This window comes from Microtus pennsylvanicus, chromosome 6 (genome assembly GCF_037038515.1).
Source record: "Microtus pennsylvanicus isolate mMicPen1 chromosome 6, mMicPen1.hap1, whole genome shotgun sequence".
Lineage (NCBI taxonomy): Eukaryota > Metazoa > Chordata > Mammalia > Rodentia > Cricetidae > Microtus > Microtus pennsylvanicus.
The window spans coordinates 38,514,174-38,586,110 of NC_134584.1; the positions used below are offsets into that span (position 1 = coordinate 38,514,174).

Genomic DNA, 71,937 nt, shown 5'->3' on the forward strand with positions numbered 1-71,937 from the left:
GTGGAAAACACGCTCCAGACTCTCTTGAAAAGAACTTTGGCTGTGTCAGTCAATCAATATATCTCCCTTCCTCTTTTCCCGTCTCCACTCTTCCTATCCCATCTTCATTTATTCAAAATATGACCATTGGTTTGGGTGTCATGGTAATTGTTAGTAGCCTCACAAAAAGAGTTTGGCAATGTTCTGTTTTTAAAGAATTACAGACCAGTCTCACTCATGAACATTGTTGCAAAAATACTCACTAAAATACTGACAAATTGGATCCAAGAACACACCAAAAAATTATCCACCATGATCAAGTAGGCTTCATCCCAGAGATGCAGGGATGGTTCAACATATGAAAATCTGTCAACGTAATTCACCACATAAACAAACTGAAAAATAAAAACCACATGATCATCTCATTAGATACTGAAAAAGCTTTCGACAAAATACAACAACCCTTCATAAGGGTCTTGGAGAGAGGAGGGATACAAGGAACATATCTAAACATAATAAAGGCAATAAACAACAAGCCAACATCAAACTAAATGGAGAGAAACTCAAAGTGACCCCACCGAAATTAAGAACAAGATAAAGTTGTCCGCTCTCTCCATATCTATTCAATATAGTTCTTGAGGTCCTAGCTAGAGCAATAAGACAACAAAAGGAGATCAAGAGGATACAAATTGGAAAAAAAGAAATCAAACTCTCACTATTTGATGATGATATGATAGTTTACATAAGTGACCCCAAAAATTCTACCAAGGAATTCTACAATTCATAAACACTTTCAGCAATGTAGCAGGATACAAGATCAACTAAAAAAGAATATCAGTAGCCTTCCTTTACACAGATGATAAGCAGGAAGGGCAGAGTGTGAGGTTATCTCTTCTCTATCCAACAGAAACTAGCTAAAGACACACCATCTGCCGCCTGGGATGCAAGAGTGAGAAGCCACATACTGGGCCCAGAAGTGCTGACTGCCTCCACCCATGACTCTGTGGAGCTCAGATGAGGCCGTCCAAGTTCCCTGGGCCCCATTGCCAAGCTACCACAAGTTGTCAGTGAGTTTCTTCCCATTTTAATCATCACCTACACACACACACACACACACACACACACACACACACACACCAGGCTCCACCCCAGTGTGGGCTTTTGCACTCCCACACACATCCACCACCCACACACATTTGCACACACGCATTTTCAGCCCCACGGACATACAGTCGCCCACAAATTAGGGGCTTCTTTACATCCTGCAGGCAATTGCTCAGGAAATCCTGTTCTGGTCACCCTTTACCTCACATACCACTATTATTTTCCATTCTAGCACTCAACTGTTTTCTTTTATGATATTTAACAACTTAAAATTCTTACATATATATAAAACTTCTTCCTCACTAGGAGCTGGGAGCCATAATGGCATTGCTAAGTTTAACACTTTCGCTTCTTGTCCTTGACATCTAACATCCTATCTGACACATACACACGTTCAGTCAATACTTGTGTGACTGTTGAATCATTATGATTTTAATAACTTTCCCCAACAGTCAATTCACTACTCTGCTACGTGGGAGTAGATCTGCACATTCAAACGCACATAGAAACATGCACTGACATTGTGGAACATATCAATTCACCGAGCTCTACATATTTCCCAAAGGTTTCCCTACATGAAATTAAATTAAATTAAAGTTATTTATACCTCTACCATTTCCATCCAGAGTCTTTGAGGGTCACAAAGATGTTGAAGTCCTGAATCACAGGCATGAGCTTTCCAGTCTTTCACATAGAAGGTCTAGTTTCACCACTGGCTACGAAAATGGGAGAAAGTGTTCTCTCTATGGAGACAGCTGCTCCACTCACACTGTGCAATGACCCCCTTGCATATTGTACCAAACAGGCATTCGCAACAGGTTTATCCCTGAAGTTAAAGTAGCTTAGTGTTTCTGCCGCTGAGCAAGGAACACTCCTGAGAGAATTTGTGTGTAGTCGTTTGTGTTTCCTGAGAGCTCCTGACAGTGAAGAACGTGGTAGTCCCGGAGCAGTTTGGTTAAGTGCCCTGGTGTGTTCTAAAGCCCTGGAATTGTGAGCCATCAGGGATTTTGTACAATCAGTACAGTTGTCAACATAAGAGCCAAAGGCCAACATCTTAGTATTATTATGGAAATAGCTTGGAGAGATTGCTCAGTGGTCACAGAGCTTGTAACACAGGCATGAGGACCCAAGTCCAGGTCCCAGAAATTCCCATAAATTCCAGGTGGGTAACACAGCCCACTTGTAAGTCCAGCTTCAAAAGATGGAGATAGGGGCTCCCTAGAGCAAACTGGTTTGTAGTCGGAGGCTACCTATTCATTTCCTGGCCACCCAGACCTGAAATAATCACAAAAAAAACTGTATTAATTGCAATACTATTTGGCCAATAGCTTAAGCTTATTTCTAGCTAGCTCTTATATCTTAAATTAACCCATTTCTATTATTTTATAGTTGACCATGAGGCTCATGGTCTACTGGTAAGGTTCTGGCTGGCTGGCTCCTTCCACTGCTACATGGCATCACTCTGATTCTGTCTACTCTCTCTTTACATCTTTGTTTGGAGCTTTACTCTGCTAAGCCATCGGCCTAAAGCAGCTTCTTTTTAACCAATGGCAGAGGGGAATCCCACATCACTGGTTAGCAGGACTGTCCGTATCAGAGACTTCCTGATTTCATTGACAGTCCCTACCTCAATGACTAAAGTGGAAGAACAGTCAAAGAAGATTCCTAACATCTGTCAGACCTTCACATGCTAGAGTGAGTGCTTACACACACACACACACACACACACACACACACACACACACACACACACACACCCTGGAAAAGCAAGAAAATAGTTTGACCTCACAGACCCCAGAAACGGACTCAGGATACCATACAAGTTTACAAATCACACATTTGAGGTCTACTGACTTGTAATATTACAGTAGGCTCACTCATAGAAGAATACATTTAAATGTTCATAGAATGGAAAGAAAATTTGCACACAAAAGTTTTGAAATTTGTATCTCATTGTGAAAACCATATGGGAAAGAATTATTAGAACAAAGTTAATTAATTCACATTTTTTCTTTTCTTTCTTTCTTTTTTTGGGTTTTTTGTTTTGTTTGTTTGTTTGCTTGCTTGCTTGCTTGCTTGCTTGCTTGCTTGTTTTTCAAAGTAGAGTTTCTCTGTAGCTTTGGAGCCTGTCCTGGAACTAGCTCTTGTAGACCAGGTTGTCCTCAAGCTCACAGAGATCCGCCTACCTCTGCCTCCCAAGTGCTGGGATTAAAGGCGTATGCCACCACTGCCTGGACTCTTTCTTTCTTTCTTTCTTTCTTTCTTTCTTTCTTTCTTTCTTTCTTTCTTTTTTGTTTTGTTTTTTGAGACAGGATTTCTCTACGTAGCTCTGACTGTCCTGGAACTCACTCTGTAGACCAGGCTGGCCTCAAACTCACAGAGATTCATCTGCCTCTGCTTCCTGAGTGCTGGGATCAAAGGCGTGCACCCCCATGCCCAGCTTGAGCTCACATTTTTCTATTTCAGATGAGATTGCTGTGTTCAGGATAAATGACACTTTTCAACTTCAAAGTTTTTACAAATCTATAGTAATCAAGACAAGTGGGACAAGCATAAGAAAAGACCTACACATACATCCTGTGGGACTGAGACCTAAGAAATAAACCCTAACCTTTATTGTCAAATGATATTCAACAAGAAGTAAAATCAACTCTTTCAGGGAAAAATAGTCTCTTGAACAAACTAATGCTGGGATAATTGAACATTCACAAAGAAAAATGAAAATGACCCCTCCCTCAGCCATGCACCCAATGTCACTCAAGCCAGGAGCTGGTTAGCAGCACACACGGCTCTTACAGAGGATCTGGTTCAGTGCTCAGCATCTCACAAATGCCTCCAGTTCCAGAAGACCCAATGTCCTCTTTTAGATACACAGACATACACATATACATACAATTATAAAGCTAATATTGAAAGAAAAAATGTATAACAAAAACATTAATAATGGGTTTAAATATTAGAACAAAGCAAATGACCACACTCAAGAAAATGTAGATAGGGATGGACGGTGGTGGCACGCCTTTGATCTCAGCACTCGGGAGGCAGAAACAGGTGCATCTCTGTTGAGTTCAAGGCCACCGTGCTCTACAGAGAGAGTTCCAGGACAGCTATGGCTACACAGAGAAACCTTATCTTGAAGGAAGGAAGAGAGGGAGGGAGGGAGGGAGGGAGGGAGGGAGGGAGGGAGGGAGGGAGGGAAGAAAGAAAAGAAAAAAGGAAAGAGGGAGGAATGGAGAGGGGAGAGAGAGAGAGAGACAGACAGACAGACAGAGAGACAGGCAGGCAGGCAGACAGACAGACAGGGAGAGACAGACAGAGAGAGAAGGTAAATGGAAGCCCCTACAATCTTGGGTTAGTGGATGACTCTCTAAATATGACATCCAAGGCACAAATGATAAAGAAGTCTGATTGGTGGAATTTCACCACAAAGTAAGAACTTTACACTTCAAAGTGCAGCCGCAAGAGAAAGAAGAGACAGTCACAGATGTGGAGAAAATATTCACAAATCCTACTGACTATGAGGGACTTGTATTTGGAATATTTGAAGAATGCTTCCTTCATTAATAAAAAGTAATTTTAAAACAGGCAAAGGATGTAAATCGACATTTCGGCAAAGACATATGAATGACACATGAGAAGCTCAACATCACTAGTCAAAGGAGAAATGCAAATCAAAACCGCAACGAGATGCTATTTCACACCCACTACAAAAGAAATTATCAAAAGAGTAACCATATTAGCAATGGTGCAGATAAGTTAGAGCCCTTGTTGTGTACTGGGGAAAGTCTAACGTGGTGCCTTCACTTCAAAAAAATCGCTTTAAAGTTCCTAAACAGCTAAACTCTCAGTTACTATGCAATTACTCAGTTACTTGGTAATGTGCTAATGGTGCAGACCCTCAAAAAGTGAAAACAGGAGTTCATGTTTAAAAACTATACACATGCTCAGTCACTCAAGAGTAGGAAGAGCCAAGTACCCATCAACTAATGAATGAATAAACAAAACCTGGTTTACCTATATAGTGAAATATTATTGGCAATAAAATACTGGCAGGCATTACAATATGAATTCTCAAAAGCATTGTACTAAGTGAAAACAATTAGTTGCAACAGAATAAAAAAAAAAAAAACTCCTTTAGGTTATATTATGACGCTTACCTGAAATGCCCAGAACAGACAAATCTATGGAGACAGAAAGTAGATTAGAGGGGACCTGATGGAGCATAAAGGGTTCATGGGGAAAATAAAAATGTCTTACAGTCAGATTATAATGGTGACTATACAACTCTGGAAGAATGCATTAAATGAGGGGCATAACAGTGCATGAATCACAGCTTACCAAGCAATTAGAAGCCAAACTAAATGGAGAAACCATGACCACAGTTATTTAGAGTCAGGGACCAGCCCAGTCATAAACCATTTCTCATACCGGAGTGGAGGTGTGGAAAGAAAACACAACTCACACGACTGTATCGGGAAGGAGTTTCAGTAATCCTTCAAGAAATCCTGAATCCACATCCTGAAAATCACCCGGTTTATTCTCCAAACAGCTTTTATATCAAAATATAAACTGAGGGGGGAGTTCATTAGCATTCTCTTTCCTAGGTTGTGGTGGGGTGGGGGGATTACTTAGGTCATGTCTTTCCTATCTATGACTAGTTTGTCACGTAGACTGAAAAACACCTCCTAAGTTACAATAGAAGGAGCAAAATGACATTAGCATATCCTAACCACTTGCTTAGGGTGGCATCAGGCTGTCTCACTATCAAAAGGCTAGGTGACCACCTTCTGTGTGGCAGGTGCAGATTGTGCCTTGAAGGTCACTCAGAATTCTGACCACCAGACAATGTAAGAACATAGGCCTGTATAATTCCGGCCCTACAATTTAGAAACAAAATTAACACTGTCTCCTTTATCACTTGGTGCAAGTGTGACTTTGGAAAAAAAAAGTGAGAAGACAACTCTTCACCAAAACCAGAAACATGGTGTCTCACTGCTGTTACTGAAAATGATAAACCCTGGTACACTCTGAGAAAAAAGAACCACAGGTGTCTCAGCAGAGGTCCTTTCTAACATCACTCACTGGGTCTGAAGTCACGACAGTGTTAACTGTGGGGCTGTGTGGTTTAACATCAGTTGCCCTAGTGAAACATATGGCTATGGGCCTCACTGTCAAGACCACTTCCTCTACTCAGACAGAGAGCTCAAGACATTCTTCTAGAAACCGAGCCAGCACTGTCCTCCCAAGACTGGACATGTGTTCTGTCTGTTTTAGGAAAGCAACATATCCCAGTGTTAGGACAAAACAATCTAGCTTCTGCTTTCCTTTGAAACGAAGGCAGGTATGTTCAGCGAGTCCGGTTTTATCCCAGGCTTTTTCAGACCCAGGCCAGCTGGCCTTGGTGAGTTCCCGATAGAACATCCCCATTGTCTTAGTGTATGGGTGCACCCCTCGCAGTCCTGAGTTTCTTGCTCGTGCTCTCTCTCCTTCTGCTCCTGATTTGGACCTTGAGATTTCTGTCCGGTGCTCCAATGTGGGTCTCTGTCTCTGTCTCCTTTCATCGCCTGATGAAGGTTAATATTCAGGAGGATGCCTATATATATATATATAAGCCTGGGATAAAACCAGACTCGCTGAACATAGCAGACAATGAGGACTACTGAGAACTCAAGAACAATGGCAATGGGTTTTTGATCCTACTGCACGTACTGGCTTTGTGGGAGCCTAGGCAGTTTGGATGCTCACCTTACTAGACCTGGATGGAGGTGGGTGGTCCTGATTGCTTTTTGGGCTGACAAGGGAGGGGGACTTGATTGGGGAGGGGGAGGGAAATGGGAGGCGGTGGCGGGGAAGAGACAGAAATCTTTAATAAATAAATAAAAATAAATAAATGAAACGAAGGCAGAAACTTCTGTTTGTAAATCTTCCTCTGCACCTCCACTTAGGTTTTTCTTATCAACCCTTAAAACCCAAGAAAATAGCTAAAAAGAAATGTGTCTGGTGACCAATTTTAGGACATTTTTTTAAAACTCTGTGTGTGTGTGTGTGTGTGTGTGTGTGTGTGTGTGTGTGTGTGTGTGTGTATGTGAAGAGATGGGAGGTTGACCCTGGTCATCTTCCTCAAGCACTTCCCACTATTCTTTGAGACAGGGTCTCTCACTAAACTTACAGCTAGATCTCCCTGTCTTCCTTTCCAGTTCTGGGATTACGGGCACCCACTGTTGCACCCAGACTGTTAAGTGATGGAGGAAGGTCATAATGATGGAGGAAGGTCATTGGTTAAATAAAAAGAAACTGCTTGGTCCTCACTGGTTAGAAGATAGGTGGGAGGAGTAAACAGAACAGAACGCTGGGAGGAAGAGGAAGTGAGCTCAGACTCGACAGCTCTCCGCTCGGGAGCAGACGCCTCAGAGACGCCATGCCCCAGCTCCGACCCAGGATGGACTTAGGCTAGAATCTTCCCGGTAAGACCGGTGCTCACAGATTATTAGAGATGGGTTGATCGGGATATCAGAATTAGCCAGTAAGGGCTAGAGCTAAAGGGCCAAGCAGTGTTTAAATGGATACAATTTGTGTGTTGTTATTTCGGGGCATAAGCTAGCCGAGCAGGCGGCTGGGGTGTTGGGGACGCAGCCCCGCCGCTCCTTATTACTACAGTTAAGTACATTCTGGGGGTCCATGCTTGAGTCCACGTGTTTATATGACAAGTGCTTGACCATCTGGTGCACCTCCCTGACACCTAAAACTCCACCTCCTCCCTACAATGCTCCCCTTCCAGTCCCTCTCACTCATTCCCCTCCTGCCACCCTGCATTCCCCTCCACTTCAGCCTCCATCCAGAAAAGTGCAGGTCTCCTATGAGTGTCAATAAAATGTAGCACCTCCCTTTAAGACTGGACCTATTAAGGCTGGACAGGAGATCCAGTGTGAGAAGAAGGGTCCCAAAAGCCAGCAAAAGAGTCAGAGACCGCCCCTGTTCCTACTATTAGGAGTCCCAAACTCCACAACTGTAGCATTTAAACAGAGAGCCTAGGTTAGTCTCATGCATGCTCCCTGGTTGTGGTTCAGTCTCTGTGAGCCCCTATGAGCCCAGATTAGTTGATTGTGCGTGAGCCTTACCATGGCGTCCTTGACCCATCTGGATGCTACACTCTTTCCTTCTCCTCTTCCTCCACAGGATTCCTGAAGTCCACCTAATGTGCCTGCAGGTCTCTGTACCTGCCTCCATCTGTTAGTAGATGAGGCCTCTCTGATGACAATCTGGTCACAGGAGAGGCTAGTTCAGGCTACTTATCCGCTATTGCTAGGAGTCTAAACTGGGGTCCTCAGCATACACTCCTGGAAGATTCCCCTGAGCCAGGCCTCCGTTCAACGTTCAACCCCCAAAATGCCCCCTCTCAGTACATCCCCCCCAACCCCATGCCTCCCCTATCTGATCGCTCATGTAAAACTCTGGTTTTAAAGTTTTCAAAGGGCTTCTACTAATAGATACTGACAATAATATTGCTGGTGACGAGACTATTCCAACCGAGTCATTTCTAGTCCCTTCTTTTTTTTTTTTTTTTTTTTTTGGTTTTTCGAGACAGGGTTTCTCTGTGGTTTTGGAGCCTGTCCTGGAACTAGCTCTTGTAGACCAGGCTAGTCTTGAACTCAAAGATCTGCCTGCCTCTGCCTCCCAAGTGACGGCAACAAGGTTCCCTTCCCCTCAACTATCAGGTAGGAGGACAGGGCCCTCCCCACCCCTCAACATTCACACAGTCAAACACGCACATCCTCCTCCCCATTCCCCAGCCCCTCCCCACCCCTGATGAGGGATCATGTCTGCTTTCCTCTTGTTTAGTTTCATTTTCCAACTCTACACCTAGAAATTTGAAAGAGAAGAAGTGAAACCACATCCTTTGTACTCTCATATATATAGTGGAAAGAAACAAACACAGAGTTCCCTGTTGATTGATGTGGGGAGAGCCGCAATGAAGACCTTCTGTGCTCCCTGGGTGTCTTCTCTTGCTGCTGTTGTTTTCCTTCTGATAATTCCTGAAGGTAAGACAGGCTCATGATATTTCCATCATAACCATTATAGAGTGGATTTTCGTGATGCCTTAACAATGGTGCCTTATTTATAAAATTATTATAATAGTTATTTATAGAATACCCAAAGCTTGGGGATAGTCAGCATTTGCCTTATAATCAAATTCATTTTAGAAGAAAAAATATTTATTTGTAATTTCTTTCCAAAGATTAACAAAACCACCAATTGGTGGTGGCTGCCAATTTATAGCTTAAATTTTGCTTTAAAAGATAATGAGAAAATGAGCAAACAAATGAATGAAATGCCCTTGAGTTGGGAAATCAAGCTCTAGCTTTCAAGAAAGGAGGTAATGGTGGGGCTTCTGTTCTTTCTCCAGTATTATACAGACAGCTTTGAAAGGCTAAGCTGAGTCAGAGCTAGACATTGGGAGAAGCCAATGAGGACTGGTAGGTGCTTCTCGCTAGTTCTCTTTGTTAAGAGTTTGCCTGACAAGTCTTCGGGACTCTGAGGAATACTTCTCACTGATTCCTCAGGAGAACTGTATTTTCTTTTTGGCTACTCCTTCCACTTAGTAAGTAGTGACCAATATCCCTGTCTGAGTGGACACACCATGCACCCATGGGGACGCCATCGCATCTCTTGCCCTAACACTGGGAGAGCTTCTCCAGGTTCCCTGAAGAACCCGCCAGGAGAAAATGGAGGGAGAGGGAGGAAATAGCTGGCAAACACAGAGGCAGCCATGATTTCTCCTAGGACCCATAAGCTTTTAGAGGTAGAAGTGGAGGGCAGGGAAGTCCAAAAGAAGTTCCAGAGGCAGTCTTATACCCGGCAATGAAGGGAATTTTAAAACAAGGTTGAAGATGTTTGGGAACGAAACTGGTCACAAGACCAGCACAGCACAGCCCACAGTCAGAGAGCACTCAGTGATATTAAATCTCCCAAACCATGAGATTAAAGCAGATTTTCTTTTTCTCTCTTTCTTTCTAATCGAATTTTGTCTTTTTAAATCTAATTATATATATATTCTTCAAGGGAAAGCATAAAAGCAGCTTTTTTCCTATTACACTTTGTTTTCTGTGTTCAGAAAGAGCTGTGTGGACCCAAAAAGGGAAGAAACAAGAAAGCAATGCTTCATATTTGGGACTAGTCGGAATAATCTGGAAGACTTTTTAAACACAGAGTCTGAACATTACAGAGCTCCTGCCTCAGGCATTCTCCTAAGTCTGATTCTAAATGGGGGCACTTTGGTGGTCTTTAAACTCTTTCCCCTGCTCTCACCCTTACCACACACCTTTTCAAGTCTGGTTAGTGGCAGACCTGGCCTTGTGCTCAGGTGAGTACTCAGACACAAAGCTTTACCAAAGAGAATGCTCTCGAATTCACGATCCCTGGTGTCCACAGACACTCCTTTGTAGTCTAGCTTTGTAAGAGTCACCCCAAGGAAACTTGGGATGAAGCCAAACTCTTTTGGTTCTGTATAAGTCTGTTTCTAGAGCCTAAAATTCTGCCTTCCCTATTCCCTTACGGAAAGTGGATCGTGTACCTTCTTTCCCTGACTCTCGCCCTCCTCATCCTGATAAGAAGCTCCAGGCCTATCACTGACACTTGTGAATTTGGCAATTAGTTTGATTTATTTGTAGAATAAGAAGTGTTGATCCCTACTCAAGAAACCATAACTCTCAGCCAACAGTCAGAAGGGTTTTAGGAGAATGCACGAATATCTTGTGTAGAAGTTGAAAAAAATGGAAACTCTGCCCCAAGGACACAAGAGCCTCTCCACTGTCGTGCGCACTTGCCTTGTGCCTATGTGTGTCTCTGTCTTCTAACCATGTCTACCATCCTGGTCCAGCTCACGCAAGTTTGAATAAGGTAGATTTTGTAGCTATTGCATCTCTACTCCTTTTCTCTCTACTTATTATAGCTCATTTGGAAAAGGTTTAAACTGCAGCATGTTTTGTCTGAAGATTGAAGCAGAACCTCAGGTGTGACCAGTGTTGTTCTCTCCACTGGCGAATGAGAGCTGTGCTCTTCATACCTGAAATCTCACCAAATGAGCCAAGTCTTCATTGATACAATGGGTCTCAGATACAAGGCAGTAGCATCAATTTGTATACTGTGTTTTTGCAAGGCCTCTGAGTGGAAGGGGAAAGTAACAAGCTTCTCTAATCCGTCCCCATTCCTCTTCTCCAGTTAATACTCATCCAGAAGGGAGTAGGGACAGGGAGGGCTACGTCGACGCCAGCAACTCCCCCAGAACTGCTAGCGCTATTGACCACTGCACAGATCTCTGCCCTTGTCAAAGCTTGAGCTCTGAAGCTACAACTATAACAGATTTCCAGCAGAATAGTTTCTGGAACACCAGTGATGGACCTCTATGGATGTGACAGCAGGGACTTCTCAGGAGCTCCAAAGGGCCAAGACATAGGGTCAGACATCGGAAGGTCTGCATAGAGGAAAAGAGGAGTGTAAACACGGGTGATAGCCAATTTCCACCAAGTTCAAAAGGCATGCCTTGTCCCAGAAATATGGCTTTCCTGGGGAGCTATTTGGAGTGGGCACTGACCTGAGTTGCCTTTTTCTATTGACCAGGTGGCTGTGTAAGAATCATTGGAGGAGATACAGTGGTTCCTCATTCAAGACCTTACATGGTCCTACTTAAACTTGGTAAAAAAGGCATCTGCGGTGGCGCTTTGGTTGCAAAAGACTGGGTGTTGACTGCTGCCCATTGTACCACGTAAGTTTTCCGGGTTAAAGTTTTGTAGAAATATTCTAATGAGGAGAAACAATAACAATAAAAAGGCCACATCTTGCTAATACATGGGAAAGTCATTAATTTTGTCATATATAAGTGAAGTCTTTGGCAAGTCGCATTCTGAAAGGAAGTGAAGCCCAGATTTGTCACAAGGAGCCAAGTCAATGAGAACATAGTGTCTGAGAGCTCTGTCTGAAGGTCCCCACTAAAAAGAAAAAAAAAAACAGAGATCATAGGCTTGGCGGGCAGAGGAAGGTAGAAGTGGACCTGGGAGGAAGTAGGGGAAGAATGGGAATGAATACATATGATCAAAATACATCACATAAGAGATATTTTTTAAAAAAAGAAAAATAATAAATGGGTTTGTTAAGTGGAACTAAAATCACTTTGGCTATTTTATAAAGGGAGGAGCACTCCCGAGAATGAATAAGCTAGTGAACTGGGATAAGGCAAAGATACCAGTGGACCACTAGACCCCTGACCCTATGTGGGTCATTACACAGTGCCCATCTCTCCAGTTTCTCTAGAGCATATTCCATTTGCTTAGTGAAGCCCATGTGGGGAAGGGTTTCTGGTCCTTCCCTGCCAAATGGCTTCTTCCATCTCCAGTGCCTATGCTTCTGCCACAACGCTACATGGGCAACATGAGTTCCATCTAATTGAAGCTAACTAAAATTACAAATTTACTTCTTTGGTCATGCACCAAAGTCCTAGCGGCTACATGTGGCTTGTGGCTATTGGCCATGAAATTTATAGAGCATGGTATTATCAGAGCATGCTCTGAAATGTACAGTTATGATGTCTTGTGTGAGACTAGCCTCAGCTGGTACGGTGGAGAAAAGGCAATGTGAGGATTGCTCAGTTTGGTGTATAATGGGCTGTGAATGACAAGAACCATGAGCATAAACACATTGGGAAATATCTGCACCCTGTGTGGCATGCACGTGGGATCCCTGGCTAAGCTCTCTGCTTCTGGAAGCTTTCCTATCTGAGATTGCTCTCTTACAAAGAGATCTGCCAGGAGCTGCTTCCTAGCCACCAGCTGCCTTTGTTTCCTGCCTCTGGATCTCCTGGAAGGTTTGCTTTTCAGGGATTTGCAGCCTAATCCTCTACCACAGCTAGTCCGGGAGAGGAAAGAGTGGAAACAAACCCAAGATTTGGATTTGCTGCCATGAACTTCTCTCATTTGATTTTTCCTTAAACCTCAGATATCTTGTTATAAATAAGCTGTTGGAGATAACAAGTGTGATGGTTCAAACATCATTTGTCCCCGCAAAAGTTCATTTGCTGGAAGTTTGGTCCTTAGGGTAACCACACTGAGAGGTGATTGGAACCCTTCATAGATCATGGGGGCTCCATTTTGGTGACAGGGTGAATGTGGGCTTCAGAGTTAGTCAGTTGCCATGAAGGGTAGCTTGGTATAAATCAAGCTCAGTTTCTGGTCACTCTTGCTTCCTCTGTCACTCAGATGATCCTCTTCACACTTCCTCATCCCTCCTACTTTTCCACCATGAGCTGATGTGTCCTAAGTCCCTCATGAGAAGCCCAACAGATGCTGACGCCGAGCTCTTGAACTCTGAAACTGTGAGCCAAAGGAAACCTCCGTTATTTATAACACATCCAGCCCCGGGTGTTTTGTTAAAGCTTCATAAATATAAGACAGAAATGATAACAGATTCATAAAAATCTTACCCTACAAGGCAGGCATATTTTTCCAAGCTACAAAATTTCTCCAAAATCAGCATTTACATCAATGGTATATTGAAACTGTTCAACACATATTACAACCAGTTCCTGATTAAACTAATAACTAGTATTGTGTCTATTACAGGAAAATGAGTTACCAGGTCATTCTTGGAGCTCACTCAAAAGACAAGGACGAGCCAGAAAAACAGATATTATCTGTCAAGAAAGCATTTCCGTATCCATGCTTTGACAACCATACACATGAGGGTGATCTGCAGCTTTTGTGGGTATGTACCTTGGGTGGTCTGTTTCAGTCACAGAACCTTCGAAAGTCTCGCCACTTACATGAACGTATGCTCCTAGTCCCCCACCTGGTACAAACAAGGGAGCCCCACAGGGAGAGGTAAGAAGTTCAAACATTAATATTCATTGCAGTTGGCATTTTCGTTGGGCCACTAACCAGCTCCCAAATAAAGACATGGAGACTAATTACTAGTTATGAATGCTCAGCCTTAGCTTATGCTTATCCCACTAGCTCTTCTAAGTTAATTTACCCTGTTTTTCTTCATCTACATTTTGCCTCCAGGCTTTTTACCTTTCCTTCATTCATGTCCTACTTTCCTGCTTCCTCTATGTCTGTATGGCTGACCTCTGGCGTCTCTCTGGTGTCTCTTTTTCTTTTTCACTAGAGCCCAAATTCCTCCTCCTACTTACTCTCTCTTCCCAGAAGTCCCACCTATACCTCCTCTCTCGCTGTTGCCTGTTTAACTTTTTATTAGACCAATTGGGTGTGTTAGGCAGGCAAGGTAAAACAGCAACACATCTTTGCATAGCTAAACAAATATTCTGCAACAACTTATCTCATACTCTTAACTGTTTATGCTTGTCTTCCTACAGCTAAACAAAAAAGCAACAATTAACAAAAATGTGGCTATCCTTGCCCTGCCTGAAAGGGGGGATGATGTGAAACCAGGAACCAGATGCCAAGTTGCAGGATGGGGGAGAGTTAATAATAAATCACCTCCCTCTGAAACTCTGAGAGAAGTCAACATTACTGTCATAGACAGAAAAATCTGCAATGATAAAAAGCACTACAATTTTAATCCTGTGATTGGACTAAATATGATTTGTGCAGGAAACCTCCATGGTGGAAAGGACTCATGCGAAGTAAGTGAGAGTGTGTTAGCTATTGGAGCAAGGCACATGAGTGTAAGTGGTGTGAGGTTAAGCTTGGTCTCATCAGGGCATTGGCTTCTACAGTTTCCTATTCTGTTTGTTGAGACAGGGAGTCTCACTATATAGCTCTGGCTGTCCTGGAACTCACTACATAGATCAGGCTGGACTGGAACGCACAGAGATCCGCCTGCTTCTTTCTCCCAAGTGCTGGAATTAAAGGCCTGTAGCACCACATCCAGCCTTCTACTGTGCTTTCTGAAACTGGATAAGATCTAGGTGAATACAATCCCAGAGAACCTAGACCACAAAGAGGACCCTAAGATCCATGGGAAGTAGAAAAAGACAAGATCTCCTGAGTAAATTGGGAGCATAGGGACCATAGGAGAGGGTTGAAGGGGAGGGGAGAAGCAGGAAGGAGAGTGGAGAAAATGTAAAGCTCAATAAAAATCAATTTTAAAAAAAGATCTAAGTGAATAAAATAATACACTCAATTCCAAAGAGTCAGTAAAAGTAATAATCCACTGCTAGAAAAGGACCATGGGTGACCTACTACGTTGACTTTGTTTCATAGATTAAGAAACAAAACAAACAAAACACTTAGAAGAAATGGTGGGGGTATTTCTCAGTCTTCATGTTACCATATACAGAGACTAACAAGATACATAAAATTCTAAAGAGCTGTCTTTCTTACTTCACCACAACACCAAAAAAGCTCAACTACCTTTGATGTGGACATGCTTAAAATGTCAGCAACTCCCAAACCTAGCCAGGAACCTGGGATTAGAGTAAACAGTTCTAGGCATGACCCTCACCAGAGACTGAATAAGCCTTCCTCCCAGTGTCCCCAAAAACATTAGGGACAGGGCCTGATTAAAGACAAGAATTAAAAAGAATATTTTGCAAATTTTTAAACCCTCAGTTCTAACTTGTTGGTTCTCGCCTTTCCTCAAAACTCCAAAGAATCTCCCGAGGTGAGGACAGTGTGTCTATCATCAGTCAGAGAAACTAAGCCTTGTCTTCAGGACCATGGTTGGCCAAATGCCAAGAAGAAATGGCATCTGTCCTTAACACCTTTCTTCTTTTTACTTGACCCTCCCCTACTCATTGCCTCCCACGCTCTCCACTTAAGGCACCCAGGAACCTGACTTTTCCTCTTGGGGAATCTCAATACCCTGTGGCCACAGCAGCATCCCAGGACGCCCCTCCCCTGGGATCAGGCCCTGTACCCACAGAGGCTCAGCAATATTTCCCTGTTTTCTCAATGCCCTAGGCTGGCTGCTGAGGAATCCAGTCTACCGGGCTGAATCTACACATTCCAGATGCTATAACAGGGAATGTATCTCAGCAGAGATGGCCACAGTTCTCATGTGATCCACTATTTCTTACAGATATCAAACCAGCCTTTCTCTGAAAGGAGCAATTCAGTTTTCTTTCTTTGGGAAAATAGTTATCTGTGAGAGGAACTAGAAAACATGACAGTTACTCTTTACTTAAACATATTATCTGTGTTTGCCTGTTTCACTCTTTGTTGAAAAATTGATCAAGAGGGATGGCTTTCTGAAAAAAGGCAACTAATCTTAAAATCAGTAGCTGAAATATATAATACAACTTTCCTTTCAGTTTTCAATAATCTATAAATATTAAAATATTACTAAGTGTCCTGGTGTTTTAAGCAATAATTTTCAGTGAAGTCTGGGCTCTTCATACTAAGCGCTACAGAACTTCTTCATAACCAAAAGCTAATCTCACCTCATTCTGCCCCCTTCTTTCCCCAGGGAGATTCTGGAAGCCCTCTGGTGTGTGGCGGTATTTTCCGAGGCATCACAGCCTTTGGCCTTAGTGGGAAATGTGGAGCTCGCCAAGGGCCTGGCATCTATACTTCTCTTTCACAGAAGCATCTCTCATGGATAAAGAAGACCATGAAGGGCGCAGTTTAGATGCATGAATTTCATTTCATCTGCTGTCACTTCTGCATCTAGTCACAAATAAAATCAATTGAATGACTGCATGCTCTTCTCTCTTGCAATGCTCTTGGTCAGTTCTCCATCTGCAAAACCAAGAGTTGGAAGGCAATGACATAGATGATGCAGGAGGGAGATTAGAAAACCAGGGCCACTGGTGTCCTTTGTGTGTCCAGGGACAGGGTAATTTCTCCCTGGAGAATGCACTTTGCTCTCATTAGCTCTGTCTGACAGCAAGCATTGTGAAGGGTTCAGGCATTCTGAACTGCTCCAGCATGTGGAAATGAGAAGGAAAAGGCCTAGCTCCCACTGCTACACCTCCACACCACTATTCTTGTTTATATGCAAGAACCGCAGACACAGGTATCAGAAATGACTCAAGGGTGAATTCCCTAGGCAGATGCGCTTTGCTTCTTGGCCTTTGAGCTAAGATGACACATAACGCCAAAGGCTGAAGTTGAACAGAATTAGAGTTCTTGGTGATATAAATGAAATGCCTGGCCAGCCAAGAAAAGGACATAGCAGAAAGGCAGCCTGCTCCTTGGTAGTTTTCATTTCAGCCTTGGATTATCTACATGATCTCTTGATTCCCCTTGTCTGTGAGTCTTGTCTGTGACCAACATGGTGGTCACAGTGTTTGGCATGCTCTCATGGAGTAGTGAACTGTGATCAAAACATTTTCTTGAAAAACAAAATGCCCCATGTTTGCTCAGCATTTTTAATTTAGTGGACAGTCATCATCCCAGCGGCAATATTGAGGTGGGATCATGGGAACAAATTCCTTCAATTTCCACTAGAAATATTTATCTGTATGTAATTATGCATGTATGTATACAGATACATACACAGTTCTTGTCCAATCCAAAAAACATACTACGCTAAGAGTCAACTCTTGAAGCCAATGAAGAAGCAAAACTCAAGCTGATTAAAACACTAGTCACAGGCTTTCAGGGACGGTTGCCCAGCAGACCCACCAGCCTATCCAGAATCACCATTGCCCAGGACCCCAACTCTAGAGAGTCAATTAATATTGCTGAAACCCAGAACATGGGGTTTCTTACATTAGCACCCCAATAAGGTTGATAACGTCCAAGGATCAGACTTCCTGAACTACAAAGTGAGTTTTCTAGTAGAGGGGTTCTGAGCTGATACTTTTGACATGTCATAATCTTTACTATGAATTTAGGATTTTAATTACAAAAATATAGACTATTCTCTACTGAACTCCATTTTTTTGAAACCAGACCATTTATTTTATGACTGCTTGAAGTCCCTAAAATGAATTTGATGCTGTAACAGCTGCCCTCTTGGGTTAGCTGTTTGTTAACCTTCATACAATCCATGTCTGAATCTCCAATAGACAATCTTTAGGTGCCTCATCCACCCAGTTCCAATAGTGTTTCTTCTCTTAGCCTGGGATAGTGTGCCAGCTATACTTCCTGTTGCTCTTGGCAGGGTAGCCACAGTTGCCATAGGTAGACTTCTGAAGGTGATAGGCCTTAGAGCCACAGTGTTGGCACAGCGTGTGCGTCTTATTGAGACACTTTCCAAAGGATGGCGTTCCTTTCATTGTCTTGCTTCTGCTGCCGAGGCCAAACAGACAGAAAAACCCATATTCCATTTTTTAAATTGTTGACTCAAGCCCTCATGCATTGCTAGTTGAAGAACAGATGTGCCTTTCTTCTTGCAAAAGTTGCTAGTATCTATTGGAGATGAATCTGTTTATATTTTATAATCTAGCAATTCCACTCGAGTATATACCAAACTAAAATGAGTGTTTTGTCCACCAAAGATATATTCAGTAATGTACATACCAGATTAAGTCAAAAACCCAAAATTGTAAATAATGTAAATATCCATTTCTGATAAGATAAACAAGTTTATATTTATACGGCAAGACAGGCAGGAGTGGAAAGAACGCTGTCGTCTCATGGAACACACATGTGATTGCATGATTCCACCTAGCTGAAGATAGGCACAAGTAACAACCAGTCCATCGTGACATAAATCAGCATATAGAGGCTGTTCACTGACAGTATGCAAACAGGAATGTTCATACCTTAAACTGGATAGAGCTTACTGTTATCTATTCATGAACTAAAAAATTTATCCAGCTATCCAATAAGGATTGATATACATGAAGCTTTGTGTTATAAAAACCAGTTGTAATCAAAGGTTCTATTTTGTGTGTCATATAGACTTTTTCTGATTTCTTTATAAAAATCGTATCCCAAACTTTCTGCTAAAGATATAGATATACATTGACATTTTTCTCAAATGAGGCCCCTTTGCTCACATACCAATATTAATTGTAGAAATGACCGTTGATCATGGCAGTGTCATGAGACAGTTAAAACAGAAAACCTGAAATAGAATGACGGAGGACACTTGAAACTATTTAATGTGTGTGTGTGTGTGTGTGTGTGTGTGTGTGTGTGTGTGTGTGTGTAAGAGAAAGAGAGAGAAGAAGAAGAAGAAGAAGAAGAAGAAGAAGAAGAAGAAGAAGAAGAAGAAGAAGAAGAAGAAGAAGAAGAAGAAGAAAAAGAAAACAAACATTATGTGTAGAAAAAATTAGAAGCAAAGATCAAGAATTCCAAAGGACCAGCAAAGCTCCAGCACGGGAGCCATACAGCAGATGTGCAGAGATTGCCAGAGGCTGCTTACTGACTTGCCTGGCTTGCTCAGTCTGCTTTCCTATAAAACCAGGCCCAGAGATGGTGACACCATAATGAGCTGGTCCCCCCACAACAGTCATCAATCAAGACAATGCCCTACAGGCTTGCCTACAGGACAATCTCCTCAAATGAGGCTCCCTCTCCTCGAGATGACTCTAGTTAGTGTAAGTTCACACACACACACACACACACACACACACACACACACACCCAGCACAACGACTTGCTATAAGTGGCCTCCTGTTTCTGTCTTGGCCTCTTGTGTCTCCTGCCATTCTGTCTTTTGCCCTAGGATGGTACAGTGGAAAAATCCTTATCCAGTGCCAGGACACCAGCAAGCTCCCATACCATGAGCTAAATAAATGTTCAGTTACTCTGTCTTGGGTATTCTGTTACAGCAACAGAAAACAGGCTAAGACTGGAGAAAAGAGGATCCGACTAGAGAGCTAATTTTGAGAAAAAGTATTATCCATGCTTATTACAGCACAAAGCATATGGCAGGAGGTGAGGGGGCTTTTTCAGATACCTAAGTTCTACCTTGAGTGTACTGAGTTTGAACTGATGACAGGAAAGGAACTCACAAAGGAGAAATGGGAACGGCAGTCAGAAATACGACAGGAGGACTTAGAAAAGCCAGGTAGGAAAGAACAGTTTAGAACTCATTTTTACTAAAATAGTGAAAAAAATGAATCTTGGAAGAGGAAAGGGCAAAGAAGGCAGAAGATGCTGGGAGCTGCAGATTCCTGGCCCCTTGACTTTCTTTGCTTGCTTTAGACCCTTTGCCTGCTGGAGTGAACTGAGCAGAACACCTGTGCCTGCAGCTGCTCTGAGCCTGATGAGTCTGCAGCTGGAAGATCCCAAGAGCTGGGCATGGCTGAGGATCCCTGAGCACGATAAAGTTGGCATTCTTGTATCAAGGATGACCCATGTCCTTGTCTCTCTCTGTGTGTCTATGTGTTTTTAAGTTTCCAGATTAGTTCCCGGCCTGCATATCGTCTTGTAATGGCACGGGTACTACAGGACCATTCGGCTTTTCACAAGAAGAAGGGAAAAGGAAGGAGGAAGAGGACAGAAGGAGAGGAAGACTGAAGAAAATCAGACCATTTCTGGGCTGTGGGGTAGGAAGACGTGCAGAGATGGCAGACTGAGGAGATCAAGCAAAGAAGAGTCAACATCATAACTTCCCATCCCAGTGACCCAGGACATCACAGCTTCCCATCCCAGTGACCCAGGACATCACAGCTTCCCATCCCAGAGACCTAGGACATCATAGCTTCCCATCCCAGTGACCCAGGACATCACAGCTTCCCATCCCAGAGACCCAGGACATCACAGCTTCCCATCCCAGAGACCTAGGACATCATAGCTTCCCATCCCAGTGACCCAGGACATCACAGCTTCCCATCCCAGAGACCCAGGACATCACAGCTTCCCATCCCAGAGACCTAGGACATCATAGCTTCACATCCCAGTGACCCAGGACATCACAGCTTCCCATCCCAGTGACCCAGGACATCACAGCTTCCCATCCCAGTGACCCAGGACATCACAGCTTCCCATCCCAGTGACCCAGGACATCACAGCTTCCCATCCCAGTGACCCAGGACATCACAGCTTCCCATCCCAGTGACCCAGGACATCACAGCTTCCCATCCCAGAGACCTAGGACATCACAGCTTCCCATCCCAGTGACCTAGGACATCACAGCTTCCCATCCCAGTGACCCAGGACATCACAGCTTCCCATCCCAGAGACCTAGGACATCACAGCTTCCCATCCCAGAGACCTAGGACATCATAGCTTCCCATCCCAGTGACCCAGGACATCACAGCTTCACATCCCAGTGACCTAGGACATCATAGCTTCACATCCCAGTGACCCAGGACATCACAGCTTCCCATCCCAGTGACCCAGGACATCACAGCTTCCCATCCCAGAGACCTAGGACATCATAGCTTCCCATCCCAGTGACCTAGGACATCACAGCTTCCGACCCCAGTGACCCAGGACATCACAATTTCTGATCCCAATGACCTAATGGAGAAGTTCTCAGTTATGACTGGCTGGGTGACTGGTGGCCCTTCCACACACAAGCGACCCCATCTGAGGCAGCAGAAAACAAGAGGGTGTCTTCTGAACTCAGAACCAGGGGCAGCACTCTGCCTTCGTGACCTGTAGGAGAAAGATGATGCGTCTGGCACCAAGTTACAAGGATGGCTACTCAGAACTCAGGTAACCTGAGACAGGATCAGCCTTCCTCCCAGGGTACAGGATTTCCTGTACCAGCCTAGTTCACCAGCGAGGCCATGCAGGCCCTTCACCCAGTGCCTGAGGCCTAAGTTTCTTCTCCAGTACTTGCCAACCCTTCACCCTACCCCTTCCCACCCCTACCCTCACTCACCACTACTCCCAGTCACCTTTATTCCCACTCACCCCTATTCCCACTCACCCCCCACCCAACCCTGTCCACCCCACTCCCATCTCCACCCCAACCAGTGTCTTGTGGCTATCCTAACATATGACCACAAGTTGGGTGGTTATGCACCAAAAACTGACTCTCCCACAGTCTGAGACTGAAGTGTGAAGTCTAGGGGTGGGTGAGAAGGCATGCCCTAAGAGTCTCAGCCTTGCCACTCCGGTTCCTGCAGCTGCAGCCATTCTTCTGTGCCCGCACCATGCCAGCCTGTCTCCGTGGGCACTCTGGCTTCTCTGTGTCTCTTCTCTGGTTTTCGTACAAGTCACAGGATACTTGACATTGGATTAGGCCAGCCTACACAACCCGGGGGGACAGCGCCTGCCACGAACCTGAGACTCAGCACGTTATGAAAAACCCTTTGCCCATAGAGGTCACATTCACAGCCTACAGAGATGTCACTCGAGTATCTTTGAGAAACTGTGCTTCAGCTGACACCACCGGTGACTCTTGCTCCACTGTCTTTAGCTTTATCTTCTGCAGTCTCTGATACCCAGGGAATGCCATTGCAGTATTCACCCAAAAGCCAATCCCTTTGGGATAGATTCCAAGAAGCAGATCATAAAAACAGATGCAGCTTAAAGCAAAGAGTCCAAAACCTCTTCCACATTGCAAGAACAAGACTTGTATACAGGCTTCTGCTCTTTTATTCATTATTCCCAAAGAATATTCTCAGTTATAATTGCTTTATACAAGGTTAATAATGAAAACAGCATTAAATGGTCACATTAGTTGGGAAACTCTGAGTTAATATTAAAGTCAGCTCTTTATTTCAGAGCTCATTGTATTTTAGGGCTGCTGCATGCACTGGAGCTGTATGCACTGGAGCTGCATGCACTGGAGCTGTATGCACTGGAGCTGTATGCACTGGAGCTGCATGCACTGGAGCTGTATGCACTGGAGCTGTATGCACTGGAGGATGAGCTATAGTGGGTAGAATTTCTCAACCTCACTTGACTGCACAGTCCTTTTGACTTTAGCGTAACAAGGTACTCACTAGTGTCACCTGGAAAACGCTTCGTAAAACCTAGCCTAACCCAACAGTGGCCTTACTAATCAAAACGCTGGGCCAAAATAAACCAAGATAATGCCACGAATAGAGGCTAGGGACAGAAGGATATGAAAGTTAACAAGGCCAGATAAACGTTGGGTGGGGGGTATTGGTGATATAACTGAAACCAAACTCACAAAAGTGAGATTTCTTACAAGTCAACTGAGAGCAGGACTCTGAGACACCTTCTTGTCCTATGGTACGAGATCTTCAGCACAAAGGAGTATGTATGCACTGTTTAGATCCTGGGGGAGACATAACCTGGGTCCCAGACCTGTGGGAGTCTTGTTGCCCCTACATATCACTCCCCCTGTGCAAGAGAGTTACTCTTTTGAAGAAGCAGAAAGTTAAATAACTTAGAACTAGGAAATTTTTAGCTGAGGCATAGCATTCTTGCCCAGCATGTACCAAGCTCTGGTTCGATCCCAAGTACAGCAGGAAAGAAGAGAGAAAGAGGGAGGGAGGGAGGGGGGAAGGGAAAGAAAGAAGAAATATGTATACATAATCAACTCACAAATTTAATTTTAACAATTTAGAAGGTCACTTTAAGATAAAGCCACAAAGAAGAAATGTAAAATGGTGCCTCTCTTAGAGCTGGAGAGGTGGTTCAGCAGTTAAATTCGTGGACTATTCCTATACCACAAAGTGCTCCCTGTTGGGCGGCTTAAATCCACCAGTAACTCCAGCTCCGGGAGCATCCATCGCCTCTACCCCGCCCCGGGACACCTTCACTCACAGGCACACCCACCCACAGATGCTTGAGCATAATCTAAAGTAAAGCATTTTTAATTGATTTTCTTTTTAAACCACAGAATGAAATAGTATCACTCCCACAGTTCTTCAAGTATTCTTGCTGCTATCCTTCCTCACATCCAGGACAGAAAGTTCTTATAAGAAGATACATTAAATAGTTGTGGTATCAGGTACATACATAAAATTGTCACTTAGAGAACTCCCTTGTCAAAAAGTTAAACATCCCCATTGATTTCTGCCACAAAGTTCCAGGCACAAGCCTTTAAATGTGCACTTCGAACTTAAAATAATGCTTTTTAATCCACACTCAGGATAATGTCTTTATTATATTCAATAGCGACAATGAGCAATTAAAAATGCCCTTTTACCCACTGTGTGTTAAAAATGAAAAGGAAAAGGGATGGAATGTGCTAGCAAACAGGGAAAAGCCCAAATATTTTCAAAAGCAAGGTTTGGAAGCTAGCTTGGTGTAAATTGAACAGACGTTCCCTGAGAAAGGCACCTGGCATGAAAGCAACAGTGTTCTTGAGGCCCTTTCGGAACATTTCAGAGACAGCCTTAACTTACGAGACAGTGGGAAGTCACACCTTTAAAGGGGAGGCTGTGGCTTCAAATTCTAAGACTCTTGTTGCTGGGAGTGCTAGAAATTCTGTTTCTGCCTGCAAGTGTCATCAGTGACACTACATATTGACCTTTGCTAAGGACCAAGAAAGTCATGTCAAAGGCAGGTCTCACCGCAAACTAGAAAGTTATCTACACACTGTTGTCTTTTTTTTTTTTTTGGTCCAGAAAATATATTTAATAAAATTATAGAAGAAAACTTTCCCAACTTAAAGAAAGATATTCCTTTGAAGGTTCAAGAAGCATACAGAACACTGAATAGACTGGATCAAAAAAAAATCTCACCATTGTCTTTTTTAATGTAAGAAACTAACTTCTTGAAAATTTAAACAGTGTATCTAAATTACACTCACCTCCCCACTCCTCCCCTAACCCCCTCACCCCCTCCGATCATCTTCCACTTCCCCACTCCTCCCCTAACCCCCTCACCCCCTCAGATCATCTTCCACTTCCCCACTCCTCCCCTAACCCCCTCACCCCCTCAGATCATCTTCCACCTCCCCACCCCTCCCCTCACCCCTCAGATCTCCCTCACCTCCCACCCCTCCCCTAACCCCTCAGATCTCCCTCACCTCCCACCCCTCCCCTAACCCCTCAGATCTCCCTTACCTCCCACCCCTCCCCTCACCCCTCAGATCATTTCCCACCTCCCTCCCCTCATCCCTCAGATCATCCCTCACCTCCCCACCCCTCCCCTCACCCCTCAGATCATTTCCCACCTCCCACCCCTCCCCTCATCCCTCAGATCATCCCTCTCCTCCCCACCCCTCCCCTAACCCTTCAGATCATCTCTCACCTCCCCACTTCCTCCCAACTTCCTGTCATCTTTGTTTCCCACTGAGTCCAATTCATGCTGTCCTTATACTTATGAACATGAGATCATCCATGGGACCTTGGTCACCACATCCTTAAAAAAACAAAAAAAAATGGACTCTCTCTCCCCCAGGAGCTAAGTCTGTCAGTAGTGCTCCACTGGCTTGACCTTCTGCAGGTATTGTTCAGACCGCCACAGCTGCTGTGAGTTCCTGAGCACAGCATGTCTGTCATGTCCAGAAGACAGCTTCTCTGTGGAAACTGACTAAAGGAAGAGGAACCTGGACAGCTTCAAGAGACAAATAAGTGTGGTCAAACTTAGAAGCATTTCTCTCTATGTTCCGCGAAGGGGTGGCTCTAGGATTTTGCCCTCTGTTGAGGGTGAAATCAAAGAGCCAGTCTTTCATCAGAGCTTTCCCACTTGGTGGCAGCACACTTTGCCATGGCATGTGGCATGTACTCACCAAAGAACCCATTGGACCTGAACAGGATGGGCAGACAGTTCCACAGAGCCACATCCTTCTTGGGAGCACCTTGGCTTGTTGCAATCTCCTTTGTCTTAAGTAGCCGGATGAGGGAGCAAAACTATAAAGAGGAGCCGGGCAGTGGTGGCGCACGCCTTTAATCCCAGCACTTGGGAGGCAGAGGCAGGAGGATCTCTGTGAGTTCGAGACCAGCCTGGTCTACAAGAGCTAGTTCCAGGACAGGCTCCAAAACCACAGAGAAACCTTGTCTCGAAAAACCAAAAAAAAAAAAAACTATAAAGAGGACCACAAAATACTGAATGCTAGCAACTTCTGGTGTGTGATGAATGTACCAAAGTTGAGTCTAGACTCTATGTTCTGTTCACTCTTCCTCCGGCCATAGTGAGGACTGGGTATTTTTAGAAATGATATCCACCCTGAGAAAGTTTATCCCAAGTCATCCAAGGACCAAGAAATCAAATGGACTCGGGTGCAATGAACCAGGCACCACTGACCAGGGATAACCAAACTACTCCCAAGTCTCAGAGTCAAACTGTGATGAGAAAAAAAAAAGCAGAGACAGAAGAGATGGAGGAGGGAGGGAGACAGGGAGGAAGGGAGAGAAGGAAAAAGGGAGGAGGAGAATAAACACAAATTAGATTAACTTTGAACTAATTGAGAGATTTTACAAAAAAAAAACAAATTCATAAGAATTGGAATTCCTTTTGGACTCAGAAGATAAGGAAGGTGGGATCCTACATTCTATGATAAATTGTTTTCAGATGTTCTTGATGTGGGGTGAAGATGAAGCCTACCTGAGAGAGTGTGTTTGAAGTCTGAATGCACTTCCCAATATTTACATTGAAAACTTGTAGGCGTCCATCCTTCATTCCTCCTCCAGCAGCAAAGGCCTCAGATTGCCAGGGAGACCACTCCATGGCCTACAAAGTTCAAAATGAGAAAACGGAAGTGAGCCCTGGAGAAAGCAAGCCCACCAGGATAAAGTACATGGAAGTCTGCAGCTGCAGCAGCTCTCCCAGGTGAGGGCAGATACACCCTTCAGAAATTATTATCCAGGGGCAAGAAGCCACTGCTGAAAGAGAAGATGCCCAATAGAAGAGTTCCCTAAATTATGCTAACAATTGTCAGTATTTTTAGTATAGAAAAGAAAACACCTACAAAAGCACACAATGGAAAAACTGCATGCCACACACCCATGGGGCAGGACTCTGAGGTTGGAGAAGCCTCTGGCTCCTCTGGGCTCTGTGCTGAGGGGCAGCCCCTGCTTCGTGGCCTGAGTCCGTCTCCTCCAGATAGCAGTACATTAAAGAAAACTGTGCATGGCTGCCTATAAATTCAGATCTCAGGTGTCTCGAATCCTAATACACGTCAGAAGATCAACTTATTTGCAAATAACTCCAGTCAACTGAAAATCAGAATTACTGTTTCATGTCTGTACTGATAACTGGAATGGCTAGCAACTTCAAAGACCATTCTAATAACGATTTCTGTTGCATTCATCTGCCAAATCCAGTCCATCATCCTAGGAACTAACATCACTCTTGCATATTATCTTTTATGAGTCAAATGTTTTAGAGTAACAGAGTTTATACTGATTTGTTCTCCCATTGTTGTATAAAGCTTTTTCATGTTTTATCAAACTTTATATCATCCTCATTTTAGTGGTTTTAACATTTATTTATGCATATGCATGTTTGTGCACACATGTGTATGGGTACCTGAGGAGGCCAGAAGAAGGTGTTGGATCTCCTGGAACTAAAGTTACAAGAGTTGTGAGCTCTATTGTGGGTTCTTTGCAAGAGAAGCAAGTGTTCTTAACTGCGAGGCCCCTTAATCATCATTTTCACTAATCTCTTTATAATCCATCAGGTTTTGTTATCCTTATGCTGGATTTGCCATTGTTTGTTGTTGTTGTTGTTGTTATTATTATTATTATTATTATTATTATTATTATGGTTCTGTTTGTATAGGGTTAGTTGACATTTTACAGAGAAGTGGATTGTTTTGTTTGTTTTGTGTTTCATTTAGTGTTTGCTATCATAAAACAAAATGTATCCCCGGGACAGTAAACTCCACAGGAATAGGACTGAGCCAGCAACCTAGGCTGGAAAGGCCTGAGACAGCAAACTCCACAGGAACAGGTACAGAGGAGCAACCACTGAGGGAGCAGGTTGGAGCCAGAGACCTCTGCAGGTCCAGGCATCAGTCTGGGACCTCCAAGGGAGTAGGCAGGAACCAGAGACCTTTGCTGAACCAACCCCCAAACCAGGGACCTCTACAAGAACAGATCCTGACCTGGGACATTTACAGAAACAGGACTAAGCCAGCAACCTAGGCCAGAGCAAGCCTGAGACAGTGAACTCCACAGTAGCAGAGCAAACTCCAGGACCACTGAGCAACCTCCAGGAACACAGACTGATGAATGGGGTAACTGGAACCATGGCACTGACTGCACCATGAGGAGCAATCATCTGAGCCATTGATCTACTGACACATGGAAGATGGATCACCAGAGTCACAGACAGCCCCAACTATACCAATTAGAGAAAAAGATGGGTAGACAAGGTAAGAACACATGCAACACCACAAAGAGCAACACAACACCAGTAAAAACTATAACCCTATAACAGCAAGACTTGAACAACCAAATATAGATGAAGCAAAGAAAATGACCATAAAAATAACTTCAGGAGAATGTTTGAGGGCCTTAAAGAGGAAATTAAAAATTCCCTCAAAGAAATGGAGGAAAAGAAAAACAAAAAAAAATGGAAGACATCAACAAATCCCTTAAAGAAAACCAAGAAAAAACAATCAAACGTATGAAAGAAACTATTCAAGACTTGAAAACCGAACTAGAAACAATAAAAAAACACAAGTCAAGGGAATTATAGAAACAAAAATCACAAGACAATCAGGAACCACAAATGCAAGCATAAACAGCAGAATATAAGAGATGGAAGAGAGAATCTCAAGCACTGAAGATACAAGAGAGGAAATAGCCTCATCAGTCAAAGAAAACATTAAATATATCAAAAGCTTAAAACAAAATATCCAGCCGGGCAGTGGTGGCACATGCCTTTAATCCCAGCACTCGGGAGGCAGAGGCAGGTGGATCTCTGTGAGTTCGAGGCCAGCCTGGTCTACAAGAGCTAGTTTCAGGACAGGAACCAAAAAGCTACGGAGAAACCCTGTCTAGAAAATAAAAAAAGAAACATATCCAGGAAATATGGGACACCATAAAAAGACCAAACCTAAGAATAATATGTATAATAGATGGAGAAGTTCAACTCAAAAACACAGAAAATATATTTAACAAAATCATAGAAGAAAACTTTCCCAACCTAAAGAAAGATATGCCTATGAAGATGCAAGAAGCTTAGAGAACACCAAATAGACTGAATCAAAAAAAAAAAACAAGTCCCCTCGTCACATAATAATCAAAACACTAAACATACAGAATAAAGAAAGAAAAGTAAGAGCTTCAAGAAAAAAGGTCAAGTAACATAGAAAGGCAGATCTATCAGAATTACACCTGACTTCTCAATATCGCTGGTCAAGTGCTATGCAGACATTAAGAGACCGCGCATACCAGCCCAGACTACTATACCCATCAAAACTTTCAATCACCATAGAAGGGCAAAATGAGATATTCCATGACAAAACCAGACTTAACCAATACCTAGCCACAAACCCAGTCCTACACAAAGTACTAGAAGGAAAACTCCAACCCAAGGAAGTTGGCTACATCAACAAAACACAGACAATAGAGGATCTCACAGCAGAAATCCCAAAGATGGAAAAACACACAAATTAACATTACCAACAATGAAAACTAAATTAACAGGATATAGCAATCACTGGTCATTAATATCTCCTAATATAAATGGACTCAACTCACCTATAAAAACACACAGGCTAACAGATTGGATATAAAACCAAAATCCATCCTTCTGCTGCATCCAAGAAACATACCTCAACCTCAAAGACAGACATTGCCTCAGAGTAGAGTTAGAAGAAAATTTTTCCGATCAAATGGACCTAAGAAACAAGCTGGTGTAGCTATCCTAATATCTAGTAGAGGTCATGTAAAACACATGACAGACACAGTAACTTGGGAACATGTAGATTACGATGGAATACCTAGAGCAACAAATATAAATACACAAATAGGAAATCAATTAAGGTAGGACAGAAGTAGAAAATTTGCAAGAAGTAGGCCTTGGGCACACTAACATCTAGAGCATGGAGAGAGAGAAGAGGACCAGGGACAAGCCAAACGATGAGAGCAGAGTGGTTATAAAGCCAGGAGGCCTATGTGTTTATTTTAAAGACACATATAGCAGGCAACCCAAAAGAGCCATGAAAGAGGGGTCAGTGGCCTCAGGTTGGAGGGTTTTAGAAGGGCAGTTTCAATGAACAGAATGGTGAGGTTTAGAATCCCACAGCAGTGGGTGCATGACAACCTGAAAAGAGACAGATGCTGTCAATATGAGCATCTTTGGCCATTTTACTGTTGTGGAGAGAAAAAAGAGCTATGACTTGAAGAAAAAGTGGGCACAAAAGTTGCCTTTTAGTATGAGTGTTTTGAGTTTTTAATATTTCCTGAGAATTTATATCCCTTAATTGATCATGATGATAAGTTCTCTGCGAGAAAGTGCCCCGAAGAGTGATGATGGGGAACTGCTTACCTCTGCTCATTCCTTGTGGATGTTCCCCCTCCCTCTTTCGCTCCCTCCCCTACCAGAAGAGTTCACCTTGTCCCTTGCTCTCGACCTAATCATCCACCCTACATGCCAGTTCATCCTTTATTTCAGCCACTAATGTCACTGTCAGTGATCTGTCAAATCTCCTCCGTGTCACACTAACTCCTTCAATGAAGAAATTGAGGCAATTTTCTCTCCCTAAACTGTCTTCCCAATGGTGCTGCTCTCCTGCTTCAAAACTTGTAATAACACGAAATTCATTCTTGATTTTTTGGTGGCTCTCTCCTGAAAAAAAGGATGTGTTCTGTATTTTATGCATATATCACATACGCACATGCACCTCCACAAACACACACATACACATGAATACACACACATACACACTGTAAACTGTCTTCATTCTTTTGATATTTCTCTTAGTCAACAAATCTCAAATTAAATGTCTACAACCAACTCTTTTTCCCCATGAACTGCACTTACCTACCAGTGGCTCAGTCCCAATATGTCCTCCTTGCTACATTACCAATAATTTTCAACATAATGCCTTTGCTCATGCAACAGCAAAAATGTCTTCATCTCCCCTCTACCCTTACAAGTCTTACCCATCTCCCTTGATGCAGCTTAAGTCTGGGTATCTCTAGAGTATTTCTGAGCTCACTGAGATCCAAATAAGTGACTTACTTAAAGTCACTATTTGCATTCTACAATGGCATGTTGACAGTCGACCTGTGTATTTAGCACTGTCTTCCAAACTAGATTATGGGAGCCACTTACTAAATCCAATGTTACTGTTTAACTGATTAGACATATTCACACTTAAAATCCATGTATAAGAGTAGGACAACATCAGTCCAGTTCATTCTAATATAATAAAATAAAAATGTGTTAGTGAATAACAACGCTCATGTCCTACCACCAACAACACCCATTCCTAAAACTTAATTAGTGCTCAAAGCATGGTAGTTACATTAACCATAGTTGCACGGCACATCATATGGGCATGAAACATAAGGACCCTCTGGCTCTTCCAGAATCATACTTCAGGTTCATGTCAGAGCATTGGCTGCATCTTGTTACTTCAGCTGCTCAACTGGCAATCTAAGCAATGACTCACAGTAGTCATTTCAAAGACTCATGAGATGAAGCTCCACCTCCAGGTGGCATATAAAATGGCGGACGCTGCTGAACCTCCTAAGGTGGAAGGATTCATCTCTGACTCCATCTCTACAACCTGCAAACAGTTCTACAGATCTCTAAGATCATACAAATACAATATTTCTCCCGTGAGTATCAAAAAGATTACCGAGTGAGAAAGAAAGCAGTCACTCTGATAAAACTGAAACACAAAGAATACAGAAAGAAAGAAAAGAAAAAAGTTCAGTGTGGACTTCAGGTAAGAGTGAAAAATTATTCAATGGCACTTTTCAACAAAGAAAATATGGCAGACGTAAATGTAGACAAATGGTCTCATGAGGGACACACAGAATACCACATCATGCTTTGAATATTTATTCTGTCATTTGAGACTTTTTAAAGAAAGTGAACTTTGTATGTTTGCATATCCGTCCCAGTGATGCCTACCTTGCAGACTTAAGCTCTACTCTTTGTTCATAAATAGTTGTTGAGTTGTTGATTTTAACTTTTAATCTTACAGTATTAAAACAAAGCTACTAATTTTTGGCTAATTTTACCCTTGACTATTTGGGTTCATGATTCTATCATTTGTTCTAAGTTTTCATCCAAACCACTGACCACTATCTTTTCATCTCTAGCCCTCGATTCATGATCAAACTGATCGTGATACATCAACAGGAAACAAGATAACTCAAGAGACTTGTGGTGTCTGTGACTAAGCGACTTCTGATAAGAGCCTGAAGGTTTCACAGTGTTGTACCAAAAAAGCCGATAGCTACTCATAAATGCTTATCTTGAGGTTCACTTTGAATACTTGCAACTGTCAGAACTTCAAGTTTACTGGAAACATTCAGGCCTGCTAATAGAAGGTCACAAAATTATTTTTTAACAAATCAATACCCAAAGCATTGGTACCCAAAGCATTAGCAACAGAGATAAGGATATAATTTCATATAGAGTTCTTACTTAGCATATACAATGACTCAGACTCAAGTCCTAGCACCATACACACACACACACACACACACACACACACACACAAATCAATCAATCACTCAATCAACAACAAGAAGAACCAAAAATATAAGATCCTATAACTAATGAGTGATGGGTGATTATACTAAGGTTGCAGGATATAAAGTTAACATGAAAGTCAATTGCATTCTTATATGCCATCAATACACAACTGGAATTTAAAATTCAAAACAAATATTATTTATATTATTAATATAATTATTAAGTGTATCTTTATAAAAGCATGTGAAATATATGTATAAAAACACTAAAAACTTTTGATGAAAAATAAAAAGAATATCTATAAGGGAGGTATTTGCACATATAGGAGTAAGAAGACTCATTATGTCCACATGCAATTCCCCCAAATTGATCAACAGATTTAATATAATCACAACAAAACTCTCAGCAAGTTCTTTTATAGATAGTGATAAGGTAATTCTAATAGCCCTATAGAGATACAAAGAGCAAAAATAGTCGACACATATTGAAGGGTAAGAACAAAGTGAGAAGACTAGTATTATTCAACTTCAAGACTTATAAATAAACTCTGGTAGTCGGGACAGTATAACATTGACAGAAGAATCAACAAGTTAAATGGAATGGGATGGAGAGCCTAGGAATAAACCCGAACTTATACCCTCATCCAGCTAGTGAGAAATAAACAAAGACAACATAATGTGAAGCACGATTAAATGAAAACTCAGGGTCAGAAATTGGGGTTCAGCCTGAAGAGTCAAAAAGCAAAACAGCCAGCCGGGCGGTGGTGGCGCACGCCTTTAATCCCAGCACTCGGGAGGCAGAGGCAGGCCGATCTCTGGGAGTTCGAGGCCAGCCTGGTCTACAGGGATAGTTCCAGGACAGGCTCCAAAAACCACAGAGAAACCCTGTCTCGAAAAAAAAAAAAAAGCAAAACAGCCAAGCACTGGCTCTTACCTTGACCTCAGTCTGAAGTGACAATCCTACCTCCTGGAATCTCAGAGGGAGACTGTGTATGAAAGCTGTCTCACCCTATTTTATATTCCTCTCTGGGATGGGATCAAAGGCATGCACTACTGGGATTAAAGGCATGTACCACCCAATTTCTATGCCAACAAGGGTGACTACTGGGATTAAATGTGTGTGTGTTATTGTGGCTACTGGGATTAAAGGTGTGTGTGTTGCCATAATCTGTTCTGTAAGGCTGACCAGTGGGACTGTTTTATTCTCAGATCTTCAGGCAGTCTTTATTTTTTAAAATACATTTGAAATGCCACTACATTTCCCCCTTTTTGTCTAAAAAAGGCTATTGCTATTATAAGAAAACATATACAATAAGTATAATGAGTATATACAATATAAACCAGCAATAAATACATTAACAATGTCTTTTGCTTTTGACAAACTCAGAGAAAATATATATGTATCCTATCTTGGTGAATTCAAAGTCTTATACCTAATTTATTTTTATCATAACTTGCTTTGGTAAACTATAGCTATCTAATCTTCAACTCCCTCAGAGACCTAAAAAGAAAATAGTACTAACTGAGTAAGCAGAACTGCAAGCAAGTGCCTTCCAAAAAATGTGAATAATGGCAGAAACAGCTGACTGCCTAAACAGTCACCCAAAGTTCCTCTGCGATGTTGGGGCATCCATCTTCAGCCTACAGGCCTAGCATATTCAACAGACTTTTCTGTGAAGCAGGATATTTTGTGTCCTCCTTGTCTAATTAGGACAGCATAATACCAACAGTTGAGACATGGGCGTTTTCTTGACCAGTGTCTTACTTTTGCCACAATAAAAGTAAACTCCATGTGGAGTTTCTTTGATGCTCATTATTTTCTCTGAAGTAGATTGGTGCTGCCAAGAGCTGACATGTTTCATTGTCATCAAAAAGAAGAACCTAAGTTATTAAAATATCTTAAATGTCATATTCTGTAGATCTCTGAAGTGTTTGAAGATGGACTATTTATCTAAATTATATCATTGTTTAACCTTGAAAACATACCTAATGTGGCTACAAGGTCAATTATACTAGGTGATTATACTAACCAATATTTCTTTATTATCCTAAACAGTAGCACAAACACTGAGAGAAACAATTAATAAATGGAGCCTTCTGAAACTAAGAAGCTTCTGTAAAGCAATGACACAGTCAATAAGACAAAACAGTAGCCTACAGAATGGGAGAAGATCTTCATCAAACCCCACATTGGACAGAGAGATGATCCCCAAAACATACAAAGAACTCAAGAAATTTGTCATCAAAAGAACAAATAATCCAATAAAAAAATAGGGTACAGACCTAAACAGAGAACTCTCAACAGAAAAATCTAAAATGGCTAAAAGACACTTTAAAAAGTGTTCATCATCCTTAGGCATCAGAGAAATGCAAATCAAAACAACTCTGAGATTCCATCTTACACCTGTAAGAATGGCAAAGATCAAAAACACTGACGACTACTTAACTGGAGAGGTTGTGGGGTAAAGGGAACACTCCTGCCTTGCTGGTGATTTCTCAGAAAATTAGGAAACAACCTACCTCAAGACCCAACAATACAACTTTTGGGTATATACCCAAAGGATGTTCAATCATACCACAAGGACATGTGCTCAACTATGTTCACAGCAGCATTCTTTATCATAGCCAGAACCTGGAAAGAATCTAAATGCCCCTCAACTGAAGAATGGATAAGGAAATGTGGTACATTTACACAATGGAGTACTATGCAGCATAAAAAATGACATCTTAAAATTTGTGGGCAAATGGATGGATCTAGAAAACATCATATTAAATGAGGTAACCCAGACCCAGAAAGAGAAATATCATATATATTCACTCATAAGTGGCTTTTAGACATAAAACAAAGAAAAATCAGCCTACAATTTACAATCCCAGAGAACCTAGACAACAATGAGGACCCTAAGAGAAACATACATGGATCTATTCTACATGGGAAGTAGAAAAAGACAAGATCTTCTGAGTAAATTGGGAGCATGGGGATCATAGGAGAGGGTAGAAGGGAAGGGGAGAGGAAAGAAGGGGAGGGGAGGAAAGGGGAGGGGAGAGGAGAAAAATATAGCTCAATATAAACAATCTTTTAAAAAACCAGAAACCCATATCTGGTCAGACTCCAGGGAACAACTGGTCATGGGGTGCTCAGCTACAGTGAATACATCTGGACCAGAACTCTTGCACCTAAGGCTCAAGGAAGATTGCAAATGAGAGTGTAGAAATATTGAAAGAGTCAGAGAGCCAGGAAGTCTTCTGTAAGATTTTTGTCACCTAGAAATGACAGGGAAGCTTCACCCACTAAACCTCAACAATATGGTTACCTAAAAGACAAGAAAGTATGATACCAGTAGTATGATACCAATGAGTACAATACCAATACCTACATGGAAGAGGGAAATCTTATTGAGCACTATTCTTAACAAAGATCTACAGGCAACTAAAGAATGCTGGGAATGAGAGAGAATCTTCCTCAAGGAGGAGCCCCTTAATTGTCTATCTAATACCAATTGGTCAGTCCTGAAATCAAATACAAGTAACACTAAACAGACTCAACAAGCTGTATCTATACACTTATACATATATGTAGCAATAACAATTAAAGAAAAAGAGGTCATGAAAAAAATAATCACAGAACATTTTATTTGAAGACAGAAAATGTGGGTTCTCATCCTATGTTGACTTTTGCCTCAGGTAGCCAATTGACTGTGACTAAACAAATAAAAATGAGATAAGGCTTTCCTCTTGAAGTAATTAAATAGCATACACCTTATTGTCTCTCATGCAGTTAGTGGGCAGGGAACATGGAGGAGTGACATACCTGGGCATGAAAAACTTTTAAAAAAAAACATAAGAAGGAAAATACAGTGTGCTTTTGATTTAGATTCTAGAATTTGACTGTACAATAGGCCAGCTCATTGTACCTAGTCTTAGGCTAGTAGTAGTAGAGAAAGAAGTCTATGTCTGCTGTGGCTTTCTACAAAAAGCACCTAGGGAAAGCATTCTTCTTTGGGTGTAGAGTTTATACAGGTAAAAGCACAGACATCCAACTAGGAGCAGCAGCCACCGTGCTGATAATTGACTTGATGTTTTCTATGTTTGTGTTCTTTGTCCTTTGTCTTTGTAAGAACTGTAGCATCAATACATCTACCTTTCAGTTCAAATATCATGATTGACAGGCAACATAGGCTCCAAAACAATCTATTTTCTGAGTCATTTACTTGATTATCAGCTAAGATCTTGTGGTACAAGATGAGTATACCAGAGGCATTTCTTTACACTGTTTTCATAATTTATATATGTTACTATATGAATTTAAATAAGAATGCCCATACATGTCTTTGCTCTTACATTGTGACCATTTTCAGAAGTGGACTTGTTAACTGAATATGCTTAGAAATATCAGAGTTCTATATGAATGTATCTAGACTCCCTAAATAAAACCCCCAAGCTTCCCTTGCTTAAAAAAAGCATTGCTTTGGAAACGACTCCCAAGTTCTTGGCTCTTGCAGGTAAGAAATTGTTATTAGTTCTTCTTGGCTGTTGTGATGCTATTCTTGCTAGCCCAAAAGACTACCTCTGGAATTAATTGAAACCCAAAGAACTGTATACACCTGTGAGGGATTTTTCTTAATTAAAGGTTTTGAAACGGGGGGGGGGGGGAGAATAAGTAGGAATAGTTCAGTAGCTTGAAGGATGCTGCAAGGAGCATTTTCCCAAGCTATGGCATCACTATAGCACCCTGCTCAGACATCACTGTAAGATGCTTGTGTTACCAGTCACTGGCCTTCACCACATGACCCTTAAAGTACCACTTTGCCACTATTCCTTCCTGTTATAGAAAGATGTGTAAAGGCAGTTGGCAATAGCAACAGTGAAATGCTAAGAAACAGAAGTCAATTTTATTTACACCAATATTTTTCATATTTCCTGTGGTGGCCAGCTTCAGCTGTCAACTTGTCACAGTCTGGAGTCACCTGGGAAGAGCGTTTCAATGAGGATGGTCTGTGGGGAGCACATGAAGTGCCTGTAGTTCATTGGTGAGGGGATACCCAGCCCACTGTGGGTGGCGCTGTTCCCTAGGCGGGGATTCTGAACTGTGTACCGGTAGAGAAATTGAACCAAACCCAAGAAAACAAGCAAGTAGGCATGCATGCTTGCATTTATTCCCTCTCTGCCCTTGGATGTGGTGTGACTAGACGCCTCAAGTCCCTGCCTTGATTTACCCAAAATGATGGAGTTGTAAGCCACATAAACTACTCCTCCCCGAGTTTTTTCCTATAGGAGTGTTTTCAAGCAACATTAATGAAACTAGAACATATTCTCTTATCAAGATTAAGAAAGTCCTTGGGCTGGAGAGATGGCTCAGAGGTTAAGAGCATTGCCTGCTCTTCCAAAGGTCCTGAGTTCAATTCCCAGCAACCACATGGTGGCTCACAACCATCTGTAATGAGGTCTGGTGCCCTCTTCTGGCCTGCAGGCATACACACAGACAGAATATTGTATACATAATAAATAAATAAATATTTTTTTTAAAAAAAAGAAAGAAAGTCCTTTACCAGATTTTTTGCTTCTGTGGAATACCTGCCAAACCACCCACAAATACTAGATATCTGCCATATATATCAAAAACTAAGTATCCATTATATATGTATATATTGTATTATATATTTGTATATATAAAAGTGTATGTGTATGCATATATGATGTATATTTAGTTTTATATTTATAGTGGATATATATATATATCAGCTGAAGGAGATAGCAGAACGGGCTCTTGTAAACTCCTTTGAATTAGCAATCTGTTGCTTGGGGTTTCTAATTTTTCACACACTGCTTTATTAAGAAACAAATGGTGAGTTCATTTCAAGCTCAGAAGGAGCCAGGAAGCCCCTAATTTTAGCAAGAATTTCCCTAAAACAATGACCCTCCAAACTTCCTCCATTAGAGGGAAAACAAAAGATTTCCCATGCTCCCAACTCTCCCCCTGCCACTGTCAGGTAAATTCTGGTGTTGCTGCTTGTCCTGATGTGGGAAACCCCTCAGCTTATGAAGATTTGGGTCCCTTTGCAGTCTTCAGAATCGCAGTATCTCAGAAAGAAGCTGGTACCACTGTCAACAACCATCTTAACAAGCATGCTGAGCTGGGCACAGTGGTTCATATCTGCCATCTCAGCCCTTGGAAGGCTGAGGCAGGAGAATTGTGCAAAGTTTGAGGCCTGCCTGAACTACATAGTGAGTTCCATGCCAGTCCGGACTATATAGTAAGACCTGTCTCAAAAGAAAAGGGGCTGGGGGGATCAGAAGAAAGAGAGAGAGGAAGGGAGGGCGGGAAAACAGGAAAGATGCTAAGTCACGTTGCACGGGACCTTTAAAGAGTAGAGCAGGAACTAAGCTATTAGATGACTCATGGATAACTTTGTTTCTGAAGAATGGAAATCATAATATATATATTTTTCAGACTTTCATGTCCAAGAACCTTACCAAAGTTATCAATATTCTTGAGCAGTGTTTCTCAGCATGTGAGTTGTGACCCCTTTGGTGCTGCACATGAGATATTTACGTTATGATTCATAATAGTAGCAAAACTACAGCAGTAGTTATTGAATACCAACAAAATAATTTTACAATTGGGGGTCACCACAGCATGAGGAGCTGTATTAAAGGATCTGAGCGTTAAAAGGTTGAGAACTACTGTTCTAGAGTCTTCAAAGCAAAAGCATATTCATATAGTGCAGAAATACATACATATATAAGTATATGCATATATACGCACACACATATATGCATATATATTCTCTGAGCATATTTAAAGCATAAAACATGTATGAACATGACAACCACTACACTATAGAAAGGGCAGAAACAGCGTGGTCTGTGGGAGCCCCTGCACTTGGACTTTTCTCATAAGGAACAGCAACTTATCTTAGTGCGCAAACTCACTGAAATCCTAAACCCCGGCTCACTGAGCCTTAGGTGTCTGCTGCTGGTGCCATCTTCAGCACTGATGAAGATGCAGGGATGTCTGAGGAAGAGCGAACCTACCAACGCCAATGCAGAGGAACAGGTTTCCTGGTCCCTGGCTAGTCTTGGCTGCCCTCTGGTGGTGATGGGTCTGCTGGCCACAGGAATCTCGGCAGACAGCCTCTTCAAGGAGTTGCTTCTGAAGGTGACCTAGCCATAAGCCTGTTGAACGCCAATGGAAAGCTGTGAGTTCTAGTGGGCTCAAAGAGGCAAAGGTAAAATTCCTTCTAGTGGAATTCCATAGTATTTTTCTAGAACAACACTGTATGTGAGCTTGAGAGTTAACGTTTGTGAACCTGGAGAGGTTTTTTTCCCTATTTTTTAAAACACTTGAACATCGTTTCATAATCACAGCTTCCACTCATGGTCTTTAGATGTACCGAAACAGTTTAGAGAGTGGGCCTAATGACTTATTGTCATTACATATCAGCATAAAACAGAACATGTGGGTTGGAAAGATGGTTCAGAGGTTAAGAGTACTTCCAGAGGTCCTGAGTTCAATTCCCAGCAACCACATGGTAGCTCACAGCCATCTGTAATGAGATCTGGTGCCCCCTTCTGGTGTGCAAGCATACACTCAGGCAGAGCACTGTACACATAATAAATAAGTCACATGAAGTGACACTGTGTGCTGAGCACTGCCAATTCCCTCTCCATTTTTTTTTTGTCACTAGGAGTCCAATGTGTTACCCATTGCGCCACAAGGAACAGCACAAGGCTTATCAAACAGTAGGAAAAACCAAGGAAGATAGTACAATTTCAATTAAGCAAAGTGCAAGGACAGGAGAACCAAAAGTATATTTCAGGACGTACACAGGTGCTGCCACAGGAAACAGAAAGGAGGGGGGAGGCATCAAAAACCCAAGGTGGAGTAGGTATATTCTAGTTCTTGGCCTGGAAGATGCACCCAAACTTTTGACATTGTGATATGCCATTGCCATCTACAATATTCATTCTTGAAAAGCATGCAATCAAATTGGGGACGGGCCATGTCAAAAAAAAAATCACACAGTGGCTTAAATAGGCTTAGAAACTTGTTAGTCCACTTCCGTGGTTACTCTGGGCTGCAGGCTGGACGTGATGGGTAGAATATTTGCTTTGGGGGGAAGGAAGGAAGGAAGGAAGCAGGTTCTCATTATATAGTCTAGGCCAGCCTTGAACTCCAGGTCCTCCTGCCTCTGTCTCCCCAACCCTGGATCACAGGAGGGCTGCGGGGCACTTGGCGAGAATGTTCTCTCTAATTGTTTTTTATCAAGCTGTCTATCCACATTATGTACTTTTTAGAATGTCTTAATATTTCAAAATAAAAAATATGAGATGAGAAAGAAGAGGAGAAGAGGGAAGAAAAGGGGGAGAGGGGGAAAGACACGGGTATAAGCAAGGATTCAAAAGCCAAGTTCAGTGGGAGGACAGGCCATGATGAAGAAGGCTAAGATGAGCATCTAAGCGCCCCAGCATGTGCCAGGCTCCCTTCACGTGGATCAAGGGAAACCAGAGTGCTGATCCAGATAAAGAAGACACACAAGAAACTGCCTCAGGCTGGAGAGATGGCTCAGAGGTTAAGAGCACTGGTTGATCTTCCGGAGGTCCTGAGTTCAATTCCCAGCAACCACATGATGGCTCACAACCATCTGTAATGAGATCTGGTGCCCTCTTCTGGCCTGCAGGCATACAAGGAGGCTGAACAGCTGAACACTGTGTACACAATAAATAAACAATTTTTAAAAAAAAAAAAAAAAGAAAAGAAATTGTCTCCAAATATTTAAAGAAATGCTAGTTATGAAAAGAAAGCTCATTTTATACTGTCCACATAACAAAACCTGGCCAAGGAAAGGAAGAGGCAAATTTTTATTGAATACAGTGGTCTTCCTAAGAAAAGTACAATTGGTCTTAAATAAAATTCAATTCTCAGTCAGTCCTACCATTGGGAATAGAGTGAAATATTTCAATGTAACCCTTTAATGGTTTTAGTCTTTCAGCATTAATATAAATCCATACAAAAATTAACCCAAGTGAGGTAAGTGAATATATTTACATTAAAATATGGAGGCGGTAACAAACAATAGGCAAATATAGACAAGACAGAGGTGGTATGTAGACGGCCGGCTGCAGACCGCACTAGTTCATCTTTGATGTGTGTAAGCTTTTGTTCTAGGATCTATCTCCTGCTAAGGAAATGCCTGTCGCATATTCTCAATGACTCAAGTATTTATTAATAGAGAGGAAGAGGAAGATAAGAAAAATAAGACAAAGGAGGGAAAGGGATGAAGCCCATCAGCTCAGCTCGTCCACCTTAAGTGGTCACATCGCGGTGACATGATACAGAGAGGAATCCGGAGCCCAAGATAAATAAAAAGGAACCTAGAAAGGTTAAAAAACAAGGTCAGGAAGTCACAGGATGAAGCTACCAAGAAAACAGAAACAAACAGGTCTGGTGATAAATGATCTGACACGCAACTATTCGGTGGGTGGAGAAAAGACTGAGGGGTCCAGAAAGGGCATGCTGGTGATGGAGTTTCACAAGCATCTCGTGAGAGGGCAGATGGACTGGCTCAACAGGTAAAATCACTTGCCACCAAATCTGAGCAACTGAGTTCGAGCCCCAGGACCCACCTAATAGGAGAGGACTGATCCCTGGAAGTCATCCTCGGGCCTCCACAAGTGCACCACAACATACACAAGTAAATGAATGAATAAAGAAATAAATACAATCTCTAAAAGAAATAAAGAGAGAGAGAGAAGAGAGAATCTCATGCCAAAGACAGAAAAAAACAAAGATGGTCCCATGGATCTAGGGCAGGCCCCACCACAGCCCTAACATGGTCCTGACACACTCTGAGCCCCACCCATTGAAGTGGCATTCTGAGCACAGGACGCTTCAAAATCAGAGTCTCAATAGTATTTCAAAATAGATATAAATACCAAAATTTGAGCTGGTGAGATGATTCCGTGGGTGAGGAGCTCGCCGTGCAAGCCTGCTGACCTGAGTCCGGTCCCCAGAACCCACATGAAGGTAGGCGAAGAGAAACAGTTCCACAAAGTTGCTCTCTGACCTCCACTTGCAGCGCACAATGGCACAAATTTACACAAACATACACCATGAACACACACTAATTTTTCAAAAATAAAAGATTTTAAAACTCCCAATGTCTTCATATTCTAGTGGGGAATACAACCCAAACCGAAATTGTCAATATTCTATTGATTAAATCTTTTTTAAAAAGTATTTTAGGACCCAAAGACAAACACATAGGCATCCTCATGAATATTAACCTTCATCAGGCGATGAAAGGAGACAGAGACAGAGGAGCACGGGACAAAAATCTCAAGGTCCAAATCAGGAGCAGAAGGAGATGGAGCACGAGCAAGGAACTCAGGACCGCGAGGGGTGCACCCACTCACTGAGACAATGGGGATGTTCTATCGGGAACTCACCAAGGCCAGCTGGCCTGGGTCTGAAAAAGCATGGGACAAATCCGGACTAGCTGAACATAGAGGACAATGAGGAATACTGAGAACTCAAGAACAATCGCAGTGGGTTTTTGATCCTACTGCACGTACTGGCTTTGGGGGAGCCTAGGCAGTTTGGATGCTCACCTTAGGAGACCTGGATAGAGGTGGGCGGTCCTTGGGCTTCCCACAGGTCAGGGAACCCTTATTGCTCTTAGAGCAGATGAGGGAGGGTGACTTGATTGGGGGAGGGGGAGGGAAATGGGAGGCGGTTGCGGGGAGGAGGCAGAAATCCTTAATAAATAAATAAATAAATAAATAAATAAATAAATAAATAAAAGTATTTTAGGTTTCTTTTGCCACAAATGATATTTAGAAGATAGGCATGTATAACATGAATCAAATATCATACAATATATTTTTATTAAAACATCACTTGGTACCCTATAAATATGTACAATTTAATTTATGTATCAAATATTTAATGTTTAAATCAAAATTATCTGCTCCTTTTCCAATAGGAATTATGTTGTTCTCAATCACCCACGCCTGCTGCTGGGGAGCCGAGCATCCTCAGCCTCCATCCATCCCTCAGGTCCCTTCTGTCACACTTGGAAGTGCTGGTTTCTTGAAGACTCTGCTTTATCTAGACTTCCTGCTCTGCAGACTCCCCGTGACTCCTTCCAGGTGCCTTCAAGACACGTGGATGTGCTTTCTTGTTTGTCTACATTCCCAGGCTCTTTCAGCCCTTATGACAACTTCTCATAAAACTAAAGGTCTTCTGATGTATAGAACTCCTTCACCGACTGCTGGAGCAATCTGGACTCCTATATTGACTTCTAAACAAATGTGTTTTAACTGTTACAAAGAAATGGCGCCATGCTGATGAAATAATTCAGTTAAGCTGAAAGTGCTAATCCCTATTCTCAGTTGCTGCATTCACTAGTTCTTGGATCTTAGCTGACTTTTAGCACCTTCCTGGTGTGTGTGTGTATGTGTGTGTGTGTGTGTGTGTGTGTGTGTGTGTGTGTGTGTGTGTGTGTGTAGACTCATACGTAACAAAGTTCATCAGCAAAAACTATTTTCTCTGTAAAATGTAGCATGACACAGGTGACTGATTTAGAGCCAAACTCCTCGATGCCTTCAATTTCCATTTCCTGGTGCCCCATGACTCCATAACTGACTTTCAGTCTGCCCATGGCTGGCTGCCCACTTGCCCTTCATTCACATCCTGTGCCAAGACCGAGGTGGTCGATTAACCACATCAATCGCTTTATCCCGTGTTGTCTGGGTAGTTTCTCCAGCTGACGGTCATCTCAGCGAGCCTTCCCTCTTAGATAACCTTCCTTAATGCGTTGAAAGAATGCTGCTGGGTTTTCTGGACTATTCTCCCTCTGCAAAGGAAGGGGTAAGGTGACACACATGTTGTCTGACACTAGTCTGAAATAGGCAGAATGTGTCTGCTATAATGACAAACCCCAGGAGCTGAGAAATGATATCAGGGCATGCACAAGAGAAAGCTGCCAAATCTGTGTTCATCCCATACTGTCCAGGGCAAGGGTCTGCTGAACTGTTGCGGATGTTTTGTTAGCGGGTCTGCCTAGAAATGGATATGGCATGCTTTCAGTGTTTGACCCTCCTAAACCTGAAGGTCCATTAAATTAACACATTGACTCCAAGTTTGTCCTTGACAAGAAATGTGCCCTTGATATTCTAATGCACTCTAAGTGAGTGTGGTGGCACCCACAGTAGTCCCAGCTCAATGGGAGGCTCAGTCAGGAGGATTGGAGGAGTCCACAATCTCAAGACCACCCTGGACAACATGGCAAGATCCCATTTCTAAGAAAAAAAACTTGGGCCAGCAAGATGGCTCAGAGGTTAAAGGTTCTTGCCACCAAACCTGACAACCTGAGTTCAACTCTCAGAAGAAGGAGAGACTATGTTCCACAAGTTGTCATCTGATCTATACACATGTGCAGTGGTACTCAGGCATACTCATACACAAACATAGATAGACAGATGATAGATAAATGATAGATAGATAGATAGATAGATAGATAGATAGATATAGATAGACAGACAGATGATGCATAGATACATAGATAGATCATATATAAATAGATGATAGACAGATAAATTCAACATATGAGATAGATAGATAGATAGATAGATAGATAGATAGATGACAGACAAGTGATGAATAGATAAATAGATGATAGATAGATAAATAGATGATAGATAGATAGATAGATAGATAGATAGATAGATAGATAGATAGATAGATAGATGCAACATTTAACTGAATGAAAAAATTTATTTTTATTGTTTTTATTGATCTATATATTTTTCTCCACTCCCCTTCCTTCCTCTCTTGTCCCCTTCCCTCCTCTCCCATGGTCCCCTTGCTCCCAATTTACTCAGGAGATCTTGTCGTTTTCTACTCCCCATGATATTAGATCCATATATGTCTCTCTCAGGGTCCTTATGTTGTCTAGGTTCTCTGGGATTGTGAATTTCAGGCTGATTTTCCCTTGTTTTATGTCTAAAAGCCATTTATGAGTGAGCACATGTCTTTCTGGGTCTGGGTTACATCACTCAATATGATGTTTTCTAGATCCATCCATTTGCCTGCAAATATCAAGATGTCATTACTTTTTCCCTGCTAAGCAGTACTCCATTGTGTAAATGTACCATATTTTCTTTATCCATTCTTCAGCCAAGGGGCATTAGGTTGTTTCCAGGTTCTGACTGTGACAAACAGTGCTGCTACGAACATAGTTTTTTGTTTGTTTTATTATTATTATTTTTTTTTAATTATTATTAAAAATTTCCACCTCCTCCCATTTCCCTCCCCCTCCCCCTCCCTCTCCCTTTCCAGTCCTAAGAGCAGTCAAGGTTCCCTGTCCTGTGGGAAGTCCAAGGTCCTCCCCCCTCCATCCAGGTCTAGGAAGGTGAGCATCCAAACTGCCTAGGCTCCCACAAAGCCAGTACATGCAGTAGGATCAAATCCCAGTGCCATTGTCCTTGGCTTCTCAGTCAGAATAAATCGGAACCATGATGTCTCAAAAGTTCCCTGGACAGGACTACAAAGTAGTTCAAAAAATTATTCCATGAACTTCTCAGTGGTGTGGGGGGGGGGATGTTTGTGTGTATAAGGATATGTTGTGTGGTTGTGTGTATGTGTGTAGCATAAATTCTAATTTGTCTTAACAATAAAAAACTTGGGATCAGCTATCAGGGGTGAACACTGAAGGACTGGAGAAGCAGAGCAGTCAACCACTAAAGAGTTCTTACTCTACCAATGCTCAGACCAAAGGGGCGAATCTCAGACTTCCTGCTGTCTCTATGACTACATGCTCAGACTGAATTCTTACACTGCATCTGAGCTCCTGTCTCCTCCCACCTTCTATTCCTCTCTCTGTCCAGCCATATCACTCCTGTCTCAACCTCCCTACTGCTGGGATTAAAGGCTGTGATCCCAAGTGCTGAGATCACTTTGTGTGAGATCTGTTTCTCTTTTAGGGTGGATCAATTTCAATTTCAGTAGCCTATGGTGGCCTTGAACTCACAGAGATCCATCTGCCTCTGCCTCCCGAATGCTGGGATTAAAGGTGTGCGCCACCACCGCCTGGCCTCTATGACTAACTAGTGGCTTAGCTCTGCACTCTGATCTTCAGGCAAGCTTTATTTGTTAGATTACAAACAAAATACCACTCCAGATGTGTGTACCTGTGTATGTGTGTGTGCCTGCATATGTGCATATGTGTGCCTGTGTGTGTGTCTGTGTGTAGTTATGTTATAAAGTATATATCTTGCCAGTGGTGATGACAAACCTATGAAGTTTCTGATAGAGAAGGGATGTTGGCTTTGCCTTTCTGACTTTCTGTTTCTGTTGTATTCTCCTGGCATCTGGTTGCCTTCACTAGATGAAGTCAGAATGAATTAAATGGCCTTTTCAGATCTTCATTGCTCCGTTGTAAATTCCTCATATTCCCATAATACGGTAAATAAACACATAATTATTTCAGTTCTTTGGGGTCACACCTCATAGTAACAGACCACATTAATGTACACTCTAACAATTCCTAGTGTTACTCTGTCCTCTACAACCAATCCTTCGCTCTGTAAGCACACAGGATGCCGAGTTGGGCGTTAAGCACTCATTTCCAAGTACGAGAGCACCACCTTCTGGTGAAATGTTTACCTAGCAAGGGGCGTGTTAAGGATCCACTAAGACGATACAAATTTTTCTAGCCAAAAATGGTTAAATTGAAACCACATTACAAATATATTGAAAATTTGCCGCGTTTCTGATTTCATTTTGATTCTTCTGAGGAGGGTCTTCGATTATTTAGCAGCCAAAGAACTGTAAGCCCTTCCGGTTCTCCTTTAAGCTCCGCGGGTTTCAAGTTTCAGCCCCTCCTCGAATTCCAGCCTGCTGAGACTCCCGAAATCATCCAAAATGGAGCCCTTCGCTGCCTACCCACTGAAATGTTCCGGGTCCAAAGTGAAGGTATTTGCCGTTTTGCTGTCTATGGTTCTGTGCACCGTGACTCTTTTTCTCCTACAATTAAAATTCCTGAAACCGAGAATCAACAGCTTCTATTCCTTTGAAGTGAAGGATGCCAAAGGGAAGATCGTGTCTCTGGAAAAGTTCAAAGGCAAAGTAAGTCTTCGGATTTTTATTTCTGTTGTTCCTCGGCATTGATACTTCTTCTCACCGTAGTGTAGGGTTCGTTACAGTTGTAAATTGGAATGTAGTCTTCAAAGCAATGTCGTTAGGTGTCCTTTTAGGTATCAGAGTTCTAGGAGCTTTTCACTTCCAACCGGTTAAGCGACTGTTTTCTCGAAAACTGCTTTCATTTTCGTGCGGACCTGATGCTGTGATCTGGAAGATGCTGTGTGGCTAGGGCGAGACCCACTTCTAAGAATATTACGTAATCTAAGTATAGCGGGTTAGCCCATTTATCTGGGTTATGAATTTTAATGAAGTTGGATCTGTCTGAAAATACGGAGTCTATCAGAGGTTGTATTCTTCCAAAATGGTTTGGGATTTTAATTGCCTGAAGGATTTTTTTTTTAATCTTTTGCTTCTCTTTCCGGTGGGGTTTTTTTCTTTTTCCGGGAGGCTTCCCTAGTTGTAAACGTGGCTAGTGACTGCCGGTACACCGACAAAAGTTACTTGACCCTCAAGGAGCTGCACAAGGAGTTTGGGCCCTATCACTTCAACGTCCTGGCTTTCCCATGCAATCAGTTTGGAGAATCGGAGCCCATGTCCAGCATGGAGATAGAATCTTTTGCGAGACAAAACTACGGAGTCACATTCCCCATCTTCCACAAGATTAAGATCTTAGGGCCGGAAGCAGAACCTGCGTTTAGATTTCTTGTTGGTAAATATCTACCCTGCCTCAATGTTGTCCATTCCTTTCCATTTCATTATTATACATACGTGCGATAGGAAAAGATATAGATAGATCAGGACCATAGTTCCTATCTCATTTAAAATATTTTACCGGGAAAATTTCATAAAACTTTCTAGAAGTTATACATCCCTGAAATCAATGTTTTGACTTCTTAGATGGTAAAGAATCCTACCTTGGTATGTTTTTATTCCTTCTGACCATCGTGTTAAAGATTGTATGTGAGGCGTGGCCACGACTGCTTTCCCTAAGTATTTCAGCTCTCCCCTCAGCTGCTAGCCTTTCTGTTGGGACAGTAGCCCAACCCCTGACTAAAGCTTCACGAATACTTGTGGCCGAGCATCAATAACTGAGTATATCTTCATGTTTAGTTTTATGGTGGCCTTTCCATCTGAGACATTGCCTCAAGGTTGACCTGACATTTTACCAGGGTTTTGCTGAAATTCAAAGCAAAATAACTCGCTTATTTTCAGAAGTCAGTCACATGAGACTTCCTCTATAACTAAGCTACCACAGCCATCTATTTAAAGTGTGAGTAACACAGTGCACAGGAACCGTGGCTGTTCTTTCTGGGAAATACTGAAGAAAAGGTAGAGCTGAGCCCTTGAGCTAAGCATCCAATTATATTCTAATGTGGACTCTGTCAAAAAAAAAAATGAAACTCAACTGTCCTCACAGAACCAAAACTGCCACACAGACAGTGTGTGTTGTTAGACAGGGAAGGCAGGAGAACCCAGAGGTCAAGTCCACCAGTTCTGGAAGGAGGTGCAGATAGCAACTCTGCCTCTACCAATAGCGGCCACTCAGTATCAAGTTCAGGCCTCCATTTTTCTCATTTGCAAAATGCTGAAGAGAGTAATGACCATTTCTTGGGGTTTCCTGACCCCACTTGAACCCTGAACTAGGCACAGAGTGAGGACTTGATTTTAATTTTAGTTGCTGTATCTTTCCTAGGAAAGACATTTGTTTTTATGTATATGAGTGTTTTCCCTGCATGTATGTGTTTGTCCATGTGTACCTGGTGCCCAAGGAGGCCAGAAGAGGGAGGGCATCAAACCACCTGAAACTGAAGTCACACAGCTGTAAGCCACCATGTGGGTCTTGGGAATCGAACCCAGGGCCTCTGCAAGACCAGTACTCTTAACCAATGAACCATCTCTCCAAACCCTACCTATTATATCTTTTTCTCATATTCATTAATATTAGGGACAGAGATCCAGAATGACAAAAGTAAAAACATTCACACTTATTACATAAATTAAGATTTAGCAAAAGAATGTCATAATTTCTCCAAGTAATCATTTCAAATCCCTTGCCATTTTGCTATATAATCAATAACAATATTTGAAACATCATTACATTAAATATGAAAAATCAATGTGTACCTTCCTTTTACCAAAAAAAAAAACAACTTTAGAACATTTTACATTTTGAAAAGTTGAGAACAGACTAGATATGGTGGCAAACACCTATAATCCCAAGATTGGGAAAGTGGAGGCTTGGAAGATTAAGAGTTCAAGGTTAGCTTTGGCCAAGAGTTCAAAGTTAGCCTAAGATATGTAGTGAATTTCAGGCCAGTCTGGGCTACACAAACATTAAATATTAAACTGGTCTTACTGGGCCTGGTGGTATTCACCCACCTGTTAATCCCAGGATCTAAGAGTCTGAGTCAGAAGGGCCACAAGTTCAAGTCCAATTTAGGCTACAAAGCAAAACAAAACAAAAAAAGAAAATGGGTGTAGATTACCAAATCTAAAATATATAACTTTGTTTCATGTCCTGACTCTAGATCAGGACAGTCATCTATGAAGTCAAGAATACTGAAGTCTGGTTACTGAAGCCTTGAGCTCTGCTTTGTGTGGGTGTTTTATTTTGTTCTTAATAGTATGACAATCCTAGAACCTGGTTCTAAAATTGTCACCTATACAGATGTAATAAAACTGAAAGCCTTGACAAAGAATAAAATCATGCTCATAAAAATATATTCTGAACATTATAGATTCTTCCAAGAAGGAACCAATGTGGAACTTTTGGAAGTATCTGGTCAACCCTGAGGGACAAGTTGTGAAGTTCTGGAGGCCAGAAGAACCCCTTGAAGCCATCAGACCTCACGTATCACAAATGATTGGGCAAATGATTCTTAAAAAGAAAGAGGACCTATGAAAACATCACAGTCAGTCCTGCACAGCTGGACAGAGAAATGACCTTGAAGGATTCAGCCTCCTTTTAGATGGTGACAACTATGGTACTAAAAGATCTTTCAGGCCATCTCACCACTCAGTTGCAATCGATGTCCCCAAAATAGAAATGTAACCCAAAGAGGAAAAAAGGGGGTGGGGGTAGCCAAAGAATCATGATGAAGTATATTACTTATCTGTCCAGAAGGAAAACTGTAGGAAGCTCAGCCACCAATATGCTTCTGTTTCCGGTTGTAACTTTCTCTAGGGTTGACCCATATGGGAAAACTAATGCCCAGGACCACTATGTGAAATGAGGAACACTGTGTGGTGACAGTTCTGAAGTGACTAACTAGCTGGAAGTGCTACACAGGTGTAATAAAGGATAAAGTGAATGCTGCAAAAGACAAAGTGCTTTTTCTTTAAGTTTTTTGAGACAGGGTGTCGGGGATCAGCCTCAACAAAAAATACCACTCAGCAGGTTAGGGGTATGGGGATTTAGGAATATTAGTAAAAAAATATGATGATGTGAAAATAAAAAGACAGAAAACATAGAACAGTACCAGGAGGAAGTTCCAGTGAATACTGAAATTGCCCACATTTAATTTATTTATTTATTTATTTATTTATTTATTTATTTTTTGGTTTTTCGAGACAGGGTTTCTCTGTGGCTTTGGAGCCTGTCCTGGAACTAGCTCTGTAGACCAAGCTGGTCTCGAACTCACAGAGACCCGCCTGCCTCTGCCTTCCGAGTGCTGGGATTAAAGGCGTGCACCACCATCGCCCGGCCCACATTTAATTTTCAATTGCTTAAAATGCCCCTGATCTCAAAAGGTAGGAGGAAATCAAAAAATTGCATATGATGCAAGGAAATGAACAGACCAATTGAAGGTTGTGGGCTACAGCTATAGTTAAACATTCTGTTGCTAGAACAAAACAAGTCATGCTCACAGCCTAGACCAAAACATTCTATACGCAAACCACTCCCTGGTTGGAATTCAATGTGAGCTCCCTAAAGGAACTGGAACCTTAATTGGATCTTGCCGGGGTCTCTGGCAGAAAGAGCAGACCCACCGGACTCTTCTGGGGGTGAGCAAGATGGTGAGTGTGGAACAACCCAGCCCTTCCCTCAGCCATGGGGAGAAACACACACTGAGTCAGAAGTCTGTCAAAGCAGGATCTCGTTTAATGGTATCAGGCAAGAACTTATATAGGGTTGTGAAGAGGGTGGAGAAGCTTGGGATGGATTGAGGCGGAGTAAGGAATAAGGGCCAATAAAATTCTGCCACGCTAACAGTGACTGGGTAGAGGTAGGTCTAGGTTGGGTAGCCAGAGACAGGTCTCCAAACTCTAGCTAGGCTCAGGAAGTTACACTGGGCCTCACCAAATTCAAGTTAGGCTCAGGAAGTTACACTGGGCCTCATGCCCGGGGTTCATGAGGCCCAACAGGATCCTTAGACTTTTGTTTGAGGTAGAGACATATCTACTTCTTTATTCCTGAAATACAAAGTCTGACTGTTTGTCATACCTGTTGACAATAACCTTGAGAGCAGAACTCACTGATGTAAATCTAGGTGCAACCTTTGTTTGAGGTAGAAGTATTAACCTTGAAGGAATAGAGGTGAGGTCCAACTCTCTGACTTTTGGTCAACGTGGAAATAGGCTCACATTTTTGGGCCTCCACAGCAGGGTTTCTCTGTGTGACACTGGCTGTCCTGGAACTCATACTGTAGACCAGGCTGATCTCGAATTCAGAGATCTTCCTGCCCCTGCCTCGTGAGTGCTAGGATCAGAAGTGTGAGCCACCACACCCTGCAAAGTGTGGACTTTCAAATCATTGCATGTGTTTCACACACAGGTTTTTATTTGGTGTTTCTTTAACATAGGTTTTAATGGTTTATTGAATCTGGACAAGTTGTCACTTCTAAATGATTTGAAAACAGCATCATTTTCAGCCCTTCCATGTGATTCTTCTAGGATCAATTTAAATTACATAACTAGGATATTAGAATTGAGGTTAGCCTTTAATTTTGAATAAAAACCATCAAGTATAGGAAAAGGGACGTAAGTGTATTATCATTTCAATTGATGTCTTACAAGTCAATTTTGACTGCTAATAGACTAAATTAGTCGTTTGGGGAGAACTCAATTCTGTGTCACTCTGATACTCAAAACTGTAAACATTGTCTTCAGAGAGTCAAACTCCAACGTAAAGTTGGTGATAGCAATCATGTAAGTCCTCAAAATCAAAACCTGGACCTTTTTGCAGAGATATTTGCATCTTTTCTCCCAAAGCCATGATCTTGATGTGTTGTCAGCCTTGTACCTAACAAAGTGACCTGCCCAGTTGGTGAAGATGAATTACTACCCTGTGAAATGCAATGTCATTGCATAAACGAATTACATTGAAGACTGATATTTTGTGTGGGAATACCATCATTTACAGTTCAGCAAAGGAGGAAGGGCCAATGTCAGTGGCTTTGTGGCTGACTCTGTTTAGACCTGAAGAAGACTGTGGTGAGTTCAGTGATACCACCACACTATACTAACAGTCTCAGAGAAACAAAACACGTTCCCTGTGGCACTGCCTTCTACTTCAAAGTGTATTTCCAGCCACATGGCTACTGATGTGTTTAGCAAGTTCTCTGGACCAGGTAGAAGTGCAGTGCCCCTTACAGGTGGCAAATCTTGCAAGAATAGCCTTGGGAATGCTGGATTTGTGTGCCAGCACACCTGGGGACATCTCATCAGCTGCATGACTTCTGGCAGGTCACTAACTACCATTAACATCAGTCCCCTTACCTGTAAAGTGGAGGTCAAATGGAACAACAACAAAAACAACCCTCCTAACCCAGTCAAATGGCATACTCATCAGGGAAGCAACTAGAATTAACCTGGATTGTTGTCAGTAAAAGAGAATTTATTCAAGTCTACCTGCCTTTTGTAATTTTACCCCGACAGACTATTAGCAATCTAAATTCTGGGTCTCTAGTACAATTTTGACCAGAATCCACCCCTCCAAGTGTTGCTTCCCAGGCACGATTGCCATGTCCTCCAACTACTGTGACTTCATGGAGCACCAAAACCACAAGGTGTTTGCACATGCTCGCCTTAGGCAGGTAAGCAGAGCTGAGCAGGCCAGCAGCACACAGGCAATGTAGACCCACACTGCCAGGTGGATGGTCAGGGAGTTGAACAGAGAGTGACCTTGACTGTCCCAGGGGATGTGATTTGATGACCTCAAGTCACCACTTCTCTCCAAAATAAAAGCTTCTTCCCCAAGTGTCTCCAGCTCTAGTTGCCTAATCCAACCCATGACCTCCATAAGATGCACTGTGGGAGGCGAGGCAGGCAGGTAGGCTCTGAAAGCATTTTCTTTGAATGGCCTTACCAGAAGCTCAAGGGACCACTCAGAGTTCCCTAACATTCCGCTGATAAGCCCTGAAAATCAAGAACTGTTTGCTAGTGTGCTGCCACTCACAGATCAGCAGGCCCACTTATCCTCCCTAACTGGAGCGCCACTTCCCAAATACAGACTGCTGCAGGACGTGGGAACTGGGGAAAAAGGTAGTTAGCTGTCATCTTCAACGCAAAACAAAGGGCAGTGATCGCATGCACCTTCACTGAGTTGAATAATTCATTGACTGAGTTTATTTTGGTTTTGTTTGAAGGGTAGAAAGGAATACTCCATACAAACTCATCACCTGTTTACAGCAGAGGCAACAGTAGAGAACAGTGGGACTGAAATATGAATTTTCCCTGATAGCTGGGAAATCTTAATGCATAATGATTATAGTGCATCTATAATGTGTGTTTATAATATTATAAATATATATGTATACATATAAAACTGAGTAATTTTACTATATATAGCTTGATGTGTGTGTATGTTTGTGTGTGTGTGTGTGTGTGTGTGTGTGTGTGTGTGTGTGTGTGTGTATAAAACAATAGGCTCTCAGGAATCCTGACTTACAGATGCACAATTTCACAGCCTAAATGTTCCCATGTGACAGACATCAGTCTACCAATGGCTTAGTGATGTGGGATGCTCTTGTGTGTGTGTGTGTGTGTGTGTGTGTATGTATACACACACACACACACACACACACACACACACACACACACACACATATATATATATATATATATATATATATATATATATATTAGGCCAAACAGTGTTGTAATTAATATAGTTTCTGTGTGGTTATTCAGGTCTGGGTGGCCAGGAACAAAAGAGGACAGTGCAATCTCCATTTCCAAAATGACACCAAATGATGGGCATAGTATATCCACAAAAAGCCTAATAAAAATTTTAAAAGGTGGGAGGGACTTCTACCCCCACAAAAATGGGAGTCAACCAGAGCTTCTTGATTGCCTCATGTTTTCAGATAGGGTCTGTTTGCTGGCAGCATTAGCAGCAAAAACTGTATGGCTCCTTTAAGAGACAGCTTCCTGGTTTGTGCTGGCACCCTATTAGTTCAGGCTTCTTATTAACTAGCTCTTATATCTTAAATTAATCCATTTCTATTATTTTATATTTTACCACAAGACTTGTGGTGTGTTACCTCTTACTTCTTGGGCGTCTACATGGCGTTTCCCTGACTCCACCTACTCTCTCTATATCTCTGTTCAGATTTCCCATCTGGCTTTACTCTGCTAAGCCATTGGCCGAAACAACTTTATTCATCAACCAATGAAAGCAACACAATTCACAGAAGGACATCCCATATCATCTTAGTGCCTAGCTTGCATAGTTTCTGAAATTTTTATCACTGCATCAATCAACAGGAGATAGCTCAAATAAACCATTACACACAGACTTGATAAAGGTGTCATAAGGCTCCCCAAGGAGAAAAGCCTACATCTCAAATGTATCAAATGTGCTTTTCTTATTATAAATACACTATTTTGACAGGGCACATACAAATGTGGGCATGTGTGCAGTTTCTGAACTATGAAATGCTGCCTGATCATAGGGAAGACTGTTGGCCTAAGAGCGCTGTCTACAGATAACCTCAAGTAGGAAAATATGCTAGTAAAAAGAATAAAAGGAAGAAAGGAAGGGGTACAGCAGGAAAGGAAGAGGGGAGAAGAGAGAAGAGAGAGGTGAAGCAGAAAGGAGGGGGGAAGAGGAGAAAGAAAGGAAAAGCGGGAATGTAGACGTATATTAAATAACACTTGTGGTCAGTTCTTCCCTCCTCATGAACTAGATCTCATCTTCCAATTATTGTAAACCAACATGCGGTATTTTACACAAAATAGGAGAACCAAGTTGTCTTTCAAATAGTTCAGCCCACCTCCCCATACCCAAAATATTCCAAATTTTCTGAAAAGAGGGAGATGGAACCCAAGAAGGAAACCAAAAATGGTATTCTATGTTTTATTTTCCATTAACTGTCTCTTAAAATTCTGCCTTGTGTGAGCAGACGCACTTAGTAGTCCCTGTACAGAATTATAGCGCTAATAGTGTTTCTTTGAAATAAACCAACCTCCTGGAGAGAGTTGGTAAAGGGACGCTGAACTTACTTAGTTCTCAGACTTACTTTCAATAAAGTTCTATTCTTCTGCCTACAAATGAATCCATTCCACTCTTCACGTCCTGGAGGAGGATAAAGGGCAGCTAGAGGTAAGGAACTGGGACGCTGCACTGGCTGGCAATGGCACAGTTCCACCCCCAGCGCTGTGAAAAGCACTGTAGTTTTCCCACAGGCAGCAGAGTCTGCTTCCACCTACAGCAGATTGTTATCCCTCTGCTGGTTCGGTTCCTTCCCATGTATATCCCTCCCATTCACGCCCAGGGTTCCTTCACTTCCCCTTGTGTACCCTCCCATTCACTCCCAGGGTTCCTTCACTTCCGCTTGTGTACCCTCCCTTTCACGCCCAGGGTTCCTTCACTTCTGCTTGTGTACCCTCCCTTTCACTCCCAGGGTTCCTTCACTTCCGCTTGTGTACCCTCCCATTCACGCCCAGGGTCCTTCACTTCCGCTTGTGTACCCTCCCTTTCATGCCCAGGGTTCCTTCACTTCCGCTTGTGTACCCTCCCTTTCACTCCCAGGGTTCCTTCACTTCCGCTTGTGTACCCTCCCTTTCACTCCCAGGGTTCCTTCACTTCCGCTTGTGTACCCTCCCATTCACGCCCAGGGTCCTTCACTTCCGCTTGTGTACCCTCCCTTTCACTCCCAGGGTTCCTTCACTTCCGCTTGTGTACCCTCCCTTTCACTCACACCCCCACAGAAACGTTTCATTTATTAGTTTACCTTTTCCCCCTTGGGTTTTTTCTTTGCATTTGGTTTGGTTTGGTTTGGTTTGGGGGTAGGGAGTGTTTGTTTAAATGGGAGTCTCACAAAACCCAGACTGAAGACTGGCTTCAAACCATTTGTTCTGTAGCCAAGGCTGTCCCTAAACTCCTGTTCCTCCAGCCTCCATCTCCTGAAATTGGGATTACAGATGTGGTCTGCCATGCCTTGTCTTTTTTTTTTATGTATTTCTTCATTTTTCTCACTACCTTATAGTGATTTCACTCCTTTCCTTTCTTAGGCTCTCCGTAATGCAGAACTAAAGAAAAGCTTTAAATAGGTGTGCTAGGTTACATCCCCAGCACTCCAAAATATCTACATGTTCATTGAGTACAAAGATGGGTGTTTTAATCCTTGCTCTTCAATTTAAAAATAAAGCACAAGAAAAGCCTTCTAAATTTAGTAGATTTTATTTTTATTGACAGGTTTGTAACAAAAGAAAAAAAACATGCTAAAATTTAACCTTTTTTTAAAGATGAAAACAAAGTGCTGAGAATAAATGGAACATTTATATGCATTATATATATATTATGTATTATATACGCACAGCATATATTATTTAAGCATATATATATATACACATACATACACACACGGCTCAAGGAACATTTTGGGGGGGCAGAAAGAATGTAAGCCATAGGATAAGGAAGAGTACTGAGAAACACTGTCTGTGCTCCACAAGTCAAACGACCTCCCACAGAATGTGGAAGTATATTAAATGATGGCTGTGGTCAGTTCTTCCCTCTTCATGAACTAAACCTCTTCTTCCAATTATTGTAAACCGACATGCAGTATTTTACACAACATAGGAGAATTGAGTTCACCTCCAAATAATTCAGCCCAACCCGCCAATACCCAAAATATTCCAAATTTTCTAGATGCTTGAAGTAAAATGTTTTAGTCTGTGGCTCATTTTGAAAATTAGCCCAATTCTCCCTCCACTTGATGTGCCCACGAGGTCACAGAGACCCACCCTACTGCCATATATGAAACTGAAGAATGTCAAAGTATCAAAGATTTTAGCTGAAAATTTGGGGAAAATACATGAAGCTTTCCACTATATTCTAAATCTTGTGTTCAAAATACAAATATATAACTTCATAAATGCTTTATCAAGCCAGGACTCCAAAGCTGTTGAATTTTAAAAGTAGCTATAGCACTTTCATTACTATAAATCTTCCATTTTACTATAACTAAATCATCCAAGAATAAAAATAACTTTTCATAAACAGTGCCCTTCTTCATGGCAAAGCATACACATGATTCTAAGTATAACAGCATTCTTGTGTTGACTGTATGTGTAATAGGATAGCAGTTGCATGTTAGCTGGTGCCGTTCACATATTCAACCAGCTAACAATACACTGCCAGCCCATCACACACCGGTACTGAGTGTGAAGAATCAGCTAACAATACACTGCCAGCCCATCACACACCGGTACTGAGTGTGAAGAACCAGCTAACAATACACTGCCAGCCCATCACACACCGGTGCTGAGTGTGAAGAACCAGCTAACAATACACTGCCAGCCCATCACACACCGGTACTGAGTGTGAAGAATCAGCTAACAATACACTGCCAGCCCATCACACACCGGTACTGAGTGTGAAGAATCTGCCCAGCAGTAAGTAGCAGGGTAACCGTGACTGCTGACTTGACCCAAAGCAGCCAACTTGCAATACACTGCCTACCTGATTCTGGCCAATGCTGGTATTCACAAAGTCTAAGTTTTTCATGGAAAACACAGCTGCAGAACTGCTGGAGTGTAGTGGCATAAATGCAAAGGGTGAAGGATAACTTGAAGGATTCTCTCCTTCCACCTTCTGAATGCTAGGGATCAAACTCAGGCGGATAGGATTAACAGCAAGTAACTTTACCAGCTGAGCCTTCTCCCCAGCCAGGGCTCTGATCTTAGCAGCTACACTGAAGAGAATTCATAGAGAAACCTTGTTTTGTTTTTCCTAAACTATTAGAAATAAATTTGTATTTCCAAGCATATAAAAAAACTGTTAATAACACTTAAATTGTTTTAGAGACAGGGTTTTCCTGGGTAGCCCTGGCTGTCCTGGAACAAGCTTTGTAGACCAGGCTGCCCTCGAACTCAGAGATCCAACTGCTTCTGCCTCCAAGTGCTAGGATTAAAGGCATGCACCACCACTGCCCAGCTAAGGACTCTGAATTCTTATACTTAGGTTTTCCAAATTAAAAATTTAAATATAGATGTTATAGTAAAAAATTAATAAAAGTTCAATTGAATTTGGCATTAAAGTATCTAGAAGATAAAATAATCTGGGCAAAGCATCTAACTGAAGAAATGTGTGTGGCAGTTCAGTTGTGTTTAAACAACGTAAAACCTTTAAATATCGTTTCTCTCCCATTGTAGGTGACTTTAGTCACTGCAGCTTTAAAGTTCGCTGTGGGGTGCAACCACTTACATACAGAAAAATGTGTAATTGTCTAGAAAAAAATCTACTCAAATGGTGAGATTTGAACTAAGTATGTTTAAAAGAAAGTGAGCTATTTGGCATAAAGTGAAGCGTGGTAAATGGCAACGGAGACGCGAGTCAAGTGAGCCTTTAACTTTTTCATCTACGGAGAAAGTACAGGGGCTGGAGAGATGGCTCAGCGGTAAAAAACACTGGCTGCTCTTAACTGCTCTAGATTCTCAGCACCAACAAGATGGCCCATAACCGTCTGAAATTCCAGTTCCAGGAGATCGGAATCCCTCTTCTGGACTCCACGGGCACCAGGCACGCACTTGGTGCACATTTATACATGCATGGAAACATACATAAGATGATAAGAATTATTTTCGAAAGAGTACTCTTTTTAAAAAGAGAAACTACAAGTATTTTGGGTTGTGACTTTACCGAGCAGAAATAGTACATTGGATCCAACGTTTAGTGATTGTCGTGAGTACACCATCTTCTCCACCAGATGGCACCATTTCCACGTCTTTGCTTGCTTCTGGGTGTAGCAGGGGGGTAGTGCAGCTAGCGACTGTAGGGATGAAAGTCTAACAGCCAGCTAGCAGTGCACTGCCTGCCTGACGCACCGCACCGTGCTTCATCCTCTGTGGAGACAGAAACCAGGAAGCGGCCGCCAATCGGGTACATGGCTACCATCAGTTGTGAGGATCTGTTTCTTAATACATCTTAAATCTATTCTGTAGTTAAATTTTTGATTCTCCTGTTTTCAGACCACATCACACTTCCCGCCAAATGCCTTCTTTAGCAAGAATTAGTTTGCTAGAGATCAGAAGGAAGACAGAGGGCAAGCTCCGAACACTCACCTTGGGGCAATTTTGACTTCGCTGCTGCTCCATGTCATTGGCGAGCACCCGTATAACATTTTCCTTTGAAAACAGATTAACACGAAGGGAGAAAACTCTTTAAGAAACTCGTAAGGGGTGAGGGTGGGATTTTTCTGGATCCTGAACTTGCCGGGCCACATTCACTCACTCTCTCTAAAGCAGCCGGTCACCTCCAAAGCATAAATTTCCCACAGCTCAAAATGTAAACTAGGCTGTAGAATTTCATGGCATGTCTTGGTCCTAAGTATTACACACTGTGCCTTCCTCAAGAAGCCCCTTCGGAGGCTTTCTTGGGTCGTGAAAGAAAAGGATGGTACTCACCCACAGCATCTCCTCCTCGGTCCTGATCCTCCTCCCAGCGGTGCGCGGCCGTTTCCACTCCATCTCCAGGTGAGTGCGCTGTTCCGGAGTCTGGCTTCTTCCTTCTAGGGCTAAGGCTCAGCTCGGCTTCCCAAATCGCTAGAGCCTCACCCCACCCCGTCTTCACCTCCAAGTCCAGGATACTTTCCCTTCTATGCCTGCATTCCCCCCCACTCCTCCCACCGCTCCTGGAGCGTATTCCCCAGGGTACCCTTTAAAAAGCCCGCGGGGCGGCAATCAAAGCGGGAACCCCCCACCTCCACCCTGCCATAGGTCAGCGCTTCGATGACGTCAAGCCTAAGAGGGTTTCCCCGCGTGGGAAGTGGGGTGTTCCCTCCTACCGGCGGTCCAGCACTGAGCGGCCCAAGTGGCGCGCCTCGCAGCGCCAAGCTTTGCCGCGAGCAGTGGCGGGCCTGAGCCTCTGCCGGCTCTGCAGAGCGCGTCTCCACAGCAGGAGGCACAGAGTCGGCGGGTAGAAAAGCGGGGGTTTTTGGAGTTCACCTCGGATCCGTTTTCAAAAACAGAAACGTTTGGTTCTAACGGACTCTAATCCCTTCTCCGCTCTTTTCTCCCCTTCTCCAATCCCACCCGTAATTTTCTCAGCCTTCCTCTGTTCACTGCTGGTGATGATCGTTTGTGAAAATTACTGAACGTAAACGTGTTTCCCAATGAGCATATCATCTCCTCTATCTTCAAACTCAAGAAAATGTACAGGGGTGTCTAGGCTGCTGAGAAGGGGAAACATTGACATATCCATCCAATAACTCATCTGCACTGTCCCCTATGGGAACTGGCGAAGTTCTTTCACTAGATCTCTCTGAGTTACTTCCTGTACTTCCTGTACTTCCAAGGGCCTCATAGTGAAGAGCCAGCAAGATAAGCTGACCAGGCCCGGGACTGAACTGATGGTGAAACTGCTGGAGGGACCTGGAGAGAACTGACACGGAGCCAGATGGGCTGCCAAAGAAGCAGGCTGTGCCGTATGGCAGGAGGCTAAACGATCTGAGAAACCTACGAGGTCTAGCGGCCGGTTTCTCGCCTCATACCCTCATCCCAAACTGACGTCAGATCGCATTTTACTCTGATATGTTGGTTTGTGCATTTTGGGAATAGGAGATTCATAGGCATCAGACAGATGTTCAAGCGTGTCGATGATATAAACAAAAAAACACACTAAATCCACTCTAGTACTTTTGAAAATTCACTCGAATGCTTTTGAAACAAGAAATACTGGCTTCGCAGCAAGCCAGTTCCGCGTGTTCGAGGACAAAGGTTGTAAATGTGTGCAGGTAACCTAACCTTCAAATGAGATTTACCCAAAAGTTTGCATTAAAATATCTCTCTTACCCACAAGAATTCTACTTTTCTCGCAGTGTATTCAAATGCCAGTAAATCCTTTCCGCAAACACTGAGACTAAAAGGGAACCATCGTTGCATGAGTAGGTGTATTGATGTAAATGATGAGTTTTGACAATGTCATCCAAAACTAGCAATATATTGAAAATGTGAAATTGCTTTTATCTACTCTATTCTGTTCTAATATTTTACATTTGCCCATTTTGTAGGAACAAGGGAGACATTTTAAAAACGAGGAGCCCATAGATCCATGTAAATTGTTTTTTTTAGAATCCAGTGTCTTATAAGGACTAACGGTGAATTATTTGCTTACAGTGCGGCTTTCTGTCACACAGACTAAACGTGCATTTAGACTCTCATTCCACAGTTACAAAGCCCCCAAATGCCTTTCTTTCTTCTGTGAATCAGGGAAATATCCAAGGGTCTCCCTTTAAAATGTTATTGTGTATTTAAGGGGCTGGGGACTATAACCTAATGGTAGTGTTAACCCAGCCTGCAGGGGACCCTTAAGGTTCAATCCCCAGTACCACTGCCCCCCAAGTTATACAATTGAATACTCAGACTAAAATTTAACATCAGAAAGATGGAAATAGTTTATCATTTAGCAACTACCACATTAATGACTGTTACTCTCAGAGGTCTAGCATGCTCGATTTATTCTGTATATGAAGATATGTGCCCTCAACAATTAAATCCAAAAAGAAAAATGCAATTTCTGACTCAATAAATCTGTCAGACAACACTTGAGTCACACAATCTAAAATCACTTTAAGAAGATCTGCTGGTATGATGTAACTGTTGGGGCATAACCTCCATTCTGAAGTATTCCTGCTCAAAAGGCAAAATCTCAATTTAATGATGACAAACCCACATTGACCGTCTACCAAATAATTGGCCAGTAGAGCCTCCACCTCTAGAGTGCTAGGATTAAAGAGCCACACCCAAACCCAGCTTCTAAATTTCATTTTCTAAACATTGTTTAATCAATGTGGTCATTCTCTCATTCTCTCTTTAGAGAGATGTGTAAACGTTTTGTCGTAATTTGCATGAAATATGTTTTTTAAGAACAATATCTGATTCAAACATTTGTGTGCCTGTATTTTCCCCGAGTGAGAATTTTAGGATGTGTGAGGAAAAGCTGTGAGTAAGAGGCCAGTTCAAAGGATTTAGAGTAAGTTGACAGGAGAGATCCGTGAGGAAACGTGACTTTGTGGAGACAGGGTCCTGGTATTACAGTGCATGCTGGCCTCTAACCCTCCGCAATCCTCCTGTCTCAGCCTCCCAGAGCTGCTTGGGATTACAGTTTTGAGCAGCCACTTTCAACATATATATCAACGTTTTGCTTGACTCTCAGATCTGCGGTTGCTGAGTCGGAGAGTTCCCCTACCAAGTAGCAGCCAGAGGATAGCCGAGCTTCCCAAATGCTCATCTTTTCAACCACATAATTACATTTTGGTTTCGAATAACGTAAATGTCTGTAAATCCCTTCCTCGGCTCCCAACCTCTTCCTTCCTATAAAGCTTGGCCAAACTTTCTCCCCCAAAACATTTTCTCCACTCACGAGAGCGCACAGGTGCCTGGGGCCCATACATCTCCCTATATCAAATAAGATATCGTTATATTATCAGTTTTGCTTTTTCTACTGTGTTTAACCGCTTTCCCAGAAATGCAAACCAGAGTTTCCCCATCACTAACTCCAACCGCCGCCAACGCCGGCCGGCCGCAGTTCCTCCCGCCGAGCTGGTCCCGCGCCCGCGCTCGCGGGCTCGCCTCCCGCTAGAAATGCGGCCGCTCCCGCCCCCAGCTCCCGCCAGCCTGGCCCGCGCCTACTGGACAAAAGAGACGGTTGGGGCTCGCTTTTAACGATCTGTTTGGCACGTGCCCCTCCGGCAGGATTAGTTGAGCTGAGCTGGAGGTAGGGGGGGTTGGATCCCGGAAGAGTCACTCGGGTGGCTGGGTAAGAGGGGGAAGGCTGGCTAGGCAGAGCTGAGGCTAGCCACACTGCAGGGCAGGGAAAGAAGAGGGAAATCAGGTCCCCTCTGAGACCAGTGCTCCCCAGAAGGACATAGCTCAGAATGCTCCAGCAACCACCAGCTGAGCTTCAAATTTTAACCTGCGAAGCTTCCTGCAGAGATTACTTGCCACTGCAGTATATGACATTTTTCCTCTTCCAGGTGTATTTTTCTGTCACTGCCTGAGATCTAGGGACAGGTCCTGTTGTTTACATTTTCTCCTCTTATAACCCAACTAAAGAGGACGAAGGGTCAAGTTCACCCAGCTTTTGCCAGTGTGCATGTTCTTGGGTTGGGGAGCCAGTGTGGGGTGTGTGTGTGTGCGTGTGTGTGTGTGTGTGTGGTCAATCCATGGCATTTCTCAGGAACTGACCACCTTGTTCGGGAGCACATGGTCTCTTGAGTTCTCTGGCTAATTGGCCAGTGAGCCTTGTGAGTGCTCCTGGTCTGACCTCATCAGGGCTGGAGTTACAAAACAGCTCATCCCTGCTCTTTACGTGGGTGCTGGAAATGGGACCCACATCCTCAAAATTGCGTGGTCAGCATTTTATTTCCTAAGCTCCCTGGTTTGTCTAGCTCATAAAATACAAACAGATCACTCTTCCTCCGACTGTTTTTCCTTATGCCTATTTTTCTCTGAGTGATTCATGAATAAATACCCAGATCCCATAGCCCCTCCCCCAGTTTCAAGATGAGGCAAATATCAAACTGAGTACAACACTGTATTAATATAATAGATAAAAATCTGGTTTATGTTGTTGATTTCTCCCCGCTCCCCGAAGAAAAGCTGGCTCCAGAATGCTCTAGATTTGAAAACCTATTTTATCTTATTTAGGGGATCAGAAACAGGCAGATCCCTGTAAATTTGAGGTCAGCCTGGTCTATATAGTGAGCTCCAGATCAGCCAGGGAGGGGTACATAGCAAGACCCTGTCTAAAAAAAAAAAAATCATTTTCAAATACAGCAGAAGCCGAAACAGAAGGAATTATCTTTTTCCCCTCATATTGTGTCCAAGGCTTCTGTCTATCCTTCCTCCATGGGCCCTGTTCTGATGTCACCAAATATTACTTTATGACTTTATGGCGGGGTAAGTCAAATTCTTTCTTGTATGCTCAAACCTAGGGATCCAAGACACACTGTCTCTCTGACACAGCACACACACTACACATCCTTCCCCACAATAACAGTAAGGCACACATACACACACCTCCCCACAATAACTATTTTTAAAAACAGAAACTATAAAGCCCCTAAAGGTATAAATTTATTTCTTTGGGATGAAGTGATAGTACTTAGAGGTCTAATTTAAAAGAATATTTGAGTAATATGTCTTTTTATTTTTTTATTTTTTTGAGACAAGATTTCCCTACATATCTCTGACCACCCTGGAAGTCACACTGTAGACCAGGCTGGCCTTGAACTCAGAGATTCACCTGCCTCTGCCTCCTGAGTGCTGAGATTAAAAGTGTGCACCATCACAGCCTGGCTTCAGTAATATGTCTTTATAATGCACCTGTGCAAAATTCACCATCCTTATATTTAGCACCAAAGTACAGGAGATGTAACACATGGTAGGTAGACAATATATCAAAGAGTGAATTGTAAACCCCCATCTCAGTTCTTTAAGCAGAAATCTACTAAGTCAGCGGACTTCGGACTTCGTCTGGCTGCGCGCAAGGGCAGCGATGGTGATGTCACTGGGGAGCCCGCATACATTTAAATACATCCCGGATCTCTGCTCCCCAAACAGTCTTAAGATTTGCCAGGAAAAGCAAGGGGCCCCATTATGGATGGTGACACTTCTCCCATTGCAAATAGGTTCTGGTTTGTCCACCAGACCCAAGCTTGGTTGTCGTCAGTGCCTCAAAGCTGCTACGAGTTTAGACTAGTTCTGGAGAAATAAAATGGTTCCATGATGAAAGGAACAGGCCAGACAGTCCTGCTCTGCCATTGATTGGCAGGTTTAGTTACTCCTGCTCTGCCATTGATTGGCAGGTCTAGTTACTCCTGCTCTGCCATTGATTGGCAGGTTTGTTGCTTTTCTCACAGGTCCACTTACTGACAAGACTGAGCAGACAGAGTGCTGATGTGATTTCTCTTCTGTTCTGTCACACTCCACAGTCTAGTCCAAGCAGACAGCCTATTGTGCAGGCCTCTGTTCCCATAACCATACTAGGAAGTCTCAAGATGCACATAGAGCTGTGTACAGAGAGCCTTGGCTGAGATGAGCTCCCTCTGTGGGTCAAAGACTCAGTTTTGTTCATGATCCTGTCCTTTGGGCCCAACAAGGTCCAATTAAGAGAGAAAACTTAACTCAGCAAACCACAATATTGTCAGTGTCCTCTTATGCAACTAAAAGAGGTTTTTAAAAATGGCTTTAGCTATTCTATAGAGACAACCCTAAAGCCTCATTTTAAAAAAAATAGTTTCGGCCATATCTTCCCGCCAACATGTTAGAATTCCAAACGCCATCCATGTGTTTTGTTTCTGTTTGTTGATTGGCATCAGGTACATGCTCGCCGTTTTGAGGTACATCTAAAAGCAACAGGGTACAGCAGGCCAGAGATAGAGTCTTTAAGTAGCCCTGGGTATATGTGCCCATTTTTTAAATTTATTATTTTTAATTTCATTTTACATTCCAACCATAGTTCTCCCTCCCACCCCTCCTCCTGCCCACCCCCTCGCCTCCTCTCCCCAGGCCACCTCCCATCCACTCCTCCCAATCAGTAAGGGCTCCTATGGGAAGTCAACAAAGTCTGACACATTAAGCTGGGGCAGGACCAAGCCCTCCCCACTGCATTAAGGCTGAGCATGGCATCCCACCATAGGGAATGGGCTCCAATAGGTAGCTCGTGCACCAGGGGTTGATCCTGGTCCTACTGCCAGGGACACTTCAGATAGTCCAAGCTTCACCAGCGTCTCCCACATATGTAGGGCCTAGCTCAGTCCCATGGAGGCTCCACAGTTGTCGGTCTAGAGTCCTTGAGTTTCCACGAGGTTGGTTCAACTGTAGCTGTAGATTTCTCCATCATGATCTTTTTTTAAAAAATATTTATTTATTTATTATGTATACAATATTCTGTCTGTGTGTGTGCCTGCAGGCCAGAAGAGGGCGCCAGATCTCTTTACAGATGGTTGTGAGCCACCATGTGGTTGCTGGGAATTGAACTCAAGACCTTTGGAAGAGCAGGCAATGCTCTTAACCACTGAGCCAACTCTCCAGCCCTCTCCATCATGATCTTGATCTCCCCTCCCTCCTTCCTCTCTTCCACTAGGCTCCCGGAGCTTGGCTGGTGCTTGGTTGTGGTTCTCACGCACTCCATTCTGTAAACCCACCATTTGCAGACTGCAGTGAGCTGTCAGCTTCCAGCACTGTCCTGGACAGGGACCCACCTTTCCCCATGTTGCGATTTCGCTTCAAGTTGGAAACGTGTCCAGCTAAATTGGAACACATTCCTGAGATTGTCACATATGTTTCGATCATTGCTTAACGTAGTCTCTTTTCCCTTACTGTGATAAAATGTCCTGAGTAAAAGCGATTTAGAAGGAAAGTGGTTTGATTTGGCTTATAAGGGCAAGTCAAAGCAAGTCCTTCAAATGCCAGTGACATCACACCTGCTATCAAGAGTGGGGAGAAACACATGCCTGCATGCGCGCTTGCTGGATTCCTTGTGCTGGAGCACTTCTTTAAATTTTTTTAATGCACACTAGTGTTCTGCCACGGGTGTCAGGTCCCGTGGAACTGGAGTTACAGACAGTTGTGAACTGCCATGTGGGTGCTGGAATTTGAACCCTGGACCTCTGAAAGAGCAGCCAGGGCTCTTAACCCCTGAACCATCTCTCCAGCCCCCATGATTTTTACTTTTTAAAAATTAAGTACTACACCAGGCAGTGGTGTCACACACCTCTAATCCCAGCACTCGGGAGGCAGAGACAGGCAAATCTGTGAGTTCGAGGCCAGCCTGGTCAACAGAACAAGTTCCAGGACAGCTGAGTTGTTATACAGAAAAATTCTGTCTCAAAAACAAAAAGGAAAAGATGAAATTAGTCTATGGCTAAAGTATTTATTACAATTATTTTTATTCAGTTGTATCTCATATTATAATTAACATTATTATTGTCAGAGAACAAAATTACCTGGTGAGATGGCTTAGAGAGTCTAAGCATTTGGCCATGCAGGACTAGCCACCGGAGTTTGGCTTCCAGAAGCCACCGTGGGAGGAAAATACAAACTCCTGACCCCCATGTGGTGTGTTCCAGTACCCACACATACATGAACATCATACATACATATCATACACACACATCATACACACTCACACATATGCACATCACATACACATACATATCATATACACATGTTATACATATACAATAAAATATTTTCTAAAAAGAATAAAATTCTTTAATTTTATAATTAATTAATAATTATAATAATATAATTATTATAATATAATTATAATAATATAATTAATAATAATCTATAATTTCTGATGAAAATATTTCACTTGTATTTTTCTTGTTATTATTAATGAAGTAGGTCATACTTGAGAAAACATTTCTCCTTGATTTTTATTTTAAGTCCTGTATCACCTTATGTGGAAAATCAAGACATTTTCAAAGATTACAGACTGGTCTTTTTATCCTTTTAATATGAAATATGATGGTTGGGAGACAAGGAAAATGTGAGGGACATAAATATAGCTTCAAACTTTGTAACAAGAAAACTAAAATAGGAGAAATTAAGTCTATATGTCTATCCTAATATAGCATTCTACATGTGGTCACTAGAAAACTATTGAGATATTTGAGGTTCCCATCTCCTCTATACCTGAAGCTCATCTCAGGTCATGCCATCTGCATGTCAAGCAATCAGAAGCATCTAGGTAGAGGCCCGGGCACCACAGGCCTATGCAGCCCTTCCAGTACTGGTGGCTGCTTCCCTTCTCCCCTGGTTATTGAATCTGGCCCATCCTTGTTCCTCCATTGCTCTTCCTTGGGTTCCGACACTGAAAGAAGTGAGAAACTTCTTAGTTATGTTATTGGTCTGAAACGATAGGAAAGGTCCATAAGGAGCCTGGTTAAAATGATAAAGAATAGAGGAAGGCTGTTAGATGGCTTGGAGATACAGAGATTCCACTATCTGCATGCGATTTCCTGAGTGCAGTGTTCCAGATCAAACTAGGGATTTCATCTGCAGTCAGATTTGTCTTTTAAATATCGCTGTTTTAAAACTCAAGGCTCAGAGGTTGGTTTTCTGCAATGAATACAGCCAGGCTGAGAGACAGCAGACGTTGTCATGGTAATGAAAACAAACGCAGTTATTTTTCCTGCTCTTCAGAACTTAATCAAATGAGGATGCATTTGCAGTGAATTCAAATGAGCACACCTCTTCCCTGAAGGTGGTGCTGTGGGCTCAGGACACAGTTAGCTCCATTTAATAGCTTATTCGGGATTTTTAGGACTCTTAACAGGTTCTTAAAGTGCAATATACACATCTAAGTTATGCTAAAGCTTTTAATCATTTTAATTGCTTTTTTATCATTTTGATTCTTTCCTTTCCTTTTGGAAACCAAACAAATTGTAATGACTGTACTCATCGGCTTCTTGTTGCTGCTGTTGGGTCCTAGGAACCAAACCCAAAGCTTCATGCATGTTCACCACATGTCCTGCCACTGAGCTAGACCCCCACCCCAGTTCACCACTAACCCCTGAGTGAGAATTTACAAACATATCATTTTCCTTAAAGAACCTAAAACTTGCCAAGAAGAAATGGTGGTGCACGGTTTTAGTCCCAGCACTTAGGAGGCAGAAGCAGGTGGATCTCTGTGAGTTCGAGTCCAGCCTGGTCTACAGAGCAAGTTCCAAGACAGCCAGGATACACACAGAGAAACCCTGTCTTGAAAAACAAAATCTAAAATTTAAAATTGAATCAAATGTTATTGTCAGACACTATATTAAACACTTTTGTTTTGTTTTGTGGCAGAGTTTCTCTGTATAGCTCTAGCTGTCCTAGAACTTACTCTGTAGACCAAACTGGACTTGAACTCACCTGCCTCTGCCTCCCAAGTGCTGGTCTTAAAGGTGTGCACCACTGCCTATTAAGCACTCGTAAGTGATTTATGGTATCAAACTATAATCTGACCTTATCTACATCAGTGGTGGAATGTTTTAAAGTTGTGTGTGTGTGTGTGTGTGTGTGTGTGAGAGAGAGAGAGAGAGAGAGAGACAGAGAGACAGAGAGAGACAGAGAGAGAGAGAGAGAGAGAGAACACCGTGGCTCCAATTTACTTGATTACTAAAATAATGGTACAAACTTTCTTTTTAGGGTAATATATAAGAAGATAAGCTTTTGGTTATTAATTGCAGAGTTTAAAAAGATCCTTTTTTCTTAGTCTGCTTTAGGAATGAAGGAAAGAGGGAGGTAATAAAAGAAAAAATAGGAAGGGAAAGAGAAAAACATCTAAGTAAAGATGTTGCTTTATCACCACTGACCCCTGGACTCAGACTGAGCTGAGCAAGGTGTAAGGGAACTGAGATGTTTCATCATCAGCCATGGAAAGTTATAGTTTGATTCAAGCAATCTAAGTGTTTGCAATTACGTCACTGCTCAAGAAGCTAAAATTATCTGAGTCACGCCAGTAATCCCAGTCCTTAGGAGTCAGAGGCAGGAGGATGGCAAGTACACAAAGAGTTTAAGGCCAGTCTAGATTACTTGAGAGATCCTGCCTCAAGGGAAAAGGGATGTTTACACCACTAGAGAAGCCTGACGTTTACAACAGACCTCGGTTTCAGACAGTGCAATTTGAGCATGTTATCCAGTGCGTTATCGAGACTGGTACTCTTAGCTTCACTATTGAGATTCTTAAGACTGTATCTACATTGTAGAACTGAAAACTCGCCTCTTAGCTGCTCCTCAAGATATCTGATCATCACACTCAAAGGAAATACTGCCAACTTGACTGCTCCAGGAAGCACACATACCTGTGTAAACACAGAAGCCCTGGGCTAACATTTTCCATGCAGTACAAGTTAGCAAGTGGGTTATAATTGCAACACAATCGTGTTTACTTTTCTGTAACATTATACATGAGGATCTGATTTACCAGTGGAGCACAGGGGAGGACAGCCCTTAAATTCCTCTTCACAGGAGTAGGAAATGGTAGCACACAAGAGAAGTCTGCAATCACACACCTGCCCATTCCTTCAGTTCATACATATAAACAATGACCATAGACACCACCTCTGCTCTCTTCCTTTCAAATGCCACACTTTCTAGTTAAAACACACGTGCGCGCGCACACGCGCACACACACACACACACCTATTCAAATAGCACACACAAGAATTTCCTAGGCTGGGGATCTAGCTCTATGGTAGAGCACTTGACAAGGCTCTGGAATTGATTCCCAGCACTGGAAAAGATCAATTTTCCTTTGGGAGCATTGAGACAAGAAGGGAAGAGAAGATGCTTACTGTCACGCCTCCAACAGGACAGACTGGAAGTGTGACAGGACACACTGAGTGTGACAGGACAGACTGAGTGTGACAGGACAGACTGGAGTGTGACAGGACAGACTGAGTGTGACAGGACATACTGGAGTGTGACGGGACAGACTGGAGTGTGACAGAACAGACTGGAGTGTGACAGGACAGACTGGAGTGTGACAGGACAGACTGAGTGTGACAGGACAGACTGGAGTGTGACAGGACAGACTGAGTGTGACAGGACAGACTGGAGTGTGACAGGACAGACTGAGTGTGACAGGACAGACTGAGTGTGACAGGACAGACTGGAGTGTGACAGGACAGACTGAGTGTGACAGGACAGACTGGAGTGTGACAGGACAGACTGAATGTGACAGGACAGACTGGAGTGTGACAGGACAGACTGGAGTGTGACAGGACAGACTGAGTGTGACAGGACAGACTGAGTGTGACAGGAGAGACTGAGTGTGACAGGACAGACTGGAGTCTGACAGGACAGACTGGAGTGTGACAGGACAGACTGAGTGTGACAGGACAGACTGAGTGTGACAGGACAGACTGGAGTGTGACAGGACAGACTGAGTGTGACAGGACAGACTGAGTGTGACAGGACAGACTGGAGTGTGACAGGACAGACT

At 42.7% G+C, this 71,937-nt stretch overlaps 3 protein-coding genes and 1 pseudogene across 4 annotated transcripts; 2 read left to right on the plus strand and 2 right to left on the minus strand.

The window, feature by feature from the left end:
• The first annotated feature begins 9,036 nt into the window (after nt 1–9,036).
• LOC142852800 (granzyme A-like) lies at nt 9,037–16,723 on the plus strand. Its single transcript, XM_075977821.1, has 5 exons — nt 9,037–9,122; nt 11,701–11,845; nt 13,695–13,836; nt 14,447–14,716; nt 16,501–16,723. The coding sequence occupies exons 1-5, from the start codon at nt 9,053–9,055 to the stop codon at nt 16,660–16,662; spliced, it is 789 nt and encodes a 262-aa protein (XP_075833936.1). The 5' UTR covers nt 9,037–9,052; the 3' UTR covers nt 16,663–16,723.
• Nucleotides 16,724–17,959: 1,236 nt separating this feature from the next.
• Nucleotides 17,960–18,256, minus strand: LOC142853033 (large ribosomal subunit protein eL37-like; annotated as a pseudogene).
• A 3,158-nt stretch (nt 18,257–21,414) lies between these two features.
• On the minus strand, nt 21,415–44,043 carry Cdc20b (cell division cycle 20B). The gene is made up of 7 exons (XM_075977984.1): nt 43,930–44,043; nt 39,446–39,574; nt 31,393–31,513; nt 26,532–26,629; nt 26,352–26,477; nt 25,537–25,657; nt 21,415–21,533 (listed from the first exon to the last, which is right to left on the minus strand). Exons 1-7 carry the CDS (start codon nt 44,041–44,043, stop codon nt 21,415–21,417), a joined length of 828 nt encoding a protein of 275 aa, XP_075834099.1.
• Nucleotides 44,044–47,122: 3,079 nt separating this feature from the next.
• On the plus strand, nt 47,123–50,876 carry Gpx8 (glutathione peroxidase 8 (putative)). Of its 2 annotated transcripts, XM_075976049.1 has the most exons (3): nt 47,131–47,540; nt 48,003–48,264; nt 50,294–50,876. In XM_075976049.1, the coding sequence occupies exons 1-3, from the start codon at nt 47,337–47,339 to the stop codon at nt 50,455–50,457; spliced, it is 630 nt and encodes a 209-aa protein (XP_075832164.1). In that variant the 5' UTR covers nt 47,131–47,336; the 3' UTR covers nt 50,458–50,876. The 2 variants fall into 2 exon arrangements, with proteins under 2 accessions (XP_075832165.1, XP_075832164.1); XM_075976050.1 differs by lacking the exon at nt 48,003–48,264 and having other exon boundaries at nt 47,123–47,540.
• The last annotated feature ends 21,061 nt before the right edge of the window (nt 50,877–71,937 follow it).

Coding starts and splice junctions, on each gene's coding strand:
- LOC142852800 (XM_075977821.1), top strand. CDS start 9,053: ATGAAGACCTTCTGTGCTCCCTGGGTGTCTTCTCTTGCTGCTGTTGTT. Junction 13,837..14,446: donor GTGATCTGCAGCTTTTGTGG/GTATGTACCTTG, acceptor GTCTTCCTACAG/CTAAACAAAAAAGCAACAAT. Junction 14,717..16,500: donor GTGGAAAGGACTCATGCGAA/GTAAGTGAGAGT, acceptor TTCTTTCCCCAG/GGAGATTCTGGAAGCCCTCT.
- Gpx8 (XM_075976049.1), top strand. CDS start 47,337: ATGGAGCCCTTCGCTGCCTACCCACTGAAATGTTCCGGGTCCAAAGTG. Junction 47,541..48,002: donor TGGAAAAGTTCAAAGGCAAA/GTAAGTCTTCGG, acceptor TTTTTCCGGGAG/GCTTCCCTAGTTGTAAACGT. Junction 48,265..50,293: donor TGCGTTTAGATTTCTTGTTG/GTAAATATCTAC, acceptor TGAACATTATAG/ATTCTTCCAAGAAGGAACCA.
- Cdc20b (XM_075977984.1), bottom strand. CDS start 44,043: ATGGGGCACCAGGAAATGGAAATTGAAGGCATCGAGGAGTTTGGCTCT. Junction 26,630..31,392: donor GGTGGAGCTTCATCTCATGA/GTCTTTGAAATG, acceptor CTTCTCTTTCAG/CAGTGGCTTCTTGCCCCTGG. Junction 26,478..26,531: donor CTTCCATGTACTTTATCCTG/GTGGGCTTGCTT, acceptor TGAACTTTGTAG/GCCATGGAGTGGTCTCCCTG.